The sequence below is a fragment of the Astatotilapia calliptera genome, unplaced genomic scaffold (assembly GCF_900246225.1).
Source record: "Astatotilapia calliptera unplaced genomic scaffold, fAstCal1.2 U_scaffold_103, whole genome shotgun sequence".
NCBI lineage: Eukaryota > Metazoa > Chordata > Actinopteri > Cichliformes > Cichlidae > Astatotilapia > Astatotilapia calliptera.
Window position 1 is genome coordinate 1 of NW_020535623.1, and position 61,816 is coordinate 61,816.

The window sequence follows — 61,816 nt, forward strand, 5'->3', positions numbered from 1 at the left end:
CGAGAGAAGATCGCTGGAGCTGCATTTACAGAGCTGCAGACAGCGTGATGTCCTGTATGGACAGTGAAGGAACAATCCTCAGCTGAACACTCGTGTTTGTCCACAGACAGGAACACAGCAGGAAACTTCCTCACAGAAGTGCAGCTCATGGATAACACACTTCCTGTCAGTCAGAATGAGCTGCAGCCAAACACAGAAAGGTGTTTTTGTCCAGATGAGCCCAGAGAAGAAACACGAGTGTTCACAGACATCAGAAGCTCAGAGAGGTGAAACAATGAGGTTGGAGTCCTCGTCAGCATCCGAAGAGCTGCTGTAACCCTGATACTCATGACAGACTCTGATGGCACAAACAATCATGATTCAAACAAGAAAGACAAACATGGAGCTCCTGATCCTCCTGCATGAGAACAAGCTGACATGAGCTCTGTGTCTGAGAGTGTCTCCCTGTCACAGTGACAATAACACAGCTGCTGCTCACAGTTCTTAAACTGACCTGAGGTCAGCTGTGCTCCTTACATATGAACCATGTGACCTCACATCAGTGCTGTGGATGACTGTAGTCATAGAAGAGTAGAGCTGTAGCAGGTGGTGTGAGGAGGAGGTGGTGTATTCTAGTTAACGCAGTACTGAAACACTCCAGCAGAGGGCGCTGTTAAGTCCTTATTGTAACACAGTTACTGTGTGCAGTTAGACTTCATACATAATCTGCACTTATTTCCATCAGACATGCTGTCAGTAAATGATTGGTTTCTATTGATTCTACTTCCTGTTGACTCGTTTGATGACAGTGAAACAATCACAGCTGATTGTGTGATGATGTAAACTGTCACTGTTACATTCAGTGTGTGTGACATAATGTTAGTGCAGGCTGATAACAGCCTGGTTCTGTTAGAAACACATGAACGTGTCCATAGATCAGTGTGTGTTTAACATGAGAGCTTCAGCCCTGCTGATGTGTTAAATAAAGACATGCAGGAAAACTGATGAGACTCTGAAATAACTCTTTATATTTATAATGTAACTCTGCATCAAAAGAACAACAAAGGATCCCAGACAGGTTTCTGTGAACAAAGACCATTCTGATGTTTCTGTGTTTCTAACACTTTGACATTATTAGTAAACAGACTGCAGTGAGCAGCATTTATAAAGAGCTTCTATATAAAGATATGACAGCTGTTTGACAAGTTTATCACTCTGTGTTTGGACCTGATCAGTCCAGCTGTTTACTTGAAACATGTTCATTTACCTGTTCTGTTATATTCATGTTCTTGTCTCTGTTGAAAACACATTTTAATGTCCCTCAGATTTTTCTCCCAGATGAATAAATATAAAAATGACACAAACTGACTGCAGCTACTTTTTGTCCTTTCTGTCAAAAACCTTCATGTGACTCATGAGAGACACGTTTCAGCTGTTTGTGACAGATCAGAGGCCAACAAGTCATTTATAACACTTTCCATCATTGTTTAAAGTTCTCAGTGTTTCTGTGTTGCTGCGTATAGGATCTCCCAGCATCATCACTGTGCTGTCCAATCATTGTGTGCGAGGTTACCCTTATAGTGCGATGTGTGTTTGCACAAAGAGAAGCATGTGTGTCAAATATAAATAAGCACAGAACAGAAACAGCTGCTCGTTTCTTCTGTTTAGAGTCAAGTTAGTGTTTTGTGTCTTTGTTTGAGGCCTGATGTCGAGCAGAGGTGTGTGTAACTGCACTGCTCTGTTATATGTGTGAAGTGTGTGCTTCTCTTCAGCATCATCTTTGTCACTGCTGATTCCTTTGTGTCATCATGTGTTGAGAAGAGAGAACAGTTATAACGGAGGAGCAAAAGGAAGCCCTGAAATCTGCATCAACAAGGAAGTGTTGGCTCACCAGTGATCCCAGCAGAGCCACTGGTTTGGCTCCAGTTGTTCTAGATTCAATGATGTTGTTGCTACAGATACATGTCAGCATCTTTATTGAATTTAATATGAAGCAGAAATGGTGTCATTAGGAGAAGAAGAGGAGAACAAGTCCGGCGAGGAGGCAGCAGCTCTTAAAGATGAAACAGCAGCTCAGCCCTGAGCTCAGAGAGCTGCACATGAAAAAGCTCCTCAAGCAGATCCTGTCAGAGGTTTGTCATCAACAGGAGGAACTGTTCACATCATAGGATGAAGATGCTGTCAGCTGGATGAAGAAGGTTATTTAATGCAAACGTTCACACTGAAGTCAAATTGTTGTCGTGTTGAACAGATTCATGTACTGATCGTCTCCAGAATGTTAGAAGAGCTTCAATGAATCATTAGAAACAACTTACAGCTGCACAGCTGTGTCAAACACATCTGTGTGTCATTGTGGGATTGTTGTGTTTCTACATGTGACACACGTCTAAAACATGCACACAATCTGAACACAAACAGGGACTCATGTGTTCCCACAGCCAGATGCTGAGAGCCATTTCCTTGTAGTCCTGTGTCTACATACATGAACCATTAGATGTTATTGGAATGATTGTCAGCTCTGATAGTTTCATGTGTGTTTAGCTGGACGCTGTTTGATCCTCGACATGTTTAAAGGTGTCCAGTCCTGAGACACTGGGGCTGGAAACAGCTGTGATGTCATTGGACTGTCACACAGACAGAAGTGCATGAAGTGAGCAGCCGAGGAGCCGCTGATGTTTTGGATTCAACAGCATTTGAAAGGTCGACACAGACACATTTGCACACAGAAAGCTGAATCTGTCATATGCCACAGTGAACTCACTGTTCAGTGTTTTTCAGGAAGCTTCTTAACTGCCTCTGCTGCCAAACAAGCAGCTGATGTCCTTGAGAAGAAGCTGAAGAAGTCTTCAACAACAAATACAGGAAGTGGACTTTCAAATACTAGATTCACTTTAGACTCACAGAGAAATGACTCAACCAGCTGTGTTTGACTCTATGAAAGGTCAGTGTGTGTCTGCACACAGACTGTTGTGTTGGACTGTTATTCAGTTGTCTGCTGAATGTTTTCAAATGTCTGCATCTCAGCTGTGATGAGGCTGGGGGTCATGGGAGGCCACCGTAGCAGCCTCTTCAACATCATGACATCATCATAAATGCTGCTGGACTGTCTGATGGGCTGACGGTGAAAAAGCCGTCGGGAAGGAAACAGAAGACATTTCAGAGGCTGCAGCAGATTTCTTTGATTCGGGGCCTTTTTCAGCTTTATTGGACAGAGCAGTGAAGATAAGTGACAGCAAAGCAGAGAGAAAGGGGGCGTGGCCCGGGTCAAAGCCAGGCCAGCTGCTCTCCACCTCGTGGTCACCTGCTCATCCTAGTGAGCTCCACCAGCAGCCCTTTCACACACTTTACACTGTCAAACACTGTGTGTGGACCTCAGCTAACAACAGGCTACATTTAAGTCTGGACTACATGCTTTTATATTGTTTTTATTCCATCAGCAGCTCAACATCATGAGCAGCTTTGACATAAAGACATCAAACTCAAGCTGACTTTAAACTACTTTTAATACAGGGGCTCAAAAACAACAACATCTTTATTATATATCAGGACACAAAGTCATTTCATCTCAAAGGGAAACAGCTTTATTTGGAATAACCAGCACTATCAACTGGTTTGGGATCTCCACCAGTTTCATGTCTTTGCAGCTTCTCCAACAAAGTTCCTGTAAAATCAGCATGTTTGTCTTTATTGGTTTGATAGTGATTGATTATTCAGTCCCAATCTGCTGTCATCTAAAGAACAAAATGATGTTTCTATGAGTCACAAAGCTCCAGATGTTGTCGGCTTCACAAAGAAAACAAAGAACTTAAACACAAAGTGTTTGGAGCCAAAATGTTCCCAAGCTGCTCTTTTTGAAATGGCAGAGGTACAGTGGTGTCTAACAGCACACTGTGGAAGGCAAACATGTTATTGTTGGATGAAACTTCATGAATCCTTTGTAGATTTGAGCTGTTGGAGCCTTTCTTTTCTCTTCAGGTGTACAGATGCTGAGGAGGCAGGTGAAGCAGGTGGAGCTGTTGTGATGCTGGCAGAGGGTGTGTCTTAGTAACTCTGTGAGGCAGAACTGGATCCAACATTGTGGATGTGTTGATGTTGGAGCCATTAAGAGTCTCTGGCCACACTGTAGGATTTCCCTTTGATCCACTGTGGGGGCATTTTGGAGTCTGTCAGTGAAACTCTTCATGTTTGTGTTTGACTCCAGTTTATAGAAACAGAGAAATGTGTCATGCTTTTGTTCGGCCTCCACAAATACACACATTTGTTCATTGGTTGGACTTTTTGGAAGGAGACACATTGAAAACCATGTTAATAAGATCTTGTTGTTTCCTGTGGATCCGACACAGAGAGTGGACTTCAGACAGAAAGCGTGGAAGAGATTTTAGAGGCCGTGTGTGGCAACAGGAAGTTTCTGTGTGTTTGCTGATCTTACATGTGGAAAACAACACGTGATGTTTGTGAAGTCTACAATGATCATTGTTCTCACAGCATTTTGAGTGGGAACAGTTCAAACTGGGAGTAGTGGGAGTTATTTACTGATTGAAACAAGCTGAATGTTTCTGTGACGATGAAGATCAGCAGCTCAGCTGATCAATGAACTGACATCTATCAGTCGTTTCATGAGATGAAGTCATCAGCAGACATTTGTTCTGACTGTGTGATGAATGTCAGAACGTCAGGGCTCTGCTTTAGTCACTGCTTGATGATCATTGGCTCATTGTTGAATCCAGGGCCCAGTCTGACCTCTGACCTTTGCTGCAGGTCTTCTGTGTTATCTCCACTTTCATGTCTGATCTTCTGCTGTATCGTCCAAAATAAACATCTGGATCATTTCCAACACTTCAGCAGATCTTTAGTTTGGGCAGTGCAGCACAGAATAACACATATTGTACTATACTGCCCACTTCCTGATCTTATTGGATCTGTGTGTGAGGTTGGTGAAGGAAACACATGTTTACTGAGTGAGTCGCTGCCATTAGGAACTAGTTTTTATATCACAGCCTGGAAATCACACAGGACCATTTCTGCAAGTGAAAAGTCGTCATTGGAGGAAAATGATTGTGTAGTTTGTGCGACTGAAGAATTGTCCCAACTACATGTGCTGCTGACCCTTGACCTTTTCTTTAGGTGCACAGAGGAGTCTGTGGGAACATCCAGAACTGAGGCATCTTGTGTACAAACGTGTTCAGACCAGATGTCAAATGATGTCAGATGTCATCCGTGAATGGATGCAACTGTGGATCGTTCCAATAAAATGAGGCAGTTTTGTAAGTACAAGCCCACTACAACCCATCATCAACATTTTAAATTACATTATACATCTTCACTGATATAAAGCACCACTATTTTAACCTGATTCACTTTTTCCACCCTAACAGTTCATTCCTCAAATCAAACAAGATATTTGACCCTAAAAAAATGCATCAACAAATAATTTTGTAATAAAATATTTATTCTTCAACTTTTACAAGTGAAATCAAACAAGTGTGTTTAAGAGTGAAACCAGAGTGGAAGCTGCTCATATAGAGTCCAACCCAGGCTAAAGTAAGCTGAGTAGAGCAGCACCATCAAAGTGCCGGCTCTCTGAACACGGTGCAAGATCGCCATCTGCAGGACAAAACTAGTTTTTCTCGCCCTCCTCGTCAACATCAAGATGATGTCATCGTACAGCAACTGATTCCCTGTCCGTCTGGAACAAAGCATTTACATTAAAAAAGACATTTACAGAAAATACAAACACCAACAACACATCTCATCATCACATGATATTTTATTATTTATTATATTATATATTTTTATTGTACCATCAACATCAACAAATACCAGCATATTTTCTTTGAGATTGAGTAGAGTGGACCTTTCCCTTGGTTCACTTCCTGCTCGCAGCATCAGCTGACCTCTGACTTCCTGGTTAAGGTCTCTCAGCGTTGACTGGAATATCAAATCGGACTCACACCATGTTCTTGTAATGTGGTCATGTCTGTCAGCTGTTTGAAGAGCATCTCTGGCCTAAACACAATAGGAAGAACAACAACACGGCAAAAAAACAACAACACATTTCCATATTAGATGAAGGGCACCGTAACTGGAAATGGTAACATTCATCTGATGCTGCTTTGGATTTATCTTCTGTTTTAGACCAACTTTGATCACTTCGAGCCATCTTAAGTCCGTTTGTTCTTCTCACTCACTAACGTCTCGTATGATTTCAGATCCCTGCTGTTCCCCAGCTGCCCTGTAGGTGGCCTCAGTGTGTCTCACACCATTTACAGATGATTACAGGTCGTTTACAGTTCAAACAGGTCCAACATAAGAAATATGCAGAAAATATCCTGCTATAACAGTTTGGGTCAAAGTGCAGATGTTCCAGATGTTCTGAGTCTGTCTGTGTTTCATGTTAACATGTAGATGTTGGACCAAAGTGAAGCTTTTTGATGTGACAGCAGGAATGTGAAGTGTAACTCTGAGCTGTAGGAAATGAAACTAAACGGACTTTTTCTCCTTTATTTATAGGAAAGTGTAGGAGAGCAACAGATGAACAAGCGTTACTGTAACAGGAAACATCAGAGGACCTTTATGTTCATCATCATCACTGTTTCCTTGTTCTGTCACAAACACACAACACTTCCTGCTCTCTCTCTGATGGATCTGATTGGCTGTTTCATTCACAGGAGGTCAGGGCGTCACACAAACAGCTTTAACTGCACAACGACACACTTTAAATCATCTGCAGACAAACCTGTGTGTTTGATTTATGAAGAAATAATAAAGACGTGTGTACAGCTGTCCATGAAGCAGCTTCTCACACAAACTCTGACACTTCAGCCACTTTAATTCCTGCAAAGCTGCGTAATAAAGAGCTGTGACTGCTATGAGCTGCTGATGATGACTGCATGAAGCTCTCAGCTGAAGCTTCTTTCATTTATTTTAATGTTAATGTCGCCTTTTTAAGTCTGTGTGAGGATTTTAATGACACACATTAAAGGAGCTTCTTTGATTAGAACCAAATTCATGTTGATTTTCAGCCTGAAATGATAAAAACTTTAATAATTCTGTTTATAATCATCAACCTGGAGACTAATGAAAAGTATAATAGTGAAAGAAAGCCTTTATTATTTGAGTAATGCCTGAATCTGCTCAGAGACGGAACACAGAGGTGTTGATGACAGTTTGACATTAACTGAATTAAAAACAAAGTGCTCTTATTGTGAAAATCTGCCTCCTACTTCTTTAAATCATTTTTATGTATTTTTTAACCTCACAGTGAAACATTGAGGCATTAATCTGACACAGTTTGATCAGCAGCTGTGTTTTCACTGACGTTTCACTTTGATTTGTTCAGACTGAGCAGAGAGGATCGGTTCTCTGTGTGCGCACTGCTGAGAAACACAAGCTCATTTCTGCTGTTTCATGAAAAGTGTTATGGAGGAACAAGAAGTTCAGCCTCTAAACTCTCAGCGTGAGGACTGAGTGAAGAGTTTCAGAGCAGAGAGTTTTGGCTCACAGCTTTTAGCGTCTACACAAAGAGACGATTACGCACTTGATCTGAGAACATCTCCACCTCCTACAAACAAACTCTCCTACGAGCAGCTGTCACAACCACAACAGGCAGAAGACTGGATTTCTTCAGGTCAGATTTCATGCAGTTTGCATAAATTGTGTGTCACAGACTTTGTAGTTCACATTTGTGTGACTCGTTTAAATCTTCTCCTCCTGAAAGTGAAACTCTTACAAACACATCAGGCCACAACCTGCTGCAGGTTAATGATTGATCTGAAGGCAGCTGACCTTTGAGCAGGAACTTGTGAGTCTTTTATTGTGTTTAGCACTGCCAAGTGCTGGCCTCTGCTTCCACCATCACATTTACACTGGTAGGTTCAGCACTGCTGCCTGCTTCAGACTGAATCCAGCAGCACAAAGACACAAGTTAATAAAATCAGCATCTATTCCTTTATCACTGCTTTGTTACAGAGGAGAACAACGCTCCAGTAACGCGTAATCCGATTATTTTTTTGAAGTAACGAGTAAAGTAAGGGATTACTATTGCAAAAACAGTAATTAGATTACCGTTACTTTCCCGTAGGAACGCTGCGTTACTGCGTTACTAAAACCGTGATTTTTTTGCGAGAATGTCTCACGACAGTGACGTAAGCGAGTGCGACGTTAGTGACAACAGCTGTGTGCAGATCAACAATGGATCACATATCGAGTGCAGAGAGAGTATGAGCGTGCAGCGTTTAAAGCGTGGAAGTACTGACCTTACTTTGAGTTTGATTCCATAAAAAGTGACAAAAACATTAGTGTCCGCTGTGCGTGGGAAGAAAACTTCTTTTTACAGCGAAAAAACCCCTAAACTTCCAACAAGCACCGAGTAGCTACGACGTAATGGGAAACTCACAGAGAAACTCGCGGATTCTTCCACTGACCGCGGCACACCTGCACCAGGGTAAACCTCCGCCTACCCCACTCCTGCTTTACAGGTGAAAATAGAGCAACAGGACCGCTGAGTCTTTGACTTTATTTATTTTCTGCTGTGTTTTACTTGCATCTATTTGAAAGACTGAGTGTAAACACAAAAAATATTTTATTTTATGTGCTGGAATGTGCAGAAAATAGGTTTAAATGTTAAACTAATTTCTTCCAGTCAGAGAATGTTGCAGATAATTAAATGTTTGCTTGATGCATAAAGTTAAAAGATTAAATCTAATAAAACAAGTTTTAAAAAGAGACTTTTCCATTTGATTACATTTTGTATGATGGATTATGCAGAAAAAGTAGAATTGGGCTGAAAGATCTATCGCTTTATCACCTACTCAGGTTGGAAATCGTGTTTTTAAAAAGTAACTAAGTAACTAATTACTTTTGAAAATAAGTAATCAGTAAAGTAACGGGATTACTTTTTTGGGAAGTAATTAGTTACTGATTACTGTTTTCAAGTAACTTGCCCAACACTGGACAGAGTGTTGGCTTCATCACCGACACACGTCACCACATCAGGAAACAGCTGGTTCAGTGAGTATTTAAGGTTCACTGCAGACAAACTGGAGAAAAACGAATCACATGAAACATTTGTTACTGGTTTCTGACCTCGTCGTAGAGACTCACATACCTGTGTTCTGCTATCAGTGTGATCACATGTGCTGGTACAGTTTGCCAGGTTGACCCATGTAACCTCCACTATCCTGTAGACGTGGAATATGTTTCACATATGGATCGCTTCATTACTCGACTATGACTGTGTGCTTCACAGGTGCTTACTGAAGTGCTGCTTTACACAAAACCAGACAGTAAAAATAAGAACTGCAGGTCCAGACCACAGGTTTATGTGTTGATAATGATGATGTGCAGTCACTCATTGTCACAGGATACTTCCTGCAATGATGCTACGGGTCACGCAGTTCTGCAGAAGTGGAGGAAACAGATGCTTTTCCTAACAGAGACACTTTAATGACTTAAAGAATCTAACTGACACACAAACCTCAGTTTGTCTGACATTCATGAGAGTAAACTGCTCCTGAATGTTCTGTTAGTTCACTGGATGTTCACCTGACTTCAAATGTAAAGATCCCTGAGACAAACTCTCACGAGTTCAGCGGCGACGCGATCGCACAACCAGCCGCGACGTTAAAGGCCGACGCGCTCACTACCTTTGGTTACAGCTCTCAGCTCACACGACATACACAAAAATAATGACAACACGAGTCCTCTGTAGGACGTCACTGTGGTTTACTGACAATGTTCTCAACAACAGACGCACAACCCTGGTTTGGTCTGGTTATTTGTGTTGTACGGCTTCGTTGGTCTGACGAGCTTTTAGGGATGTCAGCAGAAGGATTTCACGTGCTGAGGTCATATTTATGAATCAACCTGAACAGCTAATACTTTACCTCTTTATTTTATAACACATATGAACACGTTATAGTAGATTTGTGCAATGTGTGTTTCACGTCTTTATGGGCGTATAGATCTGTAAACAGGCTGATGGGTGTGTGTCTGTTTATTGTAGCGGTGCAGAAATGTTAAAAATGATGATAATAACAACACTTCTCACATCAGGCTACAACACAAACCTCCTGATAGCTGCAAACAGCAAAACCCCCAACGACAGGCACACAAAGAGCGAGCAGGGACCCACCCTGACAGCATGTGAGCCTCCTACTACGACTCACTGTGGAGCAACACAACACCAGGAGACGGAGGATATGAGAGAGGATACAGCTGCTGTGGGGGAGCAGCCACACACTCCACAGGAGACGACGGGGTGAGAGATGGTTCGGTGCTCCTAACATCATGTGGACGCTCGTCTGCACATAAACAAACCTCACCTAACCCCACCTCCTTTCTCTTTTTGCAGGGTGGGGTGCTCCATCCTTACACACTTTGCACCACGTGGCTCTCCATCTATTCGTTTACCTTCTTGGGTCTCTTCCTCCTCTGTCCCAGCCCGTTGAGGCGATCGCTGGGGTCCAGCCTGTAGTGGGAGTGGCTGTCCTCGCTCATCCTGTCCCCGTCCACTCCGGGTTATTCCTTTCTTCTTTCTGTCCTCTGAATCGAGCTGACCTCTCTCCTCTCTGGTCCTCGCTCTCTGAGCCGGCGGAGCATGAGAGCGAGGAGTGGTTGGGGAGAGGGAGGGGAGACGAGCGAGGGAGGGAGGGAGCACAATGGTGTTGCCATGGCAGCAGCTGCCACCAGTGTTTATGTGGAAACGTCGCTGGCAAACCAGAATAGTTGCCACACGTTGCCACACTCGCACACTCGGCAGCCACACGTTTGTGTGCGACCTGCCCGTGGCTTCCTCGTTACAGACACACCGAGAGGAAATGCTCAGACACAAGGCCGAACATGAACGAACACTCGTGTGTGGGAGGAACAGGGCACAGACTCCACGCCGTCGTTTAAGATGGCGTGTGTGCTAAACGGAGCTGTGCGCTGATTGATTAGTCAAGTGAAAAAAACAAAGGAAGCTGTCTGGATGGAGTTTGCTGCTCCCACTAATCAAAGAGATGCATCACAGCTGGAGCTGATTGATGCACGAGCGACCGTTTGCACAATCCCACCGACTCCACGCTTGTGTTTCCTTTCTGCACCATGTTGTTAACACTGACCCCACACGGTGTTCATGAGCTAAAGAAATCAGGATGATTTCACAGACCCACACAGACCCACACAGACCCACACAGACCCACACACAGACCCACACAGATCCACACAGACCCACACAGACCCACACAGACCCACACAGACCCACACAGACCCACACAGACCCACACAGACCCACACAGACCCACACAGACCCACACAGATTAAACATTAATGTTCCCAACACAGATTTACATGAGAATGACAGGACATCATAGCCCCCCCTGCCCCCCCTGATATTACATCACTTCAATCCCAAACAGAAGGAAAGATCAAATCTGTCTTGAACCTCTGCTTCAAAGTTACAGGAACACTGGAGTCACTCTCACTGTCAGAGACCTCAGTGTGTTGGAAGCTGCTAGAAGAAGCAGATGGGGGAGAGGAAGAGGAGGGCCACGGTGCTGATCTGAGGAAGTCTTCTGATCAAACCACAGCAGACCAACAAGCCCGACGTCGTTCTGATCCAACATGAAGGCTTCCATCTGTCTATTCTGTCACATCGCACACGTCTCAAGTCATCCTGTTCAACCCATCACAACATAATAGTAACAATAAAACAAAGGCAGTGGAGCGTTCACCACGAGCTTCTACAAAAGTGCACGTTCATTTTAATAAAACTGTTTTTACAGCAGTGTGCGAACATTAATATGTTGTAACCAAACGTTTGTTACACCAGCTGCACTGAACCTGTGGAGACTGGAAGTTATTTGCTGCTGGTTTGTTCAGACCTGTTACTGCACACCTTGCATAGTTTGCATAGTTTCCTTCACTGCATGCAAAGAGACGAGGCGGGTGGAAACCTGCGACCCTGATCACATCACCAGTCCATCACAGTCAAACACTCACGGCTGTAATCTATTTCAAATCAAAGTGTTTGCACGGTGAGAAGAAGCTGGCGTCGCTGGGGGAGCGTGCGCCCGGCTGCACTTAAACACAATCTTCATTGGTGCTGTGAAACATCCACGTCTCACTTCATCTGCAAAGAAACCTGATGCATCGCTTTGGAAATATTTGAAATCCCTCATTTGTCACTATGCACGACGAGTCGACCGGCTGACCAACCTCAGGTTATGCAGCGAGTGCTGAGAAGCAGCTAAATGGCTGCAGTGACTTTATTCCCTGAGTGGGTGTGTGTGCATGAAAGCCAAAGGGGGGCTGTGTAAGAAACAAGGGGAGTCTCTGTTGTGCTCACAAAGAGGAAACCAAGATCTGGATTTTATGGCCGAAAGAAGAAAACATCTTTTCAAAGTTTCCCAGGCCCACTGTGGAGACGCCCACAGCTCCCAGTGACACTGACCCACACTGACACCACCTCCATTCCTCACTGTGATAGGCCGGGAGGAGAAGATCCACACACACATTCACATCAGGACAAAGTCCCACATTCCCCTGTGCCACACACACACACACACACACACACACACACACACACACACACGTCCTGCATGCTAAGAAGTGAGTGAAGGATGCAGAGGTGTTGAGACACTGAGGATGTGGGAGCACAGACACCGTTCAGCCTGTGTTTGTGTATCAGAATGAATCAGGCAGAAAAACATTCAAAGCAAACTGGTTGTCCTAAAGTGAATCAGGCTGCAGTCAAACTTCAGCTGATCTCTCATCAAAGCTCCCAGATCGATTCGTGCTCCAGTTTCACCATTTCAGCAACACTGTGGGAGAACGGGGTCAGCTTCCAGCAGGGGCCACGATTATGCACAGAAGGAAGACGGGACACGGCCGGTCCTTCAACCATCGTATGGATGTAAGAGCCTAACACAGGTAACACAGGTCACAGCAGCAGAGCTGGTAGCAGCTTTGTGCGCTTGTAGAAAACTCAGCGGTACTGCAGAGGTTGTGTACTTTACCAGGGAAACGTATGTATTTTGTGTGTGGTTGAAGATTTCCAGGTTGTGTGTTCTCCTGTTTTATTCAGTTTATCAGAAGTCAGCAACTAAAATGTAAAAGCAGCTAAAAAGAAAAGACAATGATAGCATTGTGTGCACAGTGTGTTACAGAGCTGTTGGTGGCAGTCCAATCCAATCCAATCTTATTTATAAAGCACTTTAAAATAGCCAGCACAGGAACAAAGTGCTGCACGGAAAATAAGTTAAAACAATAGAACAACAGAAAACAGCAAAATAAATAAATAAAACACATAAAACATCAAATGAAAACAAAACAAGATAAAACAGCATCGAATCACCTAAAAACAACTGAAATAAAAACCAACATCTCACGTGGTGTCAAAGCTCAGGGTAAAGAGGCGGGTTTTCAAGACTTAAAAACAGGTAAAGAAGAGGCCTGTCTGATCTCCAAAGGAAGCTCGCTCCACAGTTTGCAGCTGCTACAGCAAAAGCAGGATCTCCTCTAAGTTTACGCCCAGTCCTGGGTACATGCAGGAGCAGCTGATCAGCTGGCCTGTATGAGGCTGTCGCAGCTCAGAGAGATGAGATGGGGCGAGGCCATGGAGAGCTTTAAAAGTAAATAAAAGAATTTTAAAATGAATCCTAAAAGAAATGGGCAGCCAGTGACGTGAAGCTAAAACAGGGGAAATGTGCTCAAACTTTCGAGTGCCAGTTAAAAGACGAGCTGCAGCATTTTGACTAATATATGATGCGCTGACCCCAACATGAAGGTCATCACAGTAATGCAGCCGAGTGCTGACAAAGGCCTGGATCACTGTCTCAAAGTGCTGCCGTGAAAGAATTGGCTTTGTTTTTGCAGCTGCCTGAGCTGAAAGAAGCTAGATTTGACCACTGCCTTGATTTGACCACTGCAGGTAGAATGAAATGCCAGCATGTTGTTCACACTTCTTACCCGAGCTGTTCTCCAGCGCATCCGTGAGTGTGGCTGTGAACAGAGGAAGCACTCGAGCAGAAAGTGCTCGTGTGAATGAGTTCAGAGTAGAGCAGCTCGATGTGGGAACAACTCGTGGCGTTCATTTAGAGAACGAATATGTTCATGGTTACTGTATCTCCTCAGCCGAGCCGCCCTTCGTGCCCCTCCCACAGCCACATGCTCCGTCAGCCTGCCTGGCAGAGAGGGAGGGGGGCGTCTGGCCTAGTGCCAGGCTCTCTCAATATTTTATGAGAGGGAGGGGAGGGAGGAGGTGCAGCGGGTTGGTTGGGGGTTAAGAGACTAGCTACACTGAACTACGACGGGGAAACAATTATCCTCCCTGCTGAATTTATAAGTTTGCTCACTTACAGAGAAATGAACAGTCTCTGATTTTTACCTGAGTTTAGAAACATCGAACAAAAAACATATCAGTTATGAACAGATCTGCATGTCCCTGAATGAAGTGTGTGATCCTCTACAACCCTGGATCCCACAGACTGGCTGTGGGACTCTCAGCATATAGATGCAAAGGGCGTCAGCATGAAGCTCGGTGACTGTGGGTGCAGCAGTTCTGACCATGATGTGATCTGTCAGCCTCATGGGCGGAGGATGATCACAGGAAAGGTGCTGGATGGGCCCAAACTCACACAGGAGGAGCTGGTTAATGGTGAGAAGGCAGGTGGATGACAGTCACCACATACTGGTAACACTGGTAGAGGATTGAACTACTGCAGCACCCACGCGGTTTAGCATGTACAAGCCCGTCTCAGGTTTGACCGTCTGGATGATTGGCTGAAGGCTGAGAAATGCTGAGTGTGACACACCAACATCCCCACAGTCAAACACACAGTGGTGGCCGTGGATGGGTGCAAACAAAGCAGTGGCTAAAGAAGAAGTGGGCTAGCCAGCCTCCAGAGCCTCCTTTACTAAATCTGTGGAAGCAGCTGTAAAGAGGAGTGGGCCAAAATCCCTCCGGACATGTCGGCACTTTTTGATCAGTTCAGATTCTGGGAGATCGCTCTGATATAAAACATGTACACAACAGAAACGAACAGAAACATCCGTTATTGTCCTGATTGGGGAAATCCCGGTGCTCCAGCAGCAGAGTGACGGGCAGGAGCAAAGCCTCACACAAATAAGAACTACGAGACTTACAGTAACAATAAGAGCTGAACAACATGGAACAGCAGCAGAGTGACGGGCAGGAGCAAAGCCTCACACAAATAAGAAACACGAGACTTACAGTAACAATAAGAGCTGAACAACATGTAACAGCAGCAGAGTGACGGGCAGGAGCAAAGCCTCACACAAATAAGAACTACGAGACTTACAGTAACAATAAGAGCTGAACAACATGGAACAGCAGCAGAGTGACGGGCAGGAGCAAAGCCTCACACAAATAAGAACTACGAGACTTACAGTAACAATAAGAGCTGAACAACATGTAACAGCAGCAGAGTGACGGGCAGGAGCAAAGCCTCACACAAATAAGAACTACGAGACTTACAGTAACAATAAGAGCTGAACAACATGTAACAGCAGCAGAGTGACGGGCAGGAGCAAAGCCTCACACACATAAGAAACACGAGACTTACAGTAACAATAAGAGCTGTACAACATGGAACAGCAGCAGAGTGACGGGCAGGAGCAAAGTCTCACACAAATAAGAACTACGAGACTTACAGTAACAATAAGAGCTGAACAACATGTAACAGCAGCAGAGTGACGGGCAGGAGCAAAGCCTCACACACATAAGAACTACGAGACTTACAGTAACAATAAGAGCTGAACAACATGTAACAGCAGCAGAGTGACGGGCAGGAGCAAAGCCTCACACACATAAGAAACACGAGACTTACAGTAACAATAAGAGCTGTACAACATGGAACAGCAGCAGAGTGACGGGCAGGAGCAAAGCCTCACACAAATAAGAAACATGAGACTTACAGTAACAATAAGAGCTGAACAACATGGAACAGCAGCAGAGTGACGGGCAGGAGCAAAGCCTCACACACATAAGAACTACGAGACTTACAGTAACAATAAGAGCTGAACAACATGTAACAGCAGCAGAGTGACGGGCAGGAGCAAAGCCTCACACACATAAGAAACACGAGACTTACAGTAACAATAAGAGCTGTACAACATGGAACAGCAGCAGAGTGACGGGCAGGAGCAAAGTCTCACACAAATAAGAACTACGAGACTTACAGTAACAATAAGAGCTGAACAACATGTAACAGCAGCAGAGTGACGGGCAGGAGCAAAGCCTCACACACATAAGAAACACGAGACTTACAGTAACAATAAGAGCTGAACAACATGTAACAGCAGCAGAGTGACGGGCAGGAGCAAAGCCTCACACAAATAAGAACTACGAGACTTACAGTAACAATAAGAGCTGAACAACATGGAACAGCAGCAGAGTGACGGGCAGGAGCAAAGCCTCACACAAATAAGAACTACGAGACTTACAGTAACAATAAGAGCTGTACAACATGGAACAGCAGCAGAGTGACGGGCAGGAGCAAAGCCTCACACAAATAAGAAACACGAGACTTACAGTAACAATAAGAGCTGTACAACATGGAACAGCAGCAGAGTGACGGGCAGGAGCAAAGCCTCACACAAATAAGAACTACGAGACTTACAGTAACAATAAGAGCTGAACAACATGGAACAGCAGCAGCGATGGAAACAACCTCGTGTTTGTTGGAGCAGGGATGGTTAGAAAGAGACGACGCTGCTTTGTGCACGGACCATATTTATGAGTACGAGTAGTGAGTTTAATGATATTTCAATTATATGACAAATATCCAGTGTTGGGGAGTAACGGAGTACACGTACGAGTAACTGTATTCTGTTACAGTTACCGTTTAAACAGGTGGTATTCAGAATACAGTTACTTTGTTGAAATAAATGGATTACACTGCATGTTGGGGAGTAACAGAATACATGTACGAGTAACTGTATTCTGTTACAGTTACTGTTTAAACAGGTGGTATTCAGAATACAGTTACTTTGTTGAAATAAATGGATTACACGGCGGTACTTTCCCTTTCATATTGTGGCGGGTCAGGACTGTTTGGGTTTGTTTGACATGTTCTGTTGTTCCAGACGGCAGCGTTGTGGTTGCCATGGTTACAGGGTGACACGCTGCGTGTTTCCTGGGTGAGAGAGGCCTTGTTGTTGTTGTGCTAAGCTAACAGGCAGAATGTAGCATCATGGGCAGTGTAGTCCGTGCTGCAGGGAGGATGGACTGCTGTACCCGTGATGTGTCTGTGAGCGAGGGAGGGAGAGAAAGGAAAAGCACAGCTGTCACCGAGCAGAAATGGGAGCTGGAAGCATGTAAATATAATAATAACCACTGCAAGAAGAGAGCCTGACGAGCCCAGCTGTAAGTAAGCTGTTAAGACTCGACCGTACACCGTGTTCCTGTTTTCCTCCGAAAACAATAAGTTCTGTTGTCTGTGAAGGTTCTCAGTCATCCAGGTCATCGTAGTCTGAGGAGCTTGCAAAGAAAAGCGTCTGGACTTCTTTAAGTTGCTTGAAGACGTTTCACCTCTCATCCGAGAAGCTTCTTCAGTTCTAAGAACAGAAGGTTTGACTCTGTTCTGCTCCTTTGACAATAAGTTCTGTTGGAGCAGCCTTTCAACGCCTCTCTGTCTCTGCTAGCAAAGTTGACCCAGACAACAAAGTAAAGCTCGTTTTCAGCTACGAACCCGACACGAACCCGACGTGTTAGCCAGAGGTCCCTTTACTACGGTTCAGAGCCGCGGACCTTCAGTAACAGTAATAAATCACAGCAACAGTACATTCATGTAGTTGTAAACAGCATGATAATATATTAAGTAATCCAAAGTATTCAGAATACATTACTCTCATTGAGTAACGTTACAGAATACATTTTGGGGCATGTAATCTGTAGTCTGTAGTGGAATACATTTGAAAACACTGCAAATATCCAGCACACTGACAGCTGTGACCTTATACACATGCCCAGTGAAAGGTTGATTGAACACTGTACATGGTATATAGCTGGTCTGGGGTCAGATTCTGCCAACCAGGCAGCGCTGCCTCATGACACGGGGCTGGATCAGCCATCTATTGATCCATCCCAGAGAAGATGAAGGACACGTGATGATGACACCACTGTGCAGTTCACATTGGAGGGCTTTATTCCATCCACTGAGTCATCAGAGCTGTGGGCCTTCTGTGAGCTCTGCAGTGTGGCTGACAAAGCTGACATTAAGTGTCCAACTTTCAGGATTTTTGCTAAGCTGTCACTCACTGTAGCTATCATCTCACACACTTGGCTACTTTTCTCTGTAAAGGTGTTTGATGACAGAGTCTTAACCCCTGCATATGAAGATAATGTGTTTGATATATCTGTTAATACCTGACACGACTTCTTTCCTTTCAAGTCTGTTTCACATCCAATTGTAGAGACGAGTGTGTCAGAGGATCGTGTGGAAGGATGTTCTGTCTTTCTTCAACATACATATCTGTGTCACGTATTTACATAAAGAGAAATCGTATCGATGGCGAGGCTGGCGAGGAGGGCCCGCCCTCACCGATCCACCGTTTATATGCAGCCTGTGTCTTTCATGTGTCTCCACCTGGATCCCTGCTGAGCCACTTCCTCCCCAGCCCTCAGAAACACTGTTGCTATAGTAATTGTATCTAAGTGAATAACCATAGCAACCACAGAGATGTTTTGGATGGCACAATGGTAGCTGCTGGTTTTAAGTGCTGGAGATCAAAGGGGCCTAACGTTGTTAGGGAAGAGGAGGGGGGTTAATCAGTGTCGGGGAAAGCGGAGACCAGCGGGGTCGGCAGGAGCAAGCAGGAGGCAAAGGGAGGAGCGAGGAGAACGACGGTTTTCCCTCATGGCACCAACACCCGTCCCATTTCCCTGCGGTCCAATAATTAGCTGTTTGGGGTATACTGCGACAGGAAGACGGCTCCTGCTGTCGAGCTTGCAGTGATGGTTAGTAGCTGTTCCACCCATGCTGTGTGAAACTTAATACACGGCCTCATTAAAGATGGAAATTAGCCTTTGGCTATAATCTGGCATGTTTACATTCATGTAATTTTTCTTTTTACATTTATGTTCACTAACATGCACGGTCCTAAATAAATAAATAAAATAAAATCACTTCCTAAGGAGATTTGGTTTCAAGGTCAAATTTATTTCTATAGCACATTTCAAACAGCCGATGCTGCACAAAGTGCTTAACAATATAAAAATGGTATTAAAAGCAACAATGTAACACAATAATAACAGTAAAAACAATAATAGGACAGTAAAAGAATTAAAACAATAACTAAACTAATTCAAATAAGACCAGAATGCTTGGGTCATAGTGTGTTAAAAGCCAGGGCATAGAAATGTGTCTTTAGTAAAGATTTAAATTGCTCAAGTGTTTGTGCAGATCTAATATTTAAGGGGAGACTATTCCAGAGTCTGGGACCTGCCACAGAGACGGATCTATCACCACGGGATGTGAGGTCAGTCCGTGGGATGGACAGCATTAGTTTTGAGCTGGACCTCGTGGTTTGTCCTGGAGCATAGGCAGAGAGGGGCTCAGACAGGTGAGGAGGGGCTCGGGCGTTAATGACTTAAAAACAAAAAGTAGAAGTTTAAATTGGATCCTGTAGGAGACAGGAAGCCAGTGTAGAGAAGCTCAAACTGGGGTTATATGCTCTCTCCGTTTGGTACCAGTTAGCAGGCGAGCAGCAGCATTTTGAACCATCTGAAGACGATGGATGGAGGCCTGATCTAGACCATAACACAATGAATTGCAGTAGTCTCATCTGCAAGTAAGGGAAAGGTGAATAAGACGCTCAAAGACGTTAGGAGGGATGGCTTTACCTTGGCCAGCTGTCTTAACTGAAAGAAGCAGGACTGAACACTGCACTCACCTGCTTCTTCACTTTAAAAGAACCATCAATGTAGACACCGAGGTTTTTACACGTGTTTCAAGTAGCGGTGCTTTATCAGGCCAGTACAGGTCAGCCTAATCACTGGTTTCAAACTCCCAGTAATGAAACTGGGGAACACTGGTTGTGCTCAACCTACAAAATATTTCACGTTCCTGCGATATGTGCTGAGCACGCACGACAGACATGAAGCAGACAGGATCACAGCTGATCTTCTCTCGCTCACGAGTGAGCTAGTTAATGTTGGGAGTCACAGAGGGAGCGCTACGATCAACCTTTAAATCAAAACGGTTCACCTCCGACACAAGGCGTCCAGTCGACGCAGAACCCAACGCAAGGCATCGTCTGAGGGTTCTTCCATCCATCACTGAAACCATTCTGTGTAGGTGCAGAGACACCCCAAGAATCCAGGTGTTATGTGGCAGCTTCGTGCACAAATGTTATTAATAAGTAGCTGTTATTAGAGCGACGCTGAGGGTGCTGAGTGGTTGGGATGTCCCCCAGACCATCACTGAAACACCAGAGCAGCCGTGCTGACGAGGTTCCAGCAGCACGATGCTCTGCAGCCTCTTCCACATGTGCTCAGCATGCAGCGGCTCTCATCTGTGGAAAGCACAGTTCTGGTCTTTGATGGGAAATGTTAATCAGACTGCATGATGTCAGTTCACCCTGCATCCACAACAAAGAAGAAGAAGCCGTATGTAAACATAACATACAAACTGACCGAGGACAAGAGGGAACAGTGCTGCTGTCAGTCCAACGTGTCCACGTCCTCTGGACTAAGAAGGGGAGAAACCGTCCAACTGTCATAATCACAGCCGCACACCTGCATCACTGACGGTCTGCATGACTTATATGTAAACTTTAAACTTCAATAAGGATGCCAGCAAAAGCAGCTTCTTTCCACTGCTGGAAAACTGCAGTGTTTGATGTGAAACAGCAGTAATCACATCAGCGATGGCTTCACGGGGACACTGACAGACGATTTCTGTCCCTGCTCCTCTAACCTGTAGCTCCTTAAATCCAAACCCAGACAAAGCTCGACGTGTCCTGTGAGGTTGGACCGCTCACATCCCCAGGTTTGGCTTTGAAATCACATCTTACACTCTGTGCTACAGTCACAGCGTCCAAGCAGGGAGGCAGGAAACTGCCCCGTCGCCAAGGAAACCTAGGTGTCTGTCTGTTGTCAGGGCAACAGGGCAGAGGGGATGGGGAGCAAAAATACAGATAACGACAGGAAGGCTGGGCAGAGACAACAAAGGCAGGCGGGGCCGTCAGCTGACATCTTTGGATCCACGATTGTGCCGAGCAGGAAACTGAAGCAGTGCATAAACAGATCTGATGCTCACAATCTGTTTACATGTTTTTCTCTTCACGTGGAGTAAAAATGACGTCATTCACGAGACCTGGTTGTTCCAAATATGTGAGATTCATGTGCTCATCCATCGTATTCCTACTGATTCTCCACACAGACAGTCAGCCTGTCGTCAGCTACTTTTCAGTGGCTTGTATGCAACGCTTGGGAACATGCTGGGGAGGGTTACCCATCACCTGCCAGCATTTCAATCAGAGAACTTCCTGAATCTTAGTTTATGACAGCTGGAGCCATTTACATATCTAACACTGCTGTATTAGTCCTATTATATAAAAGGAGGAGCAAACAGTGATGTGTTCTGCTTCCTGCTCATTTCTTTTCTTCTTGTCTCAAACTGACTGAAAACACAGCACAACAAACACGAGTCACTGAGAAACATCCGTGTTTCCTCCTTTATTATGAAGATGAATTACATTTAATAATCTGACATTATGCTTTTCTTGCTCATGAGTCACAAAATCAAAGGTAAGTTGTTGAAGGGCGCCCCCTTGTGACGGCTTGCCAACAACACATACACTATACGCCACGATCGCTCACACAGGCCACGACTTTTAGGAAAGAGCCCCATTAAACGCTGTTCTTCTGCTCAGTGAACTAGCAGTAAATCAGGAATCCCAGGCTGCTGCGAGGCGGCAGCGGTGTGTGCACTAACAGGCAGCAGCTCACATGACCGGCTAATGTGTCAAAGTTTTCTATGAGCGACACTCACAGAGAGAAGAGGGGAGCCTATCAGAAATAGCACGGCTGACTCGTAAAAGCTGCAGTGAAATCAGATAATGGAGGGGGGGGGGGGGGGGGCTACACCTTTGAAGACAGTGACCTTGCAGGTGACGTATGGTGAAGGTGGAGACTGTGAGGGGGGTACTAGCAGAAGAAAACGCTCAAAAACACAATAATAAGGTGAGCAGGTTAGTGTGTGACTTCAAACCTCTGCAACATGGTTTGAAGTATGAGGGAAAGAGTCATGGTGGTGTTCAGTGCATCCTCTGGACAGAAGAAAAGAAGACAAGGAAATGTGAACGAGGACGTTCAGGATAATGAAGGTAGACGGGAGAACTGGGCAGTGCCTGCAGGTTTACAGTGACCTGTGTGAGAGAGCACATGCTGAGGAAGCAGAAGAAGACTTGGCTGAGGTTGGAAGGATGTGCAGTAAGAGTAAGGAGGACATGAGGGCAGCTATGAAGGAGAATGATGGTCCTGATAAACATCTGGAGGTATGAAGGGGACTTTTTAACTAGATTGTTGGATGATGAGGAATGGAGGAAGAGCGTCCTGGTACTGAAGAATCAGGGTGCAGAGCTGCAGCAGCCACAGAGGGATGGAGCTGATGAGCCACACCGTGAGAAAGAGCTACTGAAGTGAGGTTCTACATGTAGATGAGGAAGTGCAGAGAAGGTTAGAAGGAGTTGTATCATATCTGTGTGGATGTGGAAAAAGCACACGACGGGACACCAAGAGACGTACTGTGGTACTGCACATACTGAGCACATACTGAGCACATACTGAGGCTGTGCAGGAGACAGCAAGGCACAGGTGAGCTGTAGGAGGGACAGATGGATTTAGAGCGGGGGCGCGATGACATCAGGACTCGACTCTGAGGCCCTTCATGTGTGCGATGGTGCAGACAACACTGGGAACTATAGTGAGAACAGGGAGCAGGTGGAGAGGTGGAGCCAGTAAGACTGAATACATGTGTGTGAAGGAGAAAGGTGCCTGAGTGAAGCTGGTCCAGAACAACACAGTGCACAGGGCAGGTGCAGAGGAGGTGGGGTGGGTGGAGGTGAGGGTCAGGGGGGGTTTGTGAAAGAAGAAACACAAAAACCTGACAGGGAAAATTTAGGAGACGGTAGCTCGTGATGGCGAGCTGTTGTGTGTCGGAGACGGTGGCACTGACAAACCACAGGAGGCGGAGCTGGAACGGTTAAAGATGGTCGACTCTTCATTGGGAATGACCAGAATGGAAACGTTTAGGTAGAACACAGGGGCGAGGCTGGACACGTGCAGACGACTGATCGTGGATACACAGGGTGTCGAACAGTAACTAACACAGAAATACTGCTGTAAAGGTCCCAGTTAGACATGCTGAAGCACAGGTCAACAAACCATCTCAGCTTCCCTGTGTGATTTCACTTCATGGCTAAATCATCGTTTCAGGCTTCTTTGGGTATTTGTGGGTTTGACGTTTTCACCCTAATTCATAAAAAGCCAATCAACAATCAGGAGAGAGGAGTTCGTCTTTCTAATTACAACTAATACGATTAAAAGACTTATTTATAAACTAAGTTAGCGTCACAGTACAAAGTTAAACAGAGAATCAGGAATCCTCTCTTAATATATGTGATCACATAGATCTGTCAGCAGCAATTTGTCACGTAAAAACAGCACATCAAAAGGACTCTGCAGTCACAGCGCCCCCTGCTGTTATCACACTAGAAAGGTATTTATTATTATATTAATTATGCAGCATGCAAACATATATAATGTCTCTCTGAGGGCATCTTCCTGAAATATTAATGCATGTGCTAAACAGCTGTACTCAAAGGAAGCAGACACACACACACACACACACACACACACACACACACACACACACACACACACACACACACACACACACTATGTTAAGCATGTGTGCATGTTGGCTGTTCATGATTTATTTATGGATTGGCTTTCTCATTGCGCACAGAGAGCCAGAGGTTCTACTGAACTCTGGGTTGTTACCAGTTCATTACCAGTCATGTAACAGTAGCCCAGTTCAGCATAAACCCAGACAGTAATGACATACTGGTCTGGACAGATTACTGACCAGCTTGGAGTGATCTTGCTTCGCTCACGTTCAGCAGAAGCTTTGTGGAGATGAAATCAGTGTAACACTGCGCCTCCTCAGGTCAGAGACCACAGACGGTAACAAATGAATCACTTTGTAAGGAAAGCCAGCTAGACTGGACTGAACTGTCTGAGCTGTCATTGATCAGTTATTAGTCGTTTCCTGGCAGCTTTCTCCAAACAATAACATCAAAAAGCCACCAAACCAAACATGATGTGATTAATCTGCTGCACACAGGACGCTGCTGAACACCTAAACCAGGCCCTTAGAGGACCTCTGCCCTCTGTTATAATAACCACACATCTACTACTGACAAATGGCTAATTATTGATCATTTATTTATAATTATTTATTCATGAAATCACAAAACAACGAAGCTAAGATGCTCAGTAAAGACGGCGCTGGCCTTTCTATCACTGTCCACTGTCACAGCAGGATGTCCAATAATCAGAGTGGCTGCTGCTTCTGCCTCGTGTCTCCACACAGAAAGGTCAACAACTATTTGAGGCATATTTACCTCTCTGTCACCAGCCCCACAACAAACACATACAGAACGACGGGGCCGTCAGCAGGAGTCAGGCTTTGGACAGCTCCATGTCAACTTACCTGCAAGAGAAAAGACAAATTAAGTAGTTACCTTAAAAAACAAAAGGAATTATTTCTTAGTATCTGGTGAACTAAGTACCTGCTACCATCACAGATCATCAGAAACAGCTCCAGATGCACAGACAGTGGCTGCAATGTACATATTTAAATTGTTTTTAACACTTGGATCCACGTTAGTTCTGTTTATGTTACGACAAAAACCAATCCCAGCACAGGCAGCAGCGCCCATAGGCGTGTTGTTTGTGTCACTGGCAGCTATAAATAACAGCAACATGTGAATGAAGTCCGCCGAGCTATTCTTAGGCTCCGCACAAAAGGAAAAGCCATAAGCTTTCTAACTCCAGTGTTCTTCATATGTCCCCCCACACATACAAAAAATCTAATTTTAAAAAAATGATAGAATAAAAAGAAGATATACAAACATCAAATGCCATAAAATGCTCTGAACAGACAAGCTTCCACTGGCATGTGTACATTTTACCTTAATGCAGCCTTAAGTCACAGTCGCTCCCTAAACGGAGATTCACTTGATTCCATTTTAAGAACTCCCTGCAGTGTGACCGATCCTGGAAGCTTCACTACATCTGTCTAAGGCAGACTAATCACTCAAGGACATGGGATCCCCTGGCCCCCTTTATAAAGGCCCCTGGCCTCAGACTATTCTGTAAGTAGGGGACTGCACTGAGATACCAAACCAGCTTATGAAATGTGACAGTGTGCTTGTGACTGGGATATAATCCCTGGATACAAATCTTGTGAATACTCATAACCAGTTTCAATGGAGAACACTGACATACAGTGGGGCAAAAAAGTATTTAGTCAGCCACCAATTGTGCAAGTTCCCCCACTTAAAACGATGACAGAGGTCAGTAATTTGCACCAGAGGTACACTTCAACTGTGAGAGTCAGAATGTGAAAAAAAATCCATGAATCCACATGGTAGGATTTGTAAAGAATTTATTCGTAAATCAGGGTGGAAAATAAGTATTTGGTCACCTCAAACATGGAAAATCTCTGGCTCTCACAGACCTGTAACGTCTTCTGTAAGACGCTTTTCTGTCCCCCACTCGTTACCTGTATGAATGGCACCTGTTTGAACTCATCATCTGTATAAAAGACACCTGTCCACAGCCTCAAACAGTCAGACTCCAAACTCCGCCATGGCCAAGACCAAAGAGCTCTCGAAGGACACCAGGAAAAGTATTGTAGACCTGCACCAGACTGGGAAGAGTGAATCTACAATAGGCAAGCAGCTTGGTGTGAAAAAATCAACTGTGGGAGCAATCATCAGAAAATGGAAGACATACAAGACCACTGATAATCTCCCACGATCTGGGGCTCCACTCAAGATCTCATCCCGTGGGGTCAAAATGATCATGAGAACGGTGAGCAAAGATCCCAGAACCACACGGGGGGACCTGGTGAATGACCTGCAGAGAGCTGGGACCAAAGTAACAAAGGTCACCATCAGTAACACACTACAACGGCAGGGAATCAAATCCCGCAGTGCCAGACGTGTTCCGCTGCTGAAGCCAGTGCATGTCCAGGCCCGTCTGAAGTTTGCCAGAGAGCACATGGATGATACAGCAGAGGATTGGGAGAATGTCATGTGGTCAGATGAAACCAAAGTAGAACTTTTTGGTATAAACTCAACTCGTCGTGTTTGGAGGACGAAGAATACTGAGTTGCATCCCAAGAACACCATACCTACTGTGAAGCATCGGGGTGGAAACATCATGCTATGGGGCTGTTTTTCTGCCAAGGGGACAGGACGACTGATCCGTGTTAAGGACAGAATGAATGGGGCCATGTATCGTGAGATTTTGAGCCAAAACCTCCTTCCATCAGTGAGAACTTTGAAGATGAAACGAGGCTGGGTCTTCCAACATGACAATGATCCAAAACACACCGCCCGGGCAACAAAGGAGTGGCTCCGTAAGAAGCATTTGAAAGTCCTGGAGTGGCCTAGCCAGTCTCCAGACCTCAACCCCATAAAAAATCTGTGGCGGGAGTTGAAAGTCCGTGTTGCTCGGCGACAGCCCCAAAACATCACTGCTCTCGAGAAGATCTGTATGGAGGAATGGGTCAAAATACCAGCTACTGTGTGTGCAAACCTGGTAAAGACCTATAGTAAACGTTTGACCTCTGTTATTGCCAACAAAGGTTATGTTAGTGGATATTATACATGGTTATGCTCAGGATGTGTCGGCCAGTTTCCACTGGAAACGCCTTTTGGTTGAACTGTCAGCGAGGAATTTGCATTTGCACTGTTACATTTTTATATAACTTTAATGCACATAAACAACAGCTGCTTGTTTCAGTGAAAATACATTGATGGGTTTTTAATAAAGTTGTGCAGCTGTAAAGTATTTTGTCTGGTGTCAATTCTATCGTCAGCTACATCGTTATGGCAAATGTTCAAATGTATATGGTGATAAATATCTTTGGTCATATGGTCCTGCTCTGTCTGTCACCTTCTGTGTTGAGCTCATTGTTTCCTCTGTAGTGGCTGAGCTGAGTCCAAGTAGCTGAAAATGTTCCTCTGCTGCTCCGTCAGACTCTCCTCCTCCTGCTGATCAGCTGGGACACAAAACAGATCTTTGTTAGGCTCCACACTGCACTGAAGAGTCAAAGTGTCTCATATGTTCATCTGACAAGTAAAAGAACACATTTTTGTTTCCCGAGGTGGGCAACTTGTTGGAAACAAACACAAAAGGTTTGAGCACTGATACCTGCCATTGCTGCCATTGAAAGATGCAACGCCAGCAATGTGGATTGTCAAGACTCAAACCAATCATCAGGCAAAGACAACAGGGATCATTTGTTTCTGTTTATTTAGCATTCACAGCATTTGTAGTTGCCTTCTGTGCAGGGGAAGTCCACGCACACTGTGTGGTACCGCCATCCGCAGAAGGTGCATTCAACCTCTGTAAGAGAAACGAGGTTGTCTGAGACTGAAATGATATTCACTAAAGAAGTGGTGATTTGTAAAACTTCAAGTGTATGATAAGGTGAAAACAAATACACAACTGCATGTCATGTAGTTGAAGGTTTTTTTTCCTTTGGAAGACCGGAAAACACTGAAAGTTACAAATTAGTACTTTATTTATCCAGGTAAAAAAAAAAATCTCATTGAGATTAAAAATCTCATTTCCAAGAGAGACCTGGCGTCATGGCAACACAAGTCACATACCACACAGGTATATAACATTTATAACAAACACAATATCCCAACATGTGTAACAAATGTATTGTGCTTGAAACAAATTCAGAATAGGTGATAAAGCAGCTGCACATGTGTGTCACGAGTAAATCTGGCTGTATAACAAACAGAAACAAGTGATCCTGCTGTCTTTGCTCAACGGTTGGTTTGAGTCTTGACAATCCACATTGCTGCCATCTTTCAATATGTTGAATGCACCAGTGTAAGTGCAGCCACTCAGACTCAATGTGTTCATAGAAACAGGTGCAGATGTGTCACGAGTTCATCCAGCAGTAGCTATGGCACTTGGCCACAGGGGGCAGCAGTTGACTGACCTGCATTTGAGACTGCTCCAGCTGCTCTGTGACAGTCAGTAGATCTGCTACAAATTGCAGATCATATGCAAGTTTTGGAAATGACATTATAAATATTCTTAACTTAGCCACGGCAGCATTGTTGATGTATTACCTATATACTACAAATTATTCCACCTGCTGAAAAGTGGATCTAATGTGGGCGGACTCACACTTAGCAAATAAACCTGTGATGTGAGAATGTAATCAAACTGTTGATCAGAGGCTTCTGCACACGTCCTGTAGTTACACACTCGGGAGGAAAGACGACGTCCTCGCTCTGCAACATGATCTGTGTTTCATCCAGGACGCTCAAACACAGACTGGTTTCCAAATATTAGACGCACTGGTTCTTCATGCGTTTCTACCTGAGCACTCAGAGTCATTTCTACAACAGGCCTCCTTCACCTGCTGGTGCCTCTGTTTCTGTGTTTGGCTGTTTCCATCAGTGCCTGATGTTTGTGATCTTTGATCTGTTCTGAAGTCTCTCTTTGTGACACAAATGTTGTTTGGCTTCTTTTGCAAACAAGGCAAAAGAACTTTAATGGATTCATTTGCTGATCTTACTTTTCTGATGCAAAGCCGTCCTTTCAACGCTTTAGAAAGAAAACCAAACAATGTTTTTAAAACTTTCCCAAAATGTAAAAGCTATTAAAACCATAAACTTCTGCTCCTTGATCATGTGATTCTTCTTCTAGACTGTCTGTAATTGTTATTGCTGATTGTCAATAAAGTTGTTTTTTATAAGTTATGTTGTAAAGGAAGCTTGTGGCGAGGGAGGAGGGGCGACTAAAAGCAGGTTCATATAGTGGGAAAGTCCTCAGGTCATGTGAGGATATTTACTGATGCGTCAACACTGTCAGATAAAAGAACGGCTGCTGCATTTGTTCTGCCAGAAATAAGTTTGGTGATGAGTAAAAGAATTACAGATGATGTGGCAGTTTATACTGGGAGCTGGTAGTGATGTTACTGGCTTGAACTGGGTGGAGGACGCACTAATATGGAGGTATGTGGTTTGCTGGGACTCTAGCAGCGTGCTAGTGAGCACAGGTGATATGTCTTCAGACTCTAGGCAACATATTGTTTTTGATATACTTCATTTACTGTATAGAATCAAACACAGAGGGATAGAAGTGGATTTCTTATGGCTCCCTGTGAATATCGGTGTTGATGCAATGAACAGGACGATAAGTTTAAAAAGGTGCAGCAAGAAGAAGTCGTGCAGGTTTGACTATAAAATACAGTGAAAGTGAGGTGAAGAGTATAATGAAGGTAAAGATGAAGGACGAGTGGCAGGCACACTGGGACTGTCGCCTCTGGTCTGCTCACTTTATCTCCACCATCTCCACCCACATCACTGACACTCAGCCCCACCCTGTCTCTATCTGTGACCTTTCACCCACTTTAACTAAGGAGGTGATCTACTATGATAAGTTTCATCAGAAGCTTCATGGTAGAATCAAACTGTGTTGGTTTGTTTGCACGATAATGTTAATCACACACACACACACACACACACACACACACACACACACACACACACACACACACACACACACACACACACACACACACAACAATTCTCACACTGGGGTTTTTGCAAATGATATCAGTGACCACAACCAAGACCACAAATAGCTTTTAAAGGAGATTTGAAGCTTTTCTGGCAGAAAGCTTCATGATTTATGGGACTATAACTGGAACAGAATCTACCTGATCACCAATGGTGACGCTCCAGATCAAACCCTGATAACTCATAACCTACATGGTAATTTCAAGTGTGGAGGATGCATTAATTGTCAATACACCAAAAATGTCAAATCATTCAAAGACCCTATAGGTGACAAAACCATTGCCATAAAGGGCTTTATCACATGCAGAACTAAAAATGTAATCTACACGATACAGTGCCCATGCAATAAAATATATATAGGAGAAACATCCCGCCCTCTTAAAGATCGAATTAATGAACACAGAAGTTCAAGAGGAATGATTTAACCAGCCCTGTTGCAAGACACTTCAACGATAAACATCCAAATTCACCATTATTTTTCCGGCATTGAAGCCATTAAACTAAACCAAAGAGGTGGCAACATAAATTTTATCCGGAAAAAAAGAGAAGCATCTTGGATATTCGGTTTTAAGAGTCTGCACCCCAGAGGTATGAATGAGCATTTTTCGATCAATGAGGTTTTATGAACTACACCTTTTTTTAAAAAAAAAATTTTTATTTTTTTATCCTAATTTTATCAGTTAAATTACTCTCACATGAGTAATGTTTATTCAAGTAATCTTGTTATTTCAGCCAAAGAAGGAGTAGCGTGCTAGACATCTCATCTTAAGTCTACATTTTAAGTCTAATCTTTAGAGACTTTACAATTTAGAGACATAAATAAGGTTCTTTTAACAAATGTGCTCCCATGTGATGATGTAATCTTGTTTTCTAATTCTAACGTGCTTTTACCATTAAAGACTGCCCCCCTGTTTTTGTTTTGTTTTTTTAAAATCTGTGTGTATATTTATAGCATCCTTCTTATGCATTTCATGCATGTGTTATTTTCAGACATATGGGGGTTATGTCACCCCCTCCTCATCATTAATGATCTAGCCCAGTATTTACTTGGGCGGGACTTAACCAATTAACCAATACCTACCTATTATATGTCAGCTGACCTATCTATGAAGTTTTGACTGGTTAATTTGAATTTTTTTCTGTTTCCTGTCTTGTATTTAAGCAATTCTTTACAATGTTTTACTATGACCGTGATGAAGACCACAAGCCGAAACGCGTTGGTCAATTATTAAAGTTGTTCTTCTTCCCTCAAGTGTTGCTGGAGTTCCTGCTTTTTTTATATACAAGTTATATGCCAGACAAAGCAGCAGGTGATCAGTGCAATATAAGGTGCAATGTGATGGGTGGTGGTGCACAGTGAGTGTCCAGGGTGCGAGGGGTCCTTGAGGACGACATTGCCAGTATATAAATGTCTCTGAGGGAGGTTAGTGTCGGGCCCAGGGCCGCTCTGCTGCCCTCACCACCCGCTGCAGTTTCCTCTTGTCCTCCACAGCAGCTGAACCACAGTGTGCAGCAGAAGGCTCTCCATGGTAGAAGTTCATTAGCAGTTTGTGATTAGCATTCTTGGACATACGTAGATCTTGTGGAGATACAGAAATTATTTTGACTGCAATAATATAACCTGCATTATTAACATTGCCTTAATAATATTACTTACAGGATTGATATTGTATCAAAGATGTTTGCCATCATAGTAACCTTTTTCATTACAGGTGTAGCTATGATCATTTTAGACACATTGCATATTTGTGCTCATTCAGAGTTGATGTTCAGTCTATTAAAGGTCTCAAGCTTTGTGAAGCGCTATTTTTTCACAATCCATTGTGTGGGTGACCTGGAACATAGAAGGCCGCGTACACGCTTACAAACACATATAATCTAGAAACTTGCCAGCCCAAAGGTCTGGAATTCATTTAGCTTCTAACTGCATGTTAGTCTACTTGGTAACAGATGACAGGAGAGCAGTTAAGAAAGGGATCAGTCTTCAGGGACCATGTAGGCTTGAAATGTATTACCATGTATGGCAGGTGTTATCAAAAACTGAACTTTTGTATCTCTTTTTACACATTTAACCCTAGAACACTATCGCTAAATATAGTAACACCATCACTAACCCCGGGTGATTTTTACCCAATATAATATACCCAACAAAAAGTACTTGTCATCAAAATATATAAAATATATGACAACACATGACAAATTAGAGGGGTTTTCTTTTATTTTCAGCTGTGCCATATCTAACAAAATGGAAAAAAAGTTTCATGGGGGGACCCTAAAAAATGCTCCAAAATTTCTGGAAAATTAGCAGTTGGAGAACAAAACAAATCCTAAACAAAAATATAATGATGCTGGAAACTTGGTCTTTGGTCCACCCATTCCTGGGATATTTGAGTCTTCCCTGGTGAAGGCACAGTCTCCTTGACACGCGAACAGCTGCAGGAGAGAGAAACAAAAAATGGCATTTTTTGAGTGGGTAAAAATGACCAGTTGACTAAAATATTTGTTTTTACCATATGAATTCCCTTGGAAATCACCAGTTGTTGATAGTTATTCATAACCACTGCACTAAATAAGGATAACATGCAAATTCCAGGACCACTCTTACTTACCTATTCCTTACATGCAGTCAGTACACACAGGGTAGTAATGGCATGGACACACCGGTCGACGGCAGACATGGCACCTGTATCGCGTCTTCCTGTCCAAGCCTGAGGGGCAGTCAGCACACCTCACTAAGGGACCACTGCTTTCTGCTGCCACTGGTCCTGCCTCACCTTCAACAGTGCCAGGGGTAGGGATGTCGAGCACGCTACAGATCAGGACTCTGAGTTGACGTGACAGATTTGAAGAGGAGAGCCTCTGCTCTGCCCATGGTTTGATGAGTGCCAATGCCAAAGCCTGCATATAAGACCACCTCTGCATTTGGTTGTCACCTCTCTTCATTGCATTCTCATTGTGAATGATCCATGAGTTTATCACACCAGCATTGATCATGCCATAGAACACGCAAAGGGGCCATCTCTTGGTTTTTCTTCCACAACCATAGTGAGCGCACATCTGGTCAAAAGTATCGACACCTCCCTTTGTTTTGTTGTCAAATTCAATCACTTCGGGCTTACGAGTGGGTCCTATGCTTGGTTGTGTATGCATGGATGACAGGAGCAGTACAACCTTCTTTTTTGATGCTTTGTCAGGGAGGAAGGACACCAAGGTTAGTTCTTTGGTAAAGAGAAATGCACTGGAGCCTGGCGCGTGATTTTCTTTAACTTTCATCACTTGTGGGATCTCCCTTTTGTTTGCTTTTATTGTTCCCACTAAGGTCATGCCACAGTTCTGCAGCAGATCAATTGCCAGTGGCACAGAAGTGAACCAATTATCAGTGGTCACATTCCTGTTTGTATGGTGATATTGTTTGGTCAGCTCCTTGGTGAAATGCTGGCCAAGACTTTGTCCATCCTGTCGTTGTGTTACAAGTTTCCCCAGGTATGGTATTCCTGTCAGCAGGTACTTGCTTTGAGCATCATTGGCAAGGACAAGCTTGATACCATATTTGGCAGGTTTGTTGGGGATGTACATTCTAAATGGACACCTCCCTCTAAATCCAAGCAACTGTTCATCTACAGTTATGTTTTGACTGGGCACATATAACTTTTTACAGTTGTCAATGAATATTTGCCATATATTTCTAATGGGAGCAAATTTGTCCATGGCCTGTCTTTCTTGCCGTGTGTCAGGGTCATCAAATCGGAGACAGCTAAGGAGGAATGAAAAGCGACCCTCAGACATAGCAGCACGGTACACAGGTGCAGCAGTAGCAGGGTTCCACATTTCTTTAGTAGACAAATGGTTGTCCATCTGGCAACCACTAAAGATACAAATCCCTAGCATTGCACGCACCTCTGCCGGGGTTGTTCTCTGGAAAGTACCTGTTATCTTCCGATACTTCACAGCTTCAGCATCAATACGGATGTTCGTCCATGTCACAATTTCGTCGATGATTTGGTCCTCAAAAAATAATGTGAAACACTTCTCAGGGGTGTCAGCATTTGATGCTTCTGGTGTTGGTCCTGCTGTAAAAGCAGGCATGATATTTCGTGCAGCTGTCCTGGTAGCTGCCAATGTCTGAGGCCGAGAACTCCACTGGAAACCAGAAGTACTCCTGTAAGACTTGTTTTGGAGTCTCACAATATAGGCCATGTCATCATTCACATGGCGGTGTCCTCTCCCCCTGTGACCCACATCAGGGGTGGCAGGGACCGCATCAGACGTGGCAGGGACCGCATCAGACGTGGCAGGGACCGCATCAGACGTGGCAGGGACCGCATCAGACGTGGCAGGGGAAGTAAGATGGGCAGTAAACCTAGAGGCAACAGGTCCTGAGGTGGGAATTTGTCTGGTGGTCAGTCTACTTGAATCATGATGTCGCATTTTTTTTCTCTGATGACTTGAAGTGCTAGGCTCAAAGCAATCACTATCACTGTCATCATCACCCGGTTTTGGAATGTAGTCCACGTCACTGTCGCTGTCATACATCTCTTCTGCTTCCACATGATCAACATCTTCATCAGTGCTTTCCCTGAATAGAATATCTTCTATTTCCTTTTGGGTCAAGTACTTCAGTGGTTTCCTTTTTGGCATTTTTTTTCCCTAGAGGACTGCTAGAATTTCACCAGATAGCTATCTTGCTAGCTATTTGCTGAAAGAAATAATGTGCACAGTTATCTAGCTAGCTACATAACATAGCTTTTAGATAAAAAAAAAAAACAAAAAACTAATCAGCTAACAATTGCCAAGTTAAACAAACCTTACCTATGTGTTACTCACTAGCTGGGATGCCAAAGACACTGAACCTGCAACAGGGTGACAGCTGTAGTTGAAGAGGGACAGTAAATATGGTGAGCCTGAATGCTGTTATGATGTTGTATGATGCTGTTATAAATGCGGCAAGATCGCCTGATTTTATACACTAACACTATCACCGGGTGAAATCCACCCAAAACCTACTTTACCCTCTATCACTATTGCTGGGTGAAATTCACCCGAACACATGCCTGTAGGAAAAAGCGGGATTTGGGGTAGGGAAACACCCACGCCTTCAAAGACGTCAAAGACAATGCTGAAGCTACCCAGGGACCCACGACACTCAGACAAACGCAACATATTGAAAATTATGTAAATACATTTGCTCGGGTGAAAATCACCCGGCGATAGTGTTCTAGGGTTAAGATGTACCATTGACTGTAATCGATGTATTTTAATCTGTAATTGACGCACGAGGGGGCGTAAAACCCTGATGCTATAAAATCATCATCTTGTGTATTCTTAGGGGGAGGCGTTTTGCTGATGTGATGCTGTATACTTCTTCTCCTGCGTGTGTTTTAATAAACTCATTGTCTGATTGCACTCTCCTGAGCCTCTGTTGGTGTGTTCTGTTGCTCAACATTTTTGAACTCGAAACAATCTCAAATTAAAAACCAATGATTGATGCAAAACTCATTTGTTACTTTGGGTTTGCTAGTTTCAGTTTATTTAATATGAACTTTTAGTTATGTCATTTCTTCTTAAAGTAATGATCCAAGACAAAGAGAAGGTAATAAGGCAAAGACGTGGTATTGGCCACTAGTGAAGTGTGTGACTGTCAGGCTGCCAAACAAACCTCTTCTCCAGCACGTCACACTTGTGGAGCTTCCTGGAAACTGTGACTGTAACAAGAGCAGAGATCAGATGTGGAAAGGGCTCATTCAAGTTTAATTCAAATGTATCTGCACCTTTAACTTTACCTGCACCAAGTCTGATCTGTTTGATCATTCACATGATCTGATAGCAACTTAAAATTCAAATATAGATCTTGGGCAAGAAACACTGACTCCACATTCATAGGAGACTGAAGACATAAAAATAAAAGAAATGAATTAGCCAGTTGAGAAGTGTGCTTATCTGAGGAACTGTTTAATATTAGATTTTTCATAAACTCTGAGACATTGTAAGTACATTTGTAAATACACCCTCTAGTGGAAAATTTGTGTTGATGAAGATGAAACAAGGGTTGACATTTCAGCAAACAATGATCCCAAACACAGCCAGCTGGTTTCAGAGAGAGAAACTAAAGCTGATAGAACAGCCATTGACCTGAATCCTCACAGTTTATAGAAGGGGCCCTGTTGATGTGGAGAAACATCTGAGCACATGTAATGTGCAAGTTAAGAGCATTTGAGCATCTCATGGTGGTTACCTCGGAGACCATCTGTCACTTTGTGTAGCCACGCCCACAGTGCACAGAATACATGCGTTCGACTAATTTGTCCACCAGGAGGCATCTTCATGCTGTCATCATACACAAAGGCTTTTGTACAAAGTGTTAAACAAACTGCAGCAAGTGTGTTCAAGACTTTTTCCCTGTCTTATTTCTCTTTATTACACATAATCTATGGAAACGTGTGGTTTGATTACTTTGCATGTGTGGATTTGATGGGTTGTTGCCACATCTGGTGAGATTTTCATGTCAACAGAACCTTCTGAAATATATTTCTTTAGAAAATTGGTGACACTGGTGACATTCGTCCAATACCCGCTCTAGAAGAAGCCCTACAGTACAGAGATTCTAAAGACTGCAAGGTGGCATCAGCAGGTATTGAGGTAAGGACAGGAAGAAAGTGGAAGGCTGAGAAGGCAGTTGAGGTGGCAGAGTCACACCTAAGGAAGAAAACACTGGTGAGGGTCTTAGCAACAGGGGGAGCAGGCTTGGGGTACGTCCCAAAGGCCCAGGTCAGCAGGGCACAGGGAAAGGAGAGACACCAGCTACTCCAGGAAGAGGTCCGAGCAGGTGTGGAGGAGGGGCGAGTAAGTAGAGCTGTAGGCCTTAAGCGGCAGGGAGCATGGACAAGGTGGGAGAGCACCTTGCAGCGCAAGGTCACCTGGGCAAACATCATGCAGGCAGACTTCCACCGGATCCGATTCCTAGTGCAGGCAGTATACGATACTCTGCCAAGCCCAGCAAACCTCCATCTGTGGGGGAAGAACGAGACACCTGTCTGTCCCCTGCGCTCTGGAAGAGGGACCCTAGAACACCTCCTTAGCAGCTGCCCAAGGGCCCTGGCCGATGGTCGGTATCATTGGCAGCACGACCAGGTGCTCAGAGTAGTTGCTGAAAAGATTGCCTCAGCAATCAGCACCAGCAAGCATCATCATGCTCCGAGGAAGGCAATCTCTTTCATTAAGGCTGGAGAGAAACCCCAGGTGCGCCCGAATGTAACAACCGGCCTCTTCAACACAGCCTCTGATTGGCAGCTACAGGCTGACCTGGGTAAACAGCTACAGTTCCCTCAGAACATTGCAAAAACATCACTCCGGCCAGACATGATAATTATTTCTGAGGCCTCAAAACAGCTGATCATGCTGGAACTCACAGTGCCCTGGGAAGAGCGGATCGAGGAGGCCAATGAAAGGAAACGAGGAAAGTACCAGGAACTAGTGCAGGAGTGCAGGGGAAGGGGCTGGAAGACTTTCTATGAGCCCATAGAAGTGGGTTGTAGGGGCTTTGCAGGACGATCACTCTGCAAAGTCCTAGGCCGGCTGGGCGTGGCTGGGGCAGCCAAGAAGAGGGCCATCCAGGCTGTGAGTGAAGCGGCAGAGAAAGCCACAAGGTGGCTGTGGATCAAGAGGGCTGATCTGTGGGTAGCTACTGGTACGGAAGTCGGGGCCTGATCACCTTCGGCTGGGTCGCCTGGGCGAGGGTGTATGATGTTGTGAGACCCGAAACACCTGATGACCCCAGGATACAGCACTGAAGATGCGTACCAGTGCATCCAGGAGATGTGTCTTTTATAGTCTTTTATAGTTACAGGAAAGCTTGGCTGAGGTTGGAATTTGCCACACATGGAGTTGAAATGACAAAAGATGAGACTGAGAAAAAAATATGAGAAAACCGAAGCAAAAATCCTCCTTGTATATGACTTTAATTATCCATAAAATCATCAACTACAACTATTGAACAGCGTATAAGTTAAAGTAAAAGCTTTAAAACCAAGTTAGTACAAACATCACTAATGTCACATAACTTTGTCTTGGGCAGTTAAAGGCAGTGTTGGGTAAGTTACTTTAAAATAGTAACTTAGTTACATTACTAGTTACTTCTCTCAAAAGTAACTCAGTTACTTCAAGTTACTTGTTACTTTCAAAGTAACTAGTTACTAGGGAAAGTAACTTTGGTTTTACTCAGAATTCTCTTGTTAATGTGTTGCTTCCATAACTTTGCCAGTCTTCTAGCTTGCTTACTTGCCACAAGTGCACTCTGCCACCTACCAATAGAAAGGAAAAGATAATGTGCACATTTCCACGAGAGAAATCCCACACCTGGACCGTCATTGACTGCTGCCATGATTCTAGCCTACGTCACAGTGTCATGTGCGCCTTTTACATCCAACACAAAAACTGCAGTCGTGGTGCTTTCAATTGTACTCAGAACTCGGAAATTCTGCCTTCTGAATAGGAAGATGTAGGTAACACCAGACTGCAGATGAGCTGCATACAGGGCTGGACTGGGACAAATAAATCTTTTTGACTAGATTTTGACATTAGACATTTTGACTAGAGACCGGCCCACCATTATAGGAAAAATCATAAAGCCTTTGAATGAAAATAAACACTGTTGTGACAGTGATGTACACTGTTTTGACGGTATATATGCATCAATCTATCAATCGTTTGTTGTAAGATTCAGATACCGTATTTCCCGGGCTACAAAGCGCACCTGAATATTAGCCGCACAAGCTAAAATCAGGGGAAAATCCTGTTTTGTACATACATTAGCCGCACCTGACTAAAGGCCGCAGGTGTTTCAATGTTGACTTATCATATGTAAGAGAATATGCACAAAGCGAATTGTCAGGAAAGAGATGGCTGTTTGGAGACACACCCCTTTTATTAATATTTTGAAAAACAAGTTGTGGATACATATTTGCATAACCTTTTAGGTATATGTACAAGTAGCGGTAATTACAAGTATGAAACATGTGCTGTGCTTCATAAACGACTAACAAATGTAGTACATAACAATAACCTACAGCACACCAGAAAAATAGATTCGGACTACCTTTTAGGCTCAGGTGGATGGATGGATGTATGGATGTGCAGCGACACGGCTTTAACAAGAAGAAAAGTCAGTCATTCACCACCATCTTTCTCTTCTTCCTGCGCACTAAAACCACCAAAGTCCTCTTCTCCAGTGTCGGATACGAACAGGCTCAGGGTGGCTTCGTCATCCACTCTCAGCTTCTCTCCTTCGTTGTCACTTACAAAACCAAACAAATCCTCGTTGTCAGTGTCAGAGTCGAACACCCTCAGAAGGGCCGTGGCGGTGTCCTCCTCTCCATCATGCAGCAGTCCAGCCCTTCGAAATCTGTTGGTGATCATTGATGTTTTCACACTTTTCCACGCTGTCAGATTCCACCGGTGGAGTTGAGCATAACTTGCTTTTCGCAAGTTTATCGCCGCACATCATCCACGACTCCCGCTGAACGCGTAGCGCTACTTTGAAGTTTGTTTTTCACGCTACTTGTACGGCACTATGTTGTCTGGCGGATGGACACGTGACCAACACACCACTCTTGAACCCCGATACTGTGTGTCTGATCACATGCCCTTCCGCCAGGCAACGTAGTGCCGTACAACAGTGGAACAAACAAAACAAATCGTCTTACGATATGACAAAAATCATGGATAATCCATAGAAAAGCCGCACCTGACTAAAAGCCGCAGGGTTCAAAGCTTGTGGAAAAAGTAGCGGCTTATAGCCCGACAATTACGGTAATTATTTTTTAAAAGTGAGACATTTTAAATGAGAATAAGAAAGAAAAGTATTTCTTTGTGCCCACCTCTCCCTGTTAATGCCCTACCTGGCCCCCTGGCAACACTTTGCTAGATCCACACCTGCACAGCTGTCAGCTACCTAAAAAAGGATCCTGGTGTTGTTTGTCTCTCAGAAACAGTTCATAACTTCCCTTCAACTCATTCATGTCACCTAAAAGGTAAACCTGTTTCTCCATCACAGCTCTGATGATTCAGTAAGGACATCTCCTGGTTTCATCTTCATGTTTCCCTCTCACCACATATACAAACCATATCATGACCAGCAGCTTTACAGCTGTGGCTCCAGCAAACATCAGCTGATACTAGAAATTAATATTAAATAAATTCTAACAGCAGCTGATCAAGCTTAAACGTGCTGCTGTTGTTTAGCACGACATCCGCTGGTTTCCTCTTTCGGCGCAAAGTGAGCGATAAACAAACAAGAGAGCCGATCAGCTGATCACTGATCAATTTTCATGATTGAAGTAGAAACGGGAGAGGGGGGGAGAAAGAGAGAAGAAGAGGCAGCTGTGCAGCAAAGACACAGAATAACTCCAGCTTTGTGCCTTTTTCATTGTAGCTGATTTACGGGACAAACTCTGTTCCTTTTCACCTCAATAAGAAACGCGTAATATTTTCTCTGAATACCAGACGGGACGGTTGGCAACTCTAATAACTTATGAACAAAATAAAGTTCAACATCATTAACTTCATAGCACCCACCCAGCTGTATAGAAACTCCGTCATGCTAGCTAGCACGCAGTACGGAAAAAGTCAGAATAAAGAAAATAAACTCCACCTAAACTTGGTTTATATCTGACCCAGAGAGACTGCAGGTCATAACTTCTTACCTGAAGTTCAGTTCACACTTGGACCGGTTAACACTGGTTAAAGGTGAGTCTGTCACGGTTCTTTGTGACCCAGCATTTTAACTTGTATTTTATATTGTGCTTCTGAGTCCTTGGTTGTGCTGTTTTGTGGGGAAACAGGACGTGTATCACTCCTCCTGTTTTCCCACAGCGTTTACACTTCAACCTGCTGTTGGTGGCTTTTTTGCTGTGACATGTAAAAGTCACAGTGGTATAGTGTCTCTTTAAGACAACCCAAGTTGAGGGTTAATGTTGTCATCGGTATGCGCCACTGCCCTCTCTGTGAATGTGTGGACATGTGCTTGCACGCTAGTGCATGAGGAGGGACGGATTTTATGTTTTACCTCTCCAGACACCTTTCTTTTGCAACGTTATGGGTTGTACGAACACTGTTCTATGTTTGTAAACACTATGTTTGTTAAGCTTCAGCCGTTCAGCCGGGCTTATATGGTTGCCGAAGAGAAGGTCGATCGTGGCTCAAGAGTTGGCAGTTCGTCTTGTAATCGAAAGGTTGCCGGTTCGAGCCCTGGCTCGTACAGTCTCGGTCGTTGTGTCCTTGTGCAAGACACTTCACCTACTGCCTACTGGTGATGGCCAGAGAGGCCGATGGCGCAATGTGGCAGCCTCGCTTCTGTCAGTCTGCCCCAGGGCAGCTGTGGCTACAACTGTAGCTGCCTCCACCAGTGTGTGAATGTGAGAGTGAATGAATAGTGGAATTGTAAAAGTGTTTTGAGGGTCTCGAAAGTGCTATATAAATGCAATCCATTATAAGGTGCATTAAAGGACACACTGTGGAATTCCCAGTGTGAGTGTGTATTCTTTTGACTATCCTGCTAAGTGTTTTTGCCGCCTCCTCTCAACCACTAAACACAACCCGACGTTACAGACACTTAGTAGTTGTTGTGAAATCTGTTTATGTTGTCCTAGTAAGGCTACCATGAGGGCAGCCACTAGAGGTCGCTAGGAGACCGGTGTGTATATGTGTTTTCCAGAAATTGATGTAGCGACGTACACTGCTGCTACAATTCATAAAAGTGGTTCGTGCTTGAGAACCCTGCGTCTTATTGCCTCCGAACATGACATGGTGTCAGAATTGAGGACTTCACGCCGAGTTACACGAAGAAATGGCTAAATTTGGACCTCCAGAGCCGTTCGACTTTACACAGCCGGCAGAGTGGCCGATATGGCGGCAGAGATTCTCCCGATTTCGAGTGGCGTCCAAGCTAGGGATGGAGAGCGGCGAAGTGCAGGTGAACTCGCTTCTTTACTCCATGGGGAGAGATGCCGAACCAATATGTGACAGGTGAGACCTGGAGACTTGGGACCGCCCCTGGTGGGCGGAGCTGGTCTTCGCTCCTTTCATAAGCGCAGGTGTGGGCAATTGGGTATTCCTTTGCAAACCTGAAGCTGCGAGTGCTTGGTCCGAGTTGGGCAAATTGGTGTTTCTTAACTATGAAAGTCTGATACGCGTCCTCCCCTAAACTTCTGTTAGAACGGTAGGTTACACAAAAATGTACCACTTGAGCTCTGGCTGTTGGCAGAGGTTTACAGTTATTTGCACCCTTGTAGGTGGGAAACATTGCTCCCGTGAGAACGGTATAGTGGACTTCATCGCCACTGACCCACATTTATTAGGGTGTGACACGAACTTGTGGACAGGTAACAAAACCAATTCAGTGGAGGAATATTCCTGTGTTTTATTGTCCAGCTAGTGATCTCCTGCCTTTTATTCACAGAGTACCGAGCTGCTGCTTTGCCAGGTGGATTTCTGGCTGCGGGCAAAGGACCCGACACATCAGTGTGTTTTAATTTGTTTTAAACTGGTGTAAGCCAACAGACTGACTGCTGCGGCTGTCGATGGTTTTGGTTTTTTGTTTTACTTTTTCTGTATCAGTAGGCACCACAGATATTGATTCGCAGGCGGTGAAGGCGCTGCAGGGAAAACAAATCCTTTTTTGTCTCCCCGCTCTTGCATGCACAGCGGGGGGCCCGAGTGAAGATGGCACCGAAGATTTGCCTTTTTTTTTCTATAGTGTTTTACCCATTTGGGGTCATGTGTGAGTTGCCGTCCATTTTTAACCTGTGTGCTATGTCGATTTGTTTTTAAACTGTTCTCCGCAGCGCTTGTCCTGCCTCACGGGCAATCGTACAGTCTTATCGTTTTTTAATAAGGTAACGTTTTTAATTGTTTTTAGGTGCTGCTGTTACACTGTTTCTTTTATTTTGTATTAAAAATTAAACTCTTTTAAACTGACTGTGCGCCTACGGCTCTGTCCTATTTTAAATAGGTACCTACCACGGGTCACAAATATATGGCTCGTTTGCGTTTCCTGCTGCTACGGAGGCCAGGCCAAGTCCGCAGTTTGAGTATGATCTGGTTATACAAAAGTTCGATGAGCACTTTGTCCCAAAGAGAAACGTTATCCACGACCGCGCCTCTTTTCACAAACGGAGCCAGAGGGCCGGGGAGACGGTCGAGGCTTTCGTGCGGAGCCTGTACGAGCTCGCGCAGCACTGCGAGTTCGGCGGCAGTAAAGACGAGCAGATCCGGGATCGTATCGTCATTGGATTAATTGACAAAGATGTTTCACAAAAACTCCAGCTCGAGGTGGACTTAACTCTGGATAGAGCCATTCAACTAGCACGCCAGAGTGAGCAAGTCAAAAAGCAAAGTGCAGACCGAGTGGAAAGCACGGTGAATGAGGTGAAACAGAGGCATTATAACAGCATGAGAAGGAGTTACTACCAACCTCATCAGGTACATGAGCAACAACATGGTAAGAGTAAACCAAAATGCCAAAGATGCAACAAGGTGCATGACAAAAGAGAAAACTGCCCAGCCCGCAATAAAAGATGCAGAAAGTGCAATAAGTTGGGACACTTTGAAGTTGTATGCAAAACCAAAATGCTAAAAGAGGTCAGGGCTGAGGCTGTAGAGAACTCAGACGAGGATTCATTCTTCATAGGGGAGCTTTTCCTGGGAGCAGTAACTGAGCCAAAAACAACAGTCATTGAGGAGTCGGGCTCAGATGCCGACTGGGACATTGAGTTATTGGTAAATGGCAGTCCAGTTGATTTCAAAATTGATACAGGCGCAGACACCACTGTTATGACAGAAACGACCTTTAATAAGCTACAGCTGAGACCCAAACTTATCCAGTGTAAGCCAACTGTGTACAGCCCTGGTGGAAAAGTCAAGTGCATGGGTAAATTCCTTGCTACCACAGAGTACAAAGGCCAAAAGTACCAGTACTGGATTACAGTTATAAAAGGGCAATATGCAAGTAACCTACTGGGGAAGACAGTGGCAAAGCGCATGGGACTAGTCGCTAGAGTTAACAAAATCAGTAGTGACTTAACAGAGGATGTGTTCGGAGAAATTGGCCTGCTGAACTGTGAACCTGTAAAAATCGAGCTAACCGAAGATGCAGTGCCGTACAGTGTAACGACCCCACGCCGGGTGCCTTTTCCTCTCCTCCCAAAAGTGGAAAAGGAAATAAAGCGCATGCTCAAACTTGGCATCATTGAGGAAGTCACCGAGCCAACAGACTGGTGTGCACCAATGGTGCCTGCTCCAAAGCGCAACAAGGACGAGGTCAGGGTGTGTGTGGACTTAAAACGTCTGAATAAGGGAGTAAAGCGTGAACGGTACATCTTGCCCACATTGGATGACATAACTCCTAAGTTAGCAGGGGCTAAAGTTTTCTCCACTTTGGATGCCTCCAGTGGATTCTGGCAAATACCACTGGATCCCAGCTGCCAAAAACTAACCACGTTCATAACTCCCATGGGCAGGTTTTGCTTCAGACGCCTGCCATTTGGCATAACTTCAGCACCCGAGATCTTCCAGCGGCTCATGAGCACCTTGCTCAAGGGCCTAGAGGGGACTGTCGTCGTGATGGACGACATATTGGTTTTCGGGGCTAACAAAGAAGAGCATGACCAACGCTTAGGTGCAGTATTACAGACAATCAAAGCATCAGGACTTAAGCTCAACAGGTCCAAGTGCCACTTTGGAAAGAATGAACTACAGTTCTTCGGTCACATCATCAGTGCGGATGGTGTGAAACCTGATGATGGCAAGGTGGAGGCTATTGCCAGGATGCCCAGCCCCACCAATGTAGAACAACTCAGGCAGGTACTCGGATTAATAAACTATGTTGGAAAATTCCTGCCAGGCCTGTCCACAGTGCTGCACCCCCTCTCCAATCTACTCAAAAAAGAGACTGTATGGGTGTGGGGCAAGCCTCAGGAGCAAGCATTCAACAAAGGAAAAGCAATGCTTGTGGCTGCACCAGCACTTTGTTATTATGATGCAGGCCGACCAACAGTTGTCAGTGCGGATGCCAGCAGCTATGGCCTGGGTGCTGCACTGTTACAGGACAATGACGGGGAGTTACGGCCTGTTGCCTTTTGTTCTCGCACGCTCACAGACGCAGAGAAAAGATATTCGCAGATCGAAAAAAGAGTGTTTAGCATCTGTCTGGGCCTGCGAACGTTTTACCCGCTACATCCAAGGCATGGGTCATGTACGTCTACAAACTGACCATAAGCCCTTGGTGCCTTTGATAAACTCATACGACCTTGATAAAACGCCACTGAGATGTCAGAGATTGCTGATGCGACTGATGCGATTCAATGTCACTGCTGAGCATGTTCCCGGTAAACAGTTAGTGGTGGCGGACGCACTCTCCAGACATCCACTGCACGGATGCTACCCGTCCGAGACAGACAGCCAGGTCAAGGCATATGTGAGCAACGTAGTGACAAGCAAACCTATCAAGTCACATAAGTTGGAGGAAATTCGTAGAGCTACACAGAGGGACCCAGAGCTTCAAAAAGCAATCATCTTCATCAGACAAGGGTGGCCTCGGAGAATGGCAAAGAGCTCACCACTGCAAGGCTTTTATGCAGCCAGAAGCCACCTTTCAGAATCAGATGGTCTAGTGCTCTACCACGATCGCATCGTAATTCCCACAGCACTCAGACCCAGTGTCCTTGACCAATTACATGAAGGCCACCAAGGACTAACTAAATGTAGAGAGCGCGCAAGATCAACAGTGTGGTGGCCCAACATTGGACTTCAAATAACACATAAGGTGAGGTCATGCAACTTTTGCAGAGAGCACAAGCCTACACAGCGACGGGAACCTCTCGTGACTTCTCCTCTGCCCAATGGCCCCTGGCAAAAGATTGCAGCTGATCTTTGCGAGCTTGAGGGTAAGAACTTTCTTGTCGTTGTTGACTATTTTTCAAGAGACGTTGAGATTGCTTCCCTCACTACAACAACCAGCAGACAGGTCATTAACAAGCTTAAACACATGTTCGTTAGATGGGGCATCCCGTTAGAACTGGTCAGTGATAATGGGACGCAGTTCACATCATCAGAGTTCCAAGACTTCAAACTGAGTTATGGCTTCACCCACACTACGTCGAGCCCTCATTACCCCCAGTCAAATGGAGCTGCTGAAAGAGCTGTCCAAACGGCAAAGTACATTCTCAAACAGCCTGACCCCTGCTTAGCCTTAATGAGTTACCGCTCTACACCAATTGCAGCAACTGGTGCAAGCCCAGCTCAACTTATGACAGGACGTCAAATCCGCACCACCGTCCCAGTACTCGAAAAGACATTGCTGCCCAGTCCAGTCAATAGGGACACGGTGTGCCAAAGAGATGCTGCAGCTAAGGACTCTTACAGATTCTTCTACAACCGCAGACATTCAGCTCGTCCACTTCCTGAGCTTCTCCCAGGCCAGGATATTGTAGTGAAACTTGACGGGGAAAAGGGGTGGACGACTCCAGCTAAGGTCATCAGTAAGTCTAAGGAGCCGAGATCCTACTTGGTGGAGATGGCGAATGGGAACGTGACTCGCCGCAACAGACGACACCTTCAGCCTGTCCCAGGCACCGCTGATCCTGAGGAGCAGCAGCAGAGCACTGTTCCAGCTACACCGACTACTCCAACTAAAGGGGCGGCCGCTTCCCAAGAACCACCAGTAAGGCAGACATTGCCAATCCCTGTCCCGGGGTCTCCTCTCCACCCTACCACACCTGTGAGAGTGACTTCCAGGGGGCGGGAGATTAAAGTACCTCTCAGATTCAGAGACTGAGGACTATCTCCTTTCTATGTTCTAAGGGCAGAATAATCCCTTATCAGGACTGAGGGTAGTCTACCCCCGTGATGTCCTGCGTTCTGACAACACTGTTTTAGGTTTAAAGTACTCTTGTTAAAGGGGGAGATGTTGTGAAATCTGTTTATGTTGTCCTAGTAAGGCTACCATGAGGGCAGCCACTAGAGGTCGCTAGGAGACCGGTGTGCATGTGTGTTTTCCAGAAATTGATGTAGCGACGTACACTGCTGCTACAATTCATAAAAGTGGTTCGTGCTTGAGAACCCTGCGTCTTATTGCCTCCGAACATGACAGTAGTAGAACTGACACACAAAACAAAACAACAACTACACTAACTATATACTCTGCAACACACCCAGTGAGCTTGATTTGAAGTGGGTTTAATAAACACATTGCAATGTGGAGAGAGCATCCCAGTGAAACACCAGGACCATCTCTGTGGCCACCGCCCTTACATCTTATATACAGACACACAGACAAAGAACATCCACAAACTTTCACATGTTGGCCCCTCTCAGGGGGGCTATACCTCCTCCCTCACAGAGAGAATTATGACCTTGTTTTATGCTTGGCCATCACCTAAAGAGTTACATCCCTGATAAGCAGAAGGAGTCCCACTATCTGTTTAACGTCTCCCATTACAACGGCCTCACTGTGGTAACTTTCCACATGCATGTAAACTAGTGACAGGAGTGCTCTTACTATGGTGCAGTGAGAAAGTGATATTACTATAACTAATGTGATATGATTAAATATGTGGTTAATACATGAGAAAAGAAATCTGCCACCTACATCCAGAGCAACATCACAGACACTCTGGACCCCTGCAGTGTGCCCACCGGTCCAACAGGTCCACATCAGACACCATCACTGCTGCCCTTCACTACTACCTCTCCCACCTGGAAAACAAAGACTCCTACATCAGGGTACTTTTGGTTGATTACAGCTCCGCTTTCAATTCTGTGATCCCACAAACTCACTCACAAGCTGGCAACACTCGGCCTGCACCCTCCACCCTCTGTGACTGGCTACACTCGGCCTGCACCCTCCACCCTCTGTGACTGGCTACACTTGGCCTGCACCCTCCACCCTCTGTGACTGGCTACACTCGGCCTGCACCCTCCACCCTCTGTGACTGGCTACACTCGGCCTGCACCCTCCACCCTCTGTGACTGGCTACAGGACTTTTTGACTGGCAGACAAACACTGGCGTCCCACAGGGTTGTGTCCTCAGCCCCATCCTCTACACCCTGGTCACCCATGACTGTATCACCTCCAACAAAGACAACATCATTTTGAAGTTCACGGATGACACTGCAGTGATCGGTCGCATCACTGGAGAGGACGACGTGGCTTATAGGAGAGAGGAGGCTGGTCTGGTGTCACGGTGTGAGGACAACAACCTCACCCTCAACACTGATAAGACAAAGGAGATGATAGTGGACACGAGGAAGAAGAAGAGGCCTCACCAGCCGCTGTTTACCCGGGAGCGTGAAGTGGAGAGGGTGAGCAGCAGTACCTGGGCGTCCACATCAGTGAGGACCTCACCTGGACACTGAACACCACACAGCTGGTCAAGAAGGCTCAGCAGCTGCTGTATTTCCTGAGGAGGCTGAGGAAATTTGGTATGTTGGCCAAGATCCTCAGCAGGTTCTACAGCTGCACTGTGGAGAGCAGCCTGACCAGCTGCATCACTGCATGGTACGGCAGCACTACTGCAAACCGCAAACGCCTGCAGAGAGTGATAACAACTGTGGAGAAGATCATCAGGACCCCGCTGCCCTCTCTGCAGAGCAGCTACCATCACAGAGTCCAGAGGAGAGACACACCTCTGCCCTCGAGACGAAGGTTCAGAAGTGTGAAATGTAGAACATCCAGACTCAACAACTCCATCTTCCCCACTGCTATCAGACTCCTGAACAGCTGACCGACCTCAAACTGCAGTTTGCACATCAGGTCACTTTGCACACTAAGTTCATTTTGCACATTAAACTCCATGTACATCCATGTACATCGACATCTGCAGACCACACGTGTCTTCAGTTACTTATTTGTACTTATTTGCAGTGTTGGAATTCGTTCGATTTGGGTCAGAGAAGAAAGCAGACTGAGTCCAGGTAAGGTGTCAAAAATAGTGATCTTTATTTCACACTTTGCACAGAAGTGTGGGAAGAAAAACTTGCAACATTCTTCGCAGGGCGGATGCTCTTTTCATTCTTATATTACCCTGATGACGTCACACAGTTAGACCTTACTGGAAATGATATCAAGTTCCCCCAACCCAACAGTTCTCCTTATATTGTGACATCAGATAATACTTTTAGAGAAAAACAAGTGTGTTATGTGTATTATTGGTGTGTATCTTGTGAAATTGTGAGACGATGTCCTGGGACAACCTCCTTTTATTAATAAGTGTGTATGTGAGCGAACGTGCGTGTCTTACATAACTCTGTATGTGCATGTTTTATATAAGCCTGCAAATGAAGTGGAGGCCCAACTGGACCCTCAGTTTCGAGAGGTGTACACACAATACTGTGGATAAAATGATGATAATACGCATACATTAATCTTTACTCAGATAAAACAAAGATTATGCTGTCATCAGATTCAACAATGATAAATGATTAATCAATGATAGTTATGATTATAAAATGTCAACATAAGAATACAAAATAAAATATCTCTTTTCCACAGCAGTTATTTATCTTTTTATTTTATTTTTTTATATTATTTTTTATCCTCATTTTTATGTTTTTATTATTCTTATCTTGTTCTTTTAACCCTTATCTAACTTGGCATTGTGCATGCTCTTTCTTCTGTACATATGACAATAAACGCTTTGAATCTTGAATCTTTGAATCTTTGAATCTGTTCACATCTGTATGTTTCAGCTTTGTCCTTCAGTCACAACCTGGTGCATCTTCATCTTAACTTCCTGCTTCTATCGTGGTTAAAGCTGATGAATCCTCTGAAGATCAAACACTGATGGTGTTATTGGAGCTGAGTGAAGTTTGATGGCTTTATTATCCACGCTGTGACACATGGCAGCTGTCAGAGCAGAACACATGAAGTCAACAGTTGTGTTTAAATTCAGTTTAAATTCAGGGACATGGAGCCCCTGTTGATCCTCTACCAAATCACACGAGCCACGGTGTGAGAACGGGTGTGGGTCACAATCAGCCAAGGTTTTGGGTGAACCCATTGTGAGATCTAGCCCCACCCTATCATGTGATTTCCTGTGATCAAATGGCCCAGGATGTGAGTGGGCATTAAGGTGTCCATGTCCCTCTTTGGTGACACTCCCATAGGGCTTAAAATCTGGGACGCTCCACCATTTGACCTTCGAACTGAAAAAGCTTCTCGGATGAAGGTGAAAAGTCTTCAAGCAACTTAAAGAAGTCCAGACGCTTTTCTTTCCAAGCTCCTTCAACAACATCATTCATAGAACAGCTTCCAGCTTCTTTTGCTCGGCTACAGTTTGGATGGATTTGTATTTAAAGATGCAACAAGAAAAAATGGTTAGGGTCAGGAGGTCAAAGGTCAGAGCTCCTGTGGGTCTGAGGGCGGCCTCACGCTGGAGAAGGATGAAGGAGTCTGACCTGAGCCAGTGTTTGACATGAACACATCAGCACTGCTGTCAGTGAGCCTAACGACAGCCGTTAGCATCATTTCAGTGTTTCAGTCATAAAAACACTTCCTGTCACTGTGGTGGTTACAGTGACATCATGCAGTTTGTGCTTTGACCTCCAGAGGGCGACAAATCAGCACAGACAGAGAGCTCCATTCAAACTTTGCTGCCATCAGGAATAATTCTTCAAATATAATCATCAGTGTTTGAGCAGTTATGATATCAGGGACAATCTAGACATGTGTGACAATACTGAACATGTCACATGACACACCTCAAACATCATGTGATCCACTCTCAGTCTGCACTTTCATTCATGACTTCAACAGGTTAAAATGAGCTTTGAAGAAACATCAGTTCAGTGCTGAAACATTTAAACGCTGCAGGAAGAACAACAACAAAGTGATGACGGATGTTTATGCTTCAAACAGGAAAACCAGCAGAAATAAATCACAGCCTGCCAGAGGTTTGGAGTTTCCGAGGTGCAACTGAACGCAGCACAGTGTTCCAATGCTCCTGATTGTCCTCAAACGTCTCTTTGGGTGTTTCCTTCCTGCTCAAAGTTTAATTTCACTTCCTGAACTTCGTGGAGTGGAGCTTGTTGTTGGTGTGTGAAGAAACTGTAAGTTTGCTTCGTTTCCTCCTTTAACAGTTTGTCTTTAGGAACTTTACTGTTTGTTCAGCTCGTGTTTGATTTCTTCACACAACAAACTGTGTGTGTTTGTATTTCCGGTCTCTCCATTAAAGTCAGTGTGTAATGTTTCCTGGCTAACATCAGCTGTGTGCAGCTTAGTTCAGCACAAATCTGCCGCTCCATAGTTCACGGTAACGGACTCACAGCTGGACCAACGAGGCCGAGTGTGTCCGCCACTCTGAGCTACGTTCGTGTTTGTGTACTTGTAGTTTGTACTTTGAGTTCACTCAGAGCCCACAGAGGACGCAGCGTACGTGATGACGTCACAGCCCTTTACCTCCTTTACTCTCACTGTGATTAATATTTACACAGGAGACACCTGCAGAGCTCTGACGCTAAGCTAGCACACAGCATGCTAACACTAAGCTAACGTTCAGCTAACACTAAGCTAACACTAAGCTAACGCTAAGCTAGCCAAGAACCCAGAGTGACGTAAAGCTGAGTAAACACTGACCCCAGACCAGCACCGTGATAAAGTGAGCTGCTGCTGCTGAACTTGAACAGGTAACAAAGTGATGAGCAGTCAGGCTGCAGGTTTCTACCTGTTCATGTTTCTACAGTAGAATCACTTTGAAGTGTCTTTGTGCTGTTTCATCTTTGATTTGTGTTCATAAACACTCAGAGAAACATCACGTGACCTCATCAGGATCTGTGTTGGTGTGTGGGGCTGTACCTCAGCTTTATGTTGTTACATGCTCATTTGTTCATTTTAACATCAAAGTAATGTTATGAGGAGTAATGAAGTAACGTACTCCATTACTTTTAATCAAAGTGTTCTGTGTAATATGTGTAATAATGACTGTTTTGAGTAATGACCAACACTGATCACAACAAAGAGGAAATGCCTCCAACATGCACAAACATTTGAGCCACAACATGCAGTTAATGTGCACAAATGTCTTTGATATGCTGCTCAGTGATGGTGGTGACTGTCAGAGCAGAGCTACTGAGAATCAATAAGTAATATCAATGATGGGATCAGAATCACTAAATTCTTCTCATCCCTGTCAGTATCATACATGTGCTGTATAATGTGATAAATGTAGAGGTGCTGGCTGTTCTCTCACTCTGCTGTTTAGCTGTAAAGGACGCCTCCCTGCCTTTGTCTCATTCATGACCTTTAATAGTCTCTTCTAACATGCAGAGATCTGTATGATCTGTTTCATAGAGTCTAACCAGCCTGTACAGGTAACAACAACAGTCACTGCATCACTGACACACAAACGTCATCTCTGTCAATAACAACATTCATACATGGAATAAAAACACATCAGTGGATCATTGCTGGAGCTGATGTTTGTGCTCCTGGTGCAAAGGCTCTCAGTTTCCTCCTTGAAATAACATCAGTGGTGGGTCAGCGACATGCTTTCTTTCCCTCTCAGGTTTAAATATCTGGGACTCTCCACCGTTTGGTTTTAGAGCTGAAGAAGCTTCTCAGATGAAACGTCTTCCAGAAACTTAAAGACGTCTCTTTTCTCTCCAAGCTCCTTAGATCACATGACCTGGATGACTGAACCTACAGACACATTGACCTGGTTTCATGGTCACATGACAGGTCAGAGGTCAGTTCCTCCTGTTAATGTGAACTCACTGAGTGTTTGTGGTTTACCTCTCAGACTGACTGAAGATGATGATGGAGGAAGAGGAGGACAGAGCAGAGTCTGCAGGGTCCAGCTGTCCGTCTGTGAGGAGTGACCGGTCCAAAGGTCTAAATCCAGCCTTCAGTGGTGAACCTGGAGCAACGAGGTCAGAGAGCTGAACTCACTGAGTAACAGAAATAATTCTGCACTGACATTATAATCAGTGTTGACTCTGGTTGATTGTCTGACTGTGTTTGTGAGCTGAGAGGAAATGAAAATGAGTTTGTAACAAAAATCAGTTTTGTCCAGTTTTCCTGTAAAAAGCTGAACTCTAATCTAAGAGGATGTTACTGACAGGAAACAGCTGCATTATCTGCAGTCTGTGTGATCACAGCTGCTTCAATCATGTTTGTGTCTGCAGAGGTCAGAGGTCACAGTCTGCAGGGTCCAGCTGTCCGTCTGTGAGGAGTGACCGGTCCAAAGATTTCCCTCCAGTCTTCAGTGGTGAACCTGGAGCAACGAGGTCAGAGAGCTGTGATGACTCCTTTACATGTTTGTGTTTCCTGGATAAATATGACCTGAAACATCCTCAGATTGTTACAAAGATTCATTAAAAAGAAAACAATGAAAGAGAAAAGATCCAAATGTTCGACTTGGTCATTTGCTGTTTGAGGACAGTGATGCTCATATCTGTGGGGAAAGTGTGACCTGAGTGGGTTCATGTTTGTCTTTAAAGAACAGAGCTGCTCTGATTCTCTTTGTGTCTGATCTGTTAAACAGTCTGAGAGGTCACACAGAGACCCAGCAGCTAAAGCCTGGATCATACTGGCTGCTGTTACTCCATCAGGACAACACTGAACCACAGTGGTGTGGATGTAGTGGATAAATCCCACCATACTGATGCTCAGAGTTAACCACAGGGAACAAAACCAGATGTTACCTTCAGATTGTGACCTTTGGAGTGGACGATGCAGATTTCAATAGAGAATAAATGTTGTTGTTTTTCAGCTGTGAAGAAAGAATCTAATTTTCTGAACTTAAGAATTTATGATGCTGGAAACAACATGGAGACTATAACACAACATTTCCACTGTGTTCATAGAATGAATGTAAAACTGTCAGACATTCATTAAATATGCAAAATGTCTACAGAAGCATCAGAGGGTCAGACGTGAAGCACTCAGTGATTTTGATCAAATGACTCATCAGTTATTGATCTGTACTACACTGATCTACCACGTTAGTAAAGCTGGTGTTCTGGTGGTGGAGGGAGACTCGGATCATGTTCTGGTTTTGGAGCAGTGATCTGCTGATGGTTCAGTTTGATGAGCTTCTTCAAAATCATCCCTGACATCACCACTGAAAGGACGTCCATGAAAACAGACTGAAAATTACTGATATGTTCACAATCTGAGAGTTTAAAACTTGACAGACTTGATTCAGATGAAGTTATTTGAGCAGAAACTCCTGGATCTTTATCCTGTGTTGATCTAATCCTTCATGGTTCCTCCACAGAGTGGAGCAGCAGAGCTCAGAGGTTCCCAGTGGTCAGTCTGCCCAGCAGCATCAAACACAGCTGGACTCCATATTTATGGTCTGTACATGTACAACAACTACTGTTACATCTGTTCTGTTCACAGTCATCTCCATGCTGCTCTTTGTAGACCAGTGGATCGTCAGTGTGTCCAACATGGATCTGATGTTTGGCTCCATGATTTCAGTCTGATTGGCTCATTCATAAATATTCTGTTCCAGCTGCTGGAGGACAACATCATCACTTTTGTGAAGAACGAGCTGAAGAAGATCCAGAAGGTTCTGAGTCCAGATTACCCAGAATGCTTAGAGAGTCAGAGGAGCAGCAGCAGAGAGGCATTTGTGAAGATCACAGTGGACTTCCTGAGGAGAATGAAGCAGGAGGAGCTGGCTGACCGTCTGCAGAGCAGTAAGAGGATTTATCTAAAGATTTAAGCTGCTGGATAAATGAACATTTTCCAGAGATGGAAGATGGAGCAACATGTTTTAAAGATTAGTTCTTTTTGGAATTGAGTGTTTATTTTTCTTCTCATTCAGAACTTCAAGCTGCAGTTTGTCATCGTAACCTTAAATCCACCCTGAAGAAGAAGTTCCAGTGTGTGTTTGAGGGCATCGCTAAAGCAGGAAACCCAACCCTCCTGAATCAGATCTACACAGAGCTCTACATCACAGAGGGAGGGACTGCAGAGGTCAATGATGAACATGAGGTCAGACAGATTGAAACAGCATCCAGGAAACCAGACAGACCAGAAACAACCATCAGACAAGAAGACATCTTTAAAGCCTCACCTGGAAGAGATGAACCAATCAGAACAGTGCTGACAAAGGGAGTGGCTGGCATTGGGAAAACAGTCTTAACACAGAAATACAGCCTGGACTGGGCTGAAGACAAAGCCAACCAGGACATCCAGTTCATATTTCCATTCACTTTCAGAGAGCTGAATGTGCTGAAAGAGGAAAAGTTCAGCTTGGTGGGACTTGTTCATCACTTCTTTACTGAAACCAAAGAAGCAGGAATCTGCAGCTTTGAAGACTTCCAGGTTGTGTTCATCTTTGATGGTCTGGATGAGTGTCGACTTCCTCTGGACTTCCACAAAACTACAATCCTAACTGACCCTAGAAAGTCCACCTCAGTGGATGTGCTGCTGATAAACCTCATCAGGGGGAAACTGCTTCCCTCTGCTCGCCTCTGGATAACCACACGACCTGCAGCAGCCAATCAGATCCCTCCTGACTGTGTTGGCATGGTGACAGAGGTCAGAGGGTTCACTGACCCACAGAAGGAGGAGTACTTCAGGAAGAGATTCAGAGATGAGGAGCAGGCCAGCAGGATCATCTCCCACATCAAGACATCACGAAGCCTCCACATCATGTGCCACATCCCAGTCTTCTGCTGGATCACTGCTACAGTTCTGGAGGATGTGCTGGAAACCAGAGAGGGAGGACAGCTGCCCAAGACCCTGACTGAGATGTACATCCACTTCCTGGTGGTTCAGGCCAAAGTGAAGAAGGTCAAGTATGATGGAGGAGCTGAGACAGATCCACACTGGAGTCCAGAGAGCAGGAAGATGATGGAGTCTCTGGGAAAACTGGCTTTTGATCAGCTGCAGAAAGGAAACCTGATCTTCTATGAATCAGACCTGACAGAGTGTGGCATCGATATCAGAGCAGCCTCAGTGTACTCAGGAGTGTTCACACAGATCTTTAAAGAGGAGAGCGGACTGTACCAGGACAAGGTGTTCTGCTTCATCCATCTGAGTGTTCAGGAGTTTCTGGCTGCTCTTCATGTCCATCTGACCTTCATCAACTCTGGACTCAATCTGCTGGAACAACAACAAACAACCTCTACATGGTCTAAACTATTTAACAAACTAAAACTTCAATCTCTCCACCAGAGTGCTGTGAACAAGGCCTTACAGAGTCCAAATGGACACCTGGACTTGTTCCTCCGCTTCCTCCTGGGTCTTTCACTGCAGACCAATCAGACTCTCCTACGAGGTCTGCTGACACAGACAGGAAGTAGCTCACAGACCAATCAGGAAACAGTCCAGTACATCAAGAAGAAGCTCAGTGAGAATCTGTCTGCAGAGAAAAGCATCAATCTGATCCACTGTCTGAATGAACTGGATGATCGTTCTCTAGTGGAGGAGATCCAACAGTCCCTGAGATCAGGAAGTCTCTCCACAGGTGAACTGTCTCCTGCTCAGTGGTCAGCTCTGGTCTTCATCTTACTGTCATCAGAAGAAGATCTGGATGTGTTTGACCTGAAGAAATACTCTGCTTCAGAGGAGGCTCTTCTGAGGCTGCTGCCAGTGGTCAAAGCCTCCAACAAAGCTCTGTGAGTACATTTGTACTCATGTCTTTACTTTTAACATCCAACTGTGTCAGTAATTTATTGCATGGTGGGTCCTGCATTAAAGAAAGCATTTGAATTACTCAGTGAATCCTGGCAGCCAGAGAAACATCCTTAGTTCCACTTTAAACTAAACTCTGCTTCGGTCTTCCACAGTGTGTTTGTTGTTTCTTTGTTGTTGTTGGCCTGCTCTCTCCTCTCACTCCAATCTGGTTGCAGCAGGTGTTTGTCCCTCCCTGAACCTGCAGACTTGGGTGCAGCACCTCAGTTCATCTTCAGTCTGAAACCAGCTGTTGTATCTATATCCCCTCAAGCACACCTTCCCTGGTCATCTCTGCTGTGGTTGCTATAAAATTTAATCTTGATTTTAAAAAAAAAGAACAAAAAACTTCAAGTCAGACTTGATGCCATTTGTTGGCAGCATGGTGCCTGTTTGTCTTTGATGATAAACTGCAGCACAGTCTAAAGCAAACCTTCTGACTTTATTGACTTTATGCATGTATATATTCTTCCTGTTCACCTTGGACACACAGCAGCTCTCTGTTTGTTGTGATTGGATCTAGAACAGCCAACATATCCTAATCTAGATGATTTCTAAGGTGGTATCTGGGAGGAAAAGTTAAAATCATCTTGGATGGCCTGTACTGTATGATGGCCTTGGTTGCACCACATTGATAGCCATGCAGGGTGGTTCACTCCTTGGGCAAGAAGACCGAGGAGTGAGCCACCCTTGGTCAAAGCTTGGTCATTCAAGCTCACTGTTTTCCCCTTGTTGGTTGATGATAGTATTTTTTTTACCTGACTTATAGTCATCATTGTCTTCAAATTAACTCACACACTGCTGACTGCTGTAGCTTACCTGGCTGAGCAGGTGACCCATGCACTGAAGGTTAGAGTCGTGACTCCAGGGCCTGGTTTGAGTCTGCCCAAGACAATTTCCTGTGTTATTCTCCTCACTTCTCCCTCCCTTCCTGTCTTCTTTGTCCTATACAGTGAAGACAAAAGGCCTCAAGTTGTGAAAACTCTTCCCCTTCATCATCTTCCATCTCTCTCATCTAAAATCTCCAGTATTCTCTGAGTAGAGAATCTTTTCACAATCTTGAATGATAAGGATCCAAGTGGGTAAAGTTATTTATTTGTTGTGTTCCTATTTGCAGCTGGGATAGATTAAGAAAAACTATCGGCTGCCCAAATTACATCCAGTTTAGAAGACAAACATTGAGTGAAGTGTTTGTTTCATCATCCTTCACAACTCATCAACCAGGTGTCACAAACTGCAGCAGGACAGTACAAAGCATGTCATACTGGATGGCTGCAACAACCAGAGTTTTACCTACCTTTGGTATTTCTTGACAGTATGAGCGTAATATTCACTGAACAGATTCGTCTTCTGTAATCTTTTCAGATTCAGATTCAGAACACTGTATTTATTTTCAAGGGGCAATTAGGATACTGAGCTTTCCAACCGTACATACTAGAGATGGCACGATACCACTTTTTTATGTCCGATACCGATACCGATATCATAAATTTGGATATCTGCCGATACCGATATGAATCCGATATAGTGTTTTTTAATCAACAAAACTGTTTTTTAAAATATCTTGCTGCATTTTGCAAGTCTGCAAGTTCATACTCAAGTTTAAAACAACAACTACACTAAAGCTATTCTGTTATACCTGTATACAAAAAAAATATTTCATAGTTCAGCAATACTGATCAATCTAATAAACTTAGACCTACACCATCCTCCCTATTCTGGTATTTTAAAGAGTACTTAGCGTAAATATTAAGCAACCTAACTAATAGGGTTCCAACTCCCAGCAACAACAAAAATAAAAAAATAAAAAAATAGGGAACCACCCCTCACGCTCCACCTCATGATGCTTAATCAACGTAATCAACCTTAATTTGATGCAGTGTGAAAAAAAATGCACAGAAATCAATTATTTTTCAAGAAATATTAAATAGATTCAACATCTTTCTTCAACAAAATTGCAGACTGCACAGATGGTACCTTCCCAAAGGAAAAAGTACTATAGCTTACTAGGGTATATATATTAGACTTAATAGTTACTATATACAGTAATTGACTTCTATTCATTTTACATCAAATTAAAACTTTGGGTGTCAGATAATTATTTATTAAAAGCTCGACATTTTAAATGAGAATAAGAAAGAAAAGTATGTCTTTGTGCCCCCTTTTCCCAGTTAATGCCCTATCGGCCCCCCTGGCTAAACTTTGCTAGATCCGCCCCTGCACAGTTACAGCCGTCAGCTACGTAGAAAAAGATCCTGGTGTAGAAAGTAATATTAAATAAATTGTAACAACAGCTTATCAAGCTTAAACGTGCTGCTGTTGTTCAGCCGCTGGTTTCCTCTTTCTGGTGCAAAGTGGGCCAAAAACAAAGACGGACTCGCGACAGAAAAGCCGATCAGCTGATCATTAGCAGTTTCACGATTGAAGTAGCAGCCGGAGAGTGAGAGGCAGTCGCTCGTTAAGCTTAACGTGGGAATGCTTTACAAACATTCAGAGATGGACTTACACACTTGCTTTACTTCTCTCGGGGATAACTTTGTCGGAGATGAAATGCCAGGTTGCTAGCGAAGCTCCAAATGCTATCCAGACCACCGACAGGTCCCACATGCCACAGCTGCTCTATCACGTGATGCATACTGCTCCGACGTTCTGAGGTGAGTTACGGCGTGTTGCAAGTTTTGTGAGGTGCTTTCGTGATATTTAATGGATCGGATTACATTTTTTATTTTTCTCCGATATCCGATCCAGTAATTTAGGTCAGTATCGGACCGATACCGATACGTAATATCGGATCGGTCCATCTCTAGTACATACAATACACAAACATCACATTGGGGAGACGGGTCAGGCTAGGTAGCTGGCCGGTCGGCCGCTAGAGCAGCGACCCGGAACCGAACAGCAGAAAATGCACAACATCAGGAAAGATGAGGAGAAAAAAGAACTCCTCCCAGACTGAGCTCCAACAGGGAGATCAGTTTGAGAACAGACAAAAAAAAATGACCTTAGCGCAGAGCACATGAAAACTCTTAATGCGCCATAGAAACACATGACAAGCAACAGGGATGGGTAAAAGGTGAGAGACAGCCGGTGTAGACAGCGCATCCGGGCCTGCAGCATTTGCGCTGGTCCCCTCGACCCACCGTCTGCACCGGGAGGGGATAAGCATGCTTAGGATGGGAAGGAAAGTCTAAACACCGTCTGTTATCAGGGTGAGATTTGTTCAGCTCCAGCCTTGAGACCACAGCTGGCGCTGGTATGTTAGCCGCATGAGATGATGGTGGCTTTCTTTGGTGCGAACAACTGCATGTCAATTTCACAGCTGATCTAACAGTCCGTCACTCGTCTCTCAATCTCCCGTTGGAGAGCCACGAGCTTCTCCCAGAGGTTATTGGTTTTGTGCTCAAAGAGCAAAGTCTGAGAACTCACGACCACCATGAGCTTCTTCAAGATCTTATCCGTGCTGCGTTCAATGAGCCCATTTTGAGAAGTCACGACCCGTCCCATTGTTTCAGTCACAGCGGGCAGCCTTGTGGGGGTTTGAACAGCTGGTTCCGCTTTCTTTAATCGTCAATAAGCCAGGGCCAAGCCAGCTCAGATCAGCAAGAACCCTTTGCTGCTGTGAATGTCCGTGCTGCTATATTTCAGGATCAGGCTCTAAATGTACAAATGGATCTGAGAAGATTTCCAATCATGTTTCTACTAGATTTACAGTTTGTTTTCATGTCTTCTGACTCAGAAGGTGGAGCAGGTGGAGCTTACAAGGAGTAAGTGCTGCTATAGAAGAAGAGTTGTGTTTTAATGAAGCTATTTAGTTAACCAATAATTGTAATGCATGCTGGCATTAAAAATGTTTCATTTGACTGATTTAATTGTTTGTTTGTTTTCTTCCAGACTGAGTGGCTGTAACCTCTCAGAGAGAAGCTGTGATGCTCTGTCCTCAGTTCTCAACTCCCAGTCCTCTAGTCTGAAAGAGCTGGACCTGAGTAACAATGACCTGTGGGATTCAGGAGTGAAGCTTCTGTCTGCTGCACTGCAGAGTCCACATTGTACACTGGAAACTCTCAGGTCAGGATCCAAATATCCCTACTGCTGATCATTAAATGATATTATTGTATAAACAACCAAGCTTTATAGAATTGGCAGGTGAACTTTTCTTTATCTTTGGATTGCTTAGGAGATTCTTAATTACTGTCTGAAGATTTTTTACAGTCACATATTTTGTTTCAATGGTAAAACAGAATTATTGTTCAGTTCAATGAGCAGGTACCTGTGAGATTCATAATAATGAGGTATATTTGTATTAAAGATGACTAAACGTGAACAGTAGCTGTGAGTTACTTTGTTTACTCATGTGTGCTGATGTTGTGAGTAATTTAAAGCTGAAGTAAACTTGTAATTAGTTTGATAGAGTTTCTGAAGTAAGTGTACTTGGAGACATTTATGTGTTTTCTAAAGTCCAGGAGCAGGAGGCTGTGTGTAGCATAGAGGAACTCAGACCTCAGCTTTGTCTCCTGGTTTCTGTTGCTGCTGTTAGTTTCCCCTCATCGTTCCCTTCATCAGTCTCCTCACTGTAACAAATCAAAGTGTTACTGTATAGATTCACGTCTGAATGTTGCCATGTGCTATTAAAACTGAAAGCGATGTTTCATACACCCACGTGGTTCAGTCACACAGTAACTGATGGTAAATAATGTTTGTGTTGAGCACATCGTACAGGTCAGCTACTCCACACAGATCTCAGGTTTACATGCTGGAACAGTTTGTGATCATGAAGGATAAACCTCACTTCCTCTTTGTTTCATACAGATGTGACATGAACAATAACACATTCATGAAATCCTTTTAGGAACACAAACACTATTGTAGCTGGAGAATATATTTGAATGTAGGATAATGTAGGGGATCATAAACCACAGTAATAACTAACCACCACCTCACCATTTGGGTTGGTAGCTGCATGTTGACGGACAAAGTGTGGACTTTATACAAGTTTTTAAATTGTGTTGATCGGCCGCGTAAAACCAGAGTTATGATAAAATATCTGCAATGTTTGGTTTTCTTCCTGAATAGTATTGTTGTTTATAACAACGATAGTATTCAGTATTTATTGCAACAAACTTTGTTGTTTGCAAAACTCAGTAACTTTTTTGAAGAAGTAACTATATAATTAATTGCCCAACATTGGTCATTATATCCTGTATTTTGCAGACAGAGTTACAGACTCTCTCCCAGACCACAGACTCATAATACAAGTCAGAGCTTTATAAAAATAGAAAAAATAAAGTTGTGTTTTCAAATTGGAGTTCAGTTTAT

At 44.3% G+C, this 61,816-nt stretch overlaps 1 protein-coding gene and 1 long non-coding RNA gene across 2 annotated transcripts; both read left to right on the forward strand.

Annotated features, from left to right (window-relative positions):
- Positions 1-34,038: 34,038 nt before the first annotated feature.
- On the forward strand, positions 34,039-37,533 carry LOC113017329 (uncharacterized). Its single transcript, XM_026160486.1, has 2 exons — positions 34,039-34,171; positions 36,407-37,533. The coding sequence occupies exons 1-2, from the start codon at positions 34,039-34,041 to the stop codon at positions 37,531-37,533; spliced, it is 1,260 nt and encodes a 419-aa protein (XP_026016271.1).
- Positions 37,534-41,982: 4,449 nt separating this feature from the next.
- On the forward strand, positions 41,983-42,368 carry LOC113017330 (uncharacterized). The gene is made up of 3 exons (XR_003271452.1): positions 41,983-42,040; positions 42,114-42,203; positions 42,281-42,368. It is a non-coding gene; the product is annotated as an uncharacterized LOC113017330 (long non-coding RNA).
- Positions 42,369-61,816: the final 19,448 nt, after the last annotated feature.

What these genes read in the sequence shown, in the direction of transcription:
- LOC113017329 (XM_026160486.1), top strand. Translation starts at nt 34,039, where the DNA reads ATGGCGGTGTCCTCTCCCCCTGTGACCCACATCAGGGGTGGCAGGGAC. An exon ending in CATCAGACGTGGCAGGGGAA is followed by an intron (nt 34,172 to 36,406) that starts GTAAGATGGGCA and finishes TACCCGCTCTAG; the next exon opens with AAGAAGCCCTACAGTACAGA.